The sequence below is a fragment of the Pelobates fuscus genome, chromosome 8, assembly GCF_036172605.1.
Source record: "Pelobates fuscus isolate aPelFus1 chromosome 8, aPelFus1.pri, whole genome shotgun sequence".
NCBI lineage: Eukaryota > Metazoa > Chordata > Amphibia > Anura > Pelobatidae > Pelobates > Pelobates fuscus.
In genome coordinates this window covers 91,259,599-91,331,687 of record NC_086324.1, presented here as the reverse complement: position 1 = coordinate 91,331,687, position 72,089 = coordinate 91,259,599, and the positions used below count along the sequence as shown (strand labels likewise).

General features: G+C 43.4%; 1 protein-coding gene across 5 annotated transcripts; it reads right to left on the bottom strand.

The window, feature by feature from the left end:
* Positions 1 to 37,660: 37,660 nt before the first annotated feature.
* Positions 37,661 to 68,327, bottom strand: INPP1 (inositol polyphosphate-1-phosphatase). Of its 5 annotated transcripts, none has more exons than XM_063430146.1 (7): positions 67,950 to 68,327; positions 67,449 to 67,577; positions 45,836 to 46,048; positions 42,907 to 42,967; positions 40,313 to 40,513; positions 39,120 to 39,294; positions 37,661 to 38,570 (listed from the first exon to the last, which is right to left on the bottom strand). In XM_063430146.1, the coding sequence occupies exons 3-7, from the start codon at positions 46,037 to 46,039 to the stop codon at positions 38,006 to 38,008; spliced, it is 1,206 nt and encodes a 401-aa protein (XP_063286216.1). In that variant the 5' UTR covers positions 46,040 to 46,048; positions 67,449 to 67,577; positions 67,950 to 68,327; the 3' UTR covers positions 37,661 to 38,005. The 5 variants fall into 5 exon arrangements, with proteins under 5 accessions (XP_063286216.1, XP_063286218.1, XP_063286217.1 ...); XM_063430148.1 differs by having other exon boundaries at positions 67,449 to 67,559; XM_063430147.1 differs by having other exon boundaries at positions 67,965 to 68,327.
* Positions 68,328 to 72,089: the final 3,762 nt, after the last annotated feature.

Sequence of the window (72,089 nt, the reverse complement as noted above, 5' to 3'; positions counted from 1 at the left end):
ACAAGCAAGTGAATGATAACTTGCGACAAAATCCTGACCGCATTTGGCTTCAGTAAATCTGAGAACTGCTAATGTGGTCGGAATTCTGTAGTTTTCTCTGGATTTTTTCGATTTGGACAAATTTTAATTTAGTTTTTTTGTTCCTACACCCAAGCCAGGGCAGTAGTGGTATTAATTTCTTACGAATCTCATGTTCCACTAGGATAGTGAAAAAAACATTGCCAAAAGACCTTACTAATGATAGGGGACGCAAGCTTAGCTGTAATTAGGCTAATAGCTGTCATGGTATGGCCATTATCAGCTTATTGAGTAGTTACACTCATCCTTTGATGACTGTAACTGCAGCTGAGGGACAGACTACATATTCTATAAACCTTGCTTGACTGGTGACAGGAGGTCTATGTTGCCACTTTATCCCCAATCTCTTTGCTTCGGTACACAATCACTCTGCTCTCTGTCCTTGTGCTTTCCAAAATCCTAGCTGACTGGCTTAGAATGAGCAGCTGATACTCTAAGCCAGTCAGTAGCTCCCCATTCATAAAAGACTTCTGTACCTTTTTTTACTATGCATATGCTGAGCAGAGTCATCCTATTTTTCCTACAGAGGAAGACCAGATGAAGTGGGGGAACATACGAGGAAACCATTCTAACCATGCTAGGAGTATGCCTTTAAATGGTATCTGTTTGGTATTTCACGAGCTGTATGTCACATTTGTGGTGTTAGAAAACAGGGGCCTGGCGGCACTCACCTGAATATGCATAAATAGGATGCTGCACTCCATTATCCCCTAAACAGCATCTTCAGTCCTGACAGATTTAGTTAGTTTTTTTTTAAACTATCCACTTTTGCCTGGATTAGGTGTTTAAACAAACAAAAACAAAAACTAAATCTGTCAGCACTGAAGTTGTTGTTTAGGGGATAATTGAGCGCGCTGGATTTTTTTTTTTTATTGTATAAATTGGCTCCCAGCAGCACCCTATTTATGCATATTCAGGTAAGTGCAGCCAGACCCCTGTTTTCTCATATATATATATTTGGGAGTCTAGCCAACTTCTTGGTTTTGCACCCCTCCCTGTCATATGTGCCTCATCCCAGGGCCCTATTTAGCTTTGTACTGCAGAAAACTCTGGATTGAATTTTTTCCCCCCCAAGTAAGTAGCTCATGAAGCAGACACTAGGCTGGTAGTGTAGGACCTGCCATTGACGTTGTGGCAGGTTTATGCAATGTAACTAAACCCCCATTATTTTTTGCCTGGATTAGGTGTTTTTTTAAAAAAACGTAAAAAAACGAAATCTGTCATCACTGAAGTTGCTCTTTAGGGCATAATGAAGTGCGCTAGATGTTCTTTTCTAGATATTCTTTTTTCACATTTGTGGTGTTGGCATGTTGCACTTGTTTATTTGATGTCTGAGTAATTCTCCTTCAGTTTATGCTAACTTATTTTCCTTTTTTCTCATTAAAAGTGTTTATGGTATTCTAAAATGATTTGCTGGTAATAGATAGGCATTAAAGTGAGTGGGTAGATGCAAATGTCTATAATAACATTCGCAAATGTGTATATGTGCATATTTATTTCTATGTAAATGTCAATATACAAGTTTGTTTCTCGAAATATGTAGGTTTTATTTAGAGTTATTTACTAAAGTGTAAATGTCAGGAATTTCACATTTGAAACCATAATAGGTGGCTTGAAGAAAATCCCCATGCAGTTATCATTTTGGCAATTCTGGCCAATTGTTTAGGGGCTAGAGCCGGTCCTAAGAGTCTAGTATGTTGATGAATCCTAAATTCTATTTTCAAATTCTATATATTTTCACATTCTCTTATAGGGAATATAGTGTGGCTAGGGCTGCATGGACAGAAACAAAAGTGATTTTAAAAGGATACTATAGTGAAAGGAATACAAAGCTATATTCCTGGCACTATCCAGTCAAGCCTCGGCTTGGAAGCAGACTTGGCGGAGGTACTTGGTCGGAGTAATGGAGCTCCGTTACACACATGCGCGGCAAATAGACGTCCAGCGTCAGATACATCCTTCTTGTATGATGGCCACCAGAATTGTTTCTCAAGTAACGATTCAGTTTTATGTATTGCCGGATGCCCTGCCAGTTTGGAGTCATGCACAAGGGATAGGACTCTTTTTCGATAGGCTAAGGGCACGTACGATTTTCCCCGGGGAGCAGTCAATGAAGTACGATCCTGGAATTTGGATAGTTCTTCCATCAACCCCGAAGAGATTTTAGCATGAACAGTGGCTACTATGTGACCAGCAGGGATTATGGAGGACAATATGGTTTCATATTGGCGGGAAAGGGCATCAGCTTTAGTATTTTTTGATCCAGGTCTATATGTTACAATGTAATTGAATCGAGTTAAAAATAAGGACCACCGGATTTGCCTGTCGGACATTCTTTTGGCTTCACTGAAATAAGAAAGGTTCTTATGGTCAGTAAGAATGGTAATAGGAACGGGTGACCCTTCTAGCAAGTGACGCCATTCTTTAAGAGCAGAAATAATAGCCAATAATTCCCTGTCCCCGATATCATATCTTTTTTCCGTTTCCGTTACTTCTTGAAAAAAAAAAACACAGGGATGTAGAGGTTGATCATCCGAAGGTCTTTGAGACAGTACAGCCCCTATACCTGTTTCTGATGCACCTACCTCAAGTAGAAAAGGACGGGAAGGATTGGAATGTCTTAATACTGGGGCTGAAGAAAAAGCTTCTTTTAACCTCTCAAAAACCCTCTTAGTTTCTAGACCCCACTCCATATGACTCCTTCCCTTTTTTGTCATGGCAGTAATAGGGGCAGTTATAGAGGAAAATCCCTTAATACATTTCCGGTAATAATTTGCAAACCCCAGGAAGCATTGGATGGCTTTAAGTCCAACGGGCAAGGGCCATTGCTGAATAGCTTTCAGCTGTTTTGGTTCCATTTGAAAACCAGTTCCTGATACTATGTAACCTAAGAAATGCACTTTGTCTTTGTCAAACAAGCATTTCTCCAGCTTACAGTAGAGTCAGTTTTTTAATAAATTAGAAAGAACCATCCTGACGTGTTTATGGTGTTCTTTCATGCTTAATATATCATCTAAATAGACTATAACAAACATCTGTAAATAGTCTCTTAAAACACATTAATGAAGTCTTGGAAGACTGCAGGGGCGTTACATAACACAAGTATTAAAGGCAGTCTTCCATTCAAGCCCTTTCTTAATCCTGATTAAATTGCACGCTCCCCGCAAGTCCAATTTAGAAAAGACAGTTGCTCCTTTCAACCTGTCGAAGAGTTCAGTGACTAATGGTATAGGATAAGCGTTCCGTATAGTTATTTTATTTAATCCCCTATAATCAATGCAGGGTCTTAAATCTCCCTCCTTTTTTGAAACAAAGAAAAAACCTGCACCAGCTGGAGAGGAAGATTTAGTAATAAATCCTTTTCTTAGATTTTCTGTGATGTATTCTGCTAATACCTTATTCTCAGCCATAGAAAGGGGATATACAGTGCCTCTAGGGGGCATAGTGCCGGGTAACAAGTCAATGGCGCAGTCATATGCACGGTGTGGAGGTAACTTTTCTGCCTCCCGTGGTTCAAAGACAGCTTTTAAATCTAAATACTGTTTGGGTATCTGGGTGGTCAAAGGTTCAATGGTAGGTACATTAATCAGACCTACTGGTTCGATTGGAGTAATACACTTTCTGAGACAAGAATCTCCCCATTTTAGAATTTCTTTTCTCTCCCAGTCTATTGAAGGATTATGTTTGGAGAGCCAAGGAAAGCCAAGAATAACAGGAAAGATGGGAGAGGTGATTTGTTACATGGTTATAACCTCCTTATGAAGGGAACCTACGGACAATACCAGTGGACTAGTTTCTTGAGTGATCAGAGGTACCGACAGTGGTCTACCATCTATGGCCTCAACGGCCAAGGGTGCGGATCTATTTTGGAATGGGAGAGCATGCTTTTTTTTTTTTGTAAATCTTTTTTATTGAGGTAATAACATGACATAGAGAATGCGCAATAAATAAGCAGTGGGAAACACGCAGGTTTCAGGCATTTGAAGTAATATGTCATAACACGAGATATGCAAATCTCAGCGGGATTATCAATAAGGAGATACGCAGGTGTCCTGGTAGGTAAACATAATATTCGTGCTTAATGGATAAAGTAGGCACTTAAATAGGTGTAATGAGGAGATCTCTTGGAGCACCTAGCAAAGGATACCTGTAGGGTTTCCCAAGGCGCAACAATACGTTAAGGACAAGTGTGCAGGGCCGGATTAAGAGCACACTGGGCCTGGTGCTGACAATTATGATGGGCCTAATTACGGAATTTTATCAACCAAAAACACAAAATCAGTCATACCTCCCAAGCGTCATGTATCTGATGGAGATGGTGCTGGAGGGAAACTCATAGGATGCAGCTATAAGAAAACACATACTCTATGCTAATCTCTCTCTAATTTATGCTTTCATCTTCCAAGTAAATCCATACCCCCTAACAGCAGTGTCCAGTGAAGCAGGAAGTCAATGGGCGGGGTAAAAGGGTGGGCCACTGGTGCAAATCACGTAACCAGAACTGCCAAAAGGGGAGAACATGCCCAAAAAGGGGGCATGTCTGTCCAAAGAATTTGAAGGACAGCCTGGCATGAATGCATGTCAGGCTGCCCGCCAATGATGCAGGCTGGCCAACTAAGGGCATACTATGCAGACAGCACCCTGAGCTTGGCATAAATGCATCTAATGATGCGCTCGCTCAATGCTTTCTAAGGACTGTCCCCTAGCACTCGCTGGTCCACTTGTCTCCTTACCTTCTTACTAGCAGGCAGAAGTTCCTGGTATATAGTCTGAGACAGAGAAAAGGTGTATGTAGTGAGTGTAGAATAAAGGGTACATGCCACAGTGTTAGAGAGACCAACAGCATTACCTAAACTAATTTTATTGTTAGCCAGTCCACACAGGTTTTGTTCCCATACATCCCTCTTAAGCTTCCAAACTTAAAAGGACACTATAGTCACCAGAACAACTACAGCTTTTTGTATTTGTTCTGGTAAGTAGAATCATTCCATTCGGGCCTTTTGCAATAAACACTGTCTTTCCAGAGAAAATAGCCCCACTGGCCACTCCTTAGATGGCTGCTAGAGGGGCTTCCTGTGGCAGTACTGCCTAGTGTGCAGCCCTGCCATTCAGTGTCTCCACCCTCTGCATGCAGACACTGAACTTTCCTCATAGAGATGCATAGATTCAATTTATCTTTATGAGGAGATGCTGATTGTCCAGGGCTATGTTGAGCTTGTGCTGGCTCTGCCCCTGATCTGCCTAGTTGACAGTATCAGCCAATCCTATGGGGAAGTGTTGTAATTTGCTCAGACCACCACTTCTGATGATGTCAGCAGACAGTTAGTTCAGATGCAGACCCAGCAGCATATTTTACTATACTTCCGGAGCCAAGAATGGGCCAGGGTGGTGGTTTTAACATAATAGGGTCAGTAATACATGATTGTGTTCCTGACCCTATAGTGCTCCTTTAACCCCTTAAGGACCAAACTTCTGGAATAAAAGGGAATCATGACATGTCACACATGTCATGTGTCCTTAAGGGGTTAAGCAAGAGTATGTGAAGAGTAGTTAGGGTTGCCACCTTTCTTGAAACAAAATACCAGCCTTAATCATTTGTATAATCACAAGGAGTGACATCAGAGAAAATTCTGTAAAATCACCAACAAACTACTCACAGTTTGATTCTGCTGTATAGATGGATTGCTCCCAGTGTCTCAGTCTCGCAAGTCACCCAGTGTATCACAGTGTCAGTGTCCCCATGTCACCCAGTCTCCCAGTGTCCCCATGTCTCAGTGTGTCCCCATGTCACTAGGATACTGGGGACACAGTGAGACATGGGGACACTGAGAGACGCAGGGACACTGAGAGACATGGGGACACAGAGACCCGGGGACACAGAGACATGGGGACACAGAGACATGGGGACACAGAGACATGGGGACACTGGGAGACATGGGGACACTGGGAGACATGGGGACACTGAGACATTTAGGGAAACTGGGGGTAATGGGGACACTGAGACACTAGGGACACAGACACTGGGAGACATGGGGACACTAAGACACTAGGGACACAGAGACATGGGAACACAGACACTGGGAGACTAGGGGACACTGGGAGACTAGGGGACACTGGCTGGGAGACAGACACTTGGGGATACTGGGAGACATGGGGCAGTATTGGACATAGACATGGGGACACTGGGACATATAGGGACACTGGGACACATGGGGACACTAGGCACACAGAGACATGGGGACACCGAGACACTAGCGACACTGGATGGGGGACATGGGGACACTGGGACATATAGGGACACTGGGAGACATGGGGACACTAGGCACACTGAGACACTAAGAACACAGACACTGGGAGACATGGGGAAACTGAAACATTTGGGGACACTAAGACACTAGGGACAGAGACATGGGAACACAGACACTGGGAGACTAGGGGACACTGGCTGGGAGACAGACACTTGGGGACACTGGGAGACATGAGGACAGTTGTGGACATAGACATGGGGACACTGGGACTTATAGGGACACTGGGACACATGGGGACACTAGGCACACAGAGACATGGGGACACCGAGACACTAGCGACACTGGATGGGGGACATGGGGACACTGAGAGAAATGGGGACATAGTGTCTCCCAGTGTCCCCTAGTGTCTCAGTGACCCCATGTTTTCCAGGTCTCCCAGTGTCTGTGTCCCCATGTGTCCTAGTGTCTCAGTGTGTCCTAGTGTCTGTGTCCCCTAGTGTCTCAGTGTCCCCATATGTCCCCTAGTGTCTCAGTGTCCACATGTGTCCCCTAGTGTCTCAGTGTCCCCATGTGTCCCTGCTGCCTTTCCCCCCATCCCTCACTTACCTGAGCTGTAGAGCTGCTGTCTGGACTCTGTGCTGTGTTGCTGCTCCCCCACGGATCAGTGAGTAGTAGAGAGAGGCAGGGATATGCTGTAATTTCCTATCCCTGCATCTCTCCACACACAGTGACCCCTACTGGCCGGTGCTGGTATTGCAGAGTAATCTCCATTTATTCTGAGAAAAATACCTGCATTTGCTGATATTACTGCAATACTGGCATGGCCAGGCAGCCTCAAATACTGGCTGTGCCAGTAAAATACCAGTCAGGTGGCAAACCTATGAGAAGTGTGTGTAAAAAAAAAACCCCCAAAAAAAAAAAAAAAATCCGGCCCTGCAAGTGTGGCTAGCGTTGGAAGAAGCTTTTTTCAACTAGGCATGGGACACGGGAAGGATACGTAAGTATGGGACTCTAGAGTCCTTGGCGGAGTGCCAGGGCAGAAATAAGAAAGGTAGTCTATGTGTCTTTATCGAGTCAGGCGCACCAATCTGTAACTATGGCGTCTATCAGTCATGTGGACCCGTAGATGTCGGGGTCACCATGGGTGCCTGTCACAGTCTGCTACGGGGTGCTCGGGATGACATCTATTCTCTTCAGTGTGTGGATTGGGGCCCGATCGCCCTCTCGAGACAAAGTGGTCGGAGAAGTTGCCCCTGTTAAGGCTTCGCGTTCCCAGGGGCCTTTCCCTCATGTTCAAAGACGTAAGTGGTCATGGGTTGAATCGTCGTCCCTGTCGGCATAGCCTGCGGGTCGCGGGCGTCTCAGGTGTGGGTCACTTGTGGTTGTCATGGGTAGGTTAAGTGTTTGGAGTGAGAGATTATGTTGTAACTATAGTGTGTGTGTCAGTGTTGTCAGGGGGGGAGTGTGAAGTGCTGTGGCGCCTCATCGCGGGCAGGGAACCAAAGTCGTCCATCACCACGGCATTTGTCGTGAAGATGCGAGATGGTAAATGTATTTCGCAATTGCTATGGTGCAGGCGGTCGTCTGCGCCACATAATGGCCGGGGGCAGAGGCATCAGTGGAATGGAGCCTATAATTTGGCAAGGCGGTATCTCCCCAATCCCGGTTTCCAACCCCGGGACCCCTAGGCCCAACAGTCGAGCCGCAGCAGAGTTAGAGAGAGAAGAGGAGAAATTAAAGGTGGGAGGAAGGGAGGGAAGAGGGTAAAGAAGGTTGGTCTGCGTCAAGGGGACCCACTGCCGCCGTCCCCCCACTGGGGTGGCCGCGAGTACCCCTCGCTAGTCTATAGCGGGTGATGTATGTGAACCATGGGAGCCACATCTCCAGATGTTTCGTTGTGCGGCCGGTCAGAGAGTCATGGATGTCTTCCGCTCCGTGTATGTCTTCCACCCTGTTGATCCATTCATTCTTCATCGGTGTATCGCGCGTTTTCCAATGTGCTGGTATGTTGGCTTTGGCGGCGTTCAGCAGATGGCGTAGTATGGACCTCTTGTAAGTTCGGACGGGTTGGGTCGAGATGTGCAACAAGGCGAGCTCAACACTCCACTCCGGGATGTCACCCAGGATATCGGTGATGGCATTTTTTATCATCGCCCAGTATGGGACTATGTCTCTGCACTCCCACCAAATGTGAATCAGTGTACCTCGTTCTGCCTGGCATCTCCAACACAACGGCGTGATTGATGGGAATATCCTGTGTAGCAGGGTCGGGGTCCTATACCATAATGAGAGCAATTTGTAGTTGACCTCCTGGTAGTATGAGCTCATGGAGCTTTTCTGCTGCCAGAGTAGAGCCGTATCCCACTGAGCTGGAGTCAGAGTTTTCCCGAGTTGTTTCCCACTGTCGGCGGAAGGTGGGCGTCTGGGTCCCGTCCCCGGCGATTAAGTGCTGATATAGTGCCGAGATTGTATGGTCCAGTGGACTGCCCCGGTCGCATAGGTCTTCAAACCAGGTAAGTTCCCGATGCAAGCGTTCTTTATGCGGTATTGAGTTGTAATAATGTTGTAGTTGTAGGTATCTGAGAACATCTAGGGGGGTCCTAGGGGCATTTCCCAACAGCGATGTCGAGTCGCGTAGTCTGCCCTCTGTAAGGACCCGGTAGATGGGGATGTATGCCCTGTCGCCGACGGCGGGCCATGCCCTCGATGACAGACCTCCTGCTAGGGTCGTGTTATGTGTGATAGGAATCATGGGGCTGGGAGTAGGCGATACGTGGCTTTGGTTTCTCAGTGATCTCCAGCCCATTAATGTTTGTTGTATCGATCCATTTGCAATTCCTCCACCCATCCGCCCCTTTGCGGTTCCCCATATCTCCATTTCAAGGGAGGGTCCGAGTAATCCTTTGTCAAGTGTAACCCATTGTTTTGACGTGGTATCTGTGTGCCAGTCCAGTATTCGCTGCATTATCGTGGCCTGGTGATATTTCTTAATGTCCGGGAGTGCTAGTCCTCCACGGTGCCTTGGTCGGCAAAGGATGTCGTGTCGAATTCTAGAGCGACCACCTCGCCAAACAAATTTAATTATCGCCGTCTTCAGAGAGGAGAAAAAGGCATTTGGTACGGCTAGTGGGATGGTCTGCATGAGGTATAAGATTCGTGGAAGGACATTCATTTTGATGATCGCCACTCTGCCGTGCCATGTAATGTGGGGGTACGACCACTTATCCAGGTCGGTCACAATTGCCTTCAAAAGGGGTGTGAAGTTGAATCGGTAAGTGTCCTCAGGGTCTGTGGCCACCCAGATCCCGAGGTATTTCATCTTACCGTGACACCACCGGAAGGGGAATTGCGAGTCAAGGGAGATGTAGTCATCCGTGGGGGTTGTGATATTTAGGACTTCGCATTTTGAAAGGTTGAGCTTAAAACCCGAAATGCGTCCAAATTTGTCGAATTCTGAGAGGAGGCACGGTAGCGTCGTTCTTGGGTTCTGCACAAAAAACAGAAGATCGTCGGCGTACGCTGCTACTTTATGATGTGTGTCTCGCCAGTTATACCCCTGAATATCAGGGTTTGAGCGAATTGCCTGAAGTAATGGTTCGAGGGACATCGCGAACAGGATCGGCGAAAGAGGGCAGCCCTGACGGGTGCCATTGCTAATCGGGAAATCAGCCGTCGTTGACCCGTTGACTCTTACTGTCGCGCGCGGTTTACTATATAAAGCTGATATCCAGGTGAGGAACCTCTGCCCGCATCCCATCTTCTGTAGAGTTGCTTGCATGTAAGTCCAATCAACTCTATCAAACGCCTTTTCGGCATCGGTTGATAAGTGTAGTAGGCGGGTCTTCGTTATTCTGGCGTGTTGTTGGATGGAGAACACCCGCAGTGTACTATCCCTGGCCTCGCGTCCCGGGATGAAGCCCGTTTGGTCCGCGTGGATCAGGTCCGGCAAAAGGCGGTTGAGTCTGCTCGCCATAACCTTGGTAAACATCTTAGCGTCAACGTTCAACAAGGATATGGGGCGGTAACTTCCACAAAGCAGCGGGTCTTTACCCGGCTTAGGCAGGACCGTGATGGTCGCTGCCAGGGATTCCGCGCCCAGGCGACCACCCTCGCCCACCGCGTTAAGCGCTTTAGTTAGCCATGGTAGTAAAAGAGTGGAGAAGCTCTTATAGTAACCAGATGAGAAGCCATCGGGGCCGGGGGCCTTGCCCGATTTTGTAACTTTGAGGGCCGCTGCCAGCTCCTCCAGACTGATCGGGGCGTCGAGTGCGAGCGCTGAGTCCTGATCGATCGCGTTGGAGACCGTGTTGGTCAAGTAGGCCATTATGCGGGAGTTGTGACTGTCGGTTCCAGTCCCCTGAGGGGGTGGTGGCAAATTGTAGAGGTTCTTGTAAAAAGTCCGGAATTCGTTAGCTATCTTCTGTGGAAAGGAGGTTATCTCATTCGGAGCTAGTTGTAGTTTTCTTATCTGCCTGCGGGGTGCCGGGCCCTTCAATAGCCTGGCTAAATATTTTCCCCCTTTGTTGGCATGGGCGTAGTAAAATCCTTTCGTACGCTGCAGTGTGTGGAAGTGTTTACGGGTGACGAGGTCCCTAAGTTTTCTCCGGTGTTCCATGAGCTCCCCGTAGACCTCGTTCAGCTGTGACCTCTTATGCTGACATTCCAGGGCTGTTATCTTCTGGTGCAGGTCGAGCATCTCAGACATATTTGCCTTACGTTTTTGTGAGGCAATGCGGATGAGCACTCCTCGAATGGTACTCTTGTGGGCCTCCCATACGGATATTGGGGAGATGTCAGGTGTGTCATTTTCCCTGAAGTATTGTTCTAGTTCCTGATTTATTTGGTCTTTTGTGGTGGGATCCAGTAACAGTGCCTCATTGAGCCGCCAGGACCAGGATGAAGGGCGGAATAGAGGGGATTCCAACTCTATCCAGACCGATCCGTGGTCCGACCAAGTGGCAGGGTCTATGTTAGCTCTAAGTAAGCGGGTGAGTCCCTCTTGTACGATGAATATATAATCAATGCGGGAGTATCGGTTGTGGAGGACGGAGTAGTAGGTGTAATCCCTCGCCGTTGGGTTGAGTGCTCGCCAGCAGTCGACCAGTCTCAGGTCTTCCAAGGATCTGCGGATGGAACGTATACTAGTCTGTGGGATGCAGCTGTGTCCCGAGGAGGAGTCCAGGGGGGAGGGAGGGGGGGGAGGGGGGGGGGAAGTCAGTTGTGCTTTCAATGTGTCACCTCGTCGGGAGGGGTCTGGCATCCCTCCCAGGGTTACTGTTTGGTGCGACTGACTCTAAGTTGGGGTTTTACGTAGGTCCTCGTGTGAGTGAGTGCCATCACAAAGCAAATAAAGAAATTACATAACAGCATCAAGTAGAACACAGTCAAACAGTTTAACAGAGGCAACCTACTGTTGCCGAAACCCAGCTCCCATACCATAATGTCTGCCTATGGGGGGGGGGGGAGGGGGGGAAGAGGGGGGGGGAGGGAGAAAAAGGGGGGGGGAGTGGAGAGGTGGAGGGGAGTCACAATTCCAGGCACCGGCTCTAACCCAGGGCCTCTCGCTGGTGAGGGTGTGTTGTTCAGCCCGGGGGGGAGGTTGTCGGTTGGTGGGACTGAGTCAGGGCTGGAGCCTTGTATAGGCGGATGGGGGTGGGAATGTTAGTACCATGTAGACACATAAAACATACAATAACAGGGTATAAAACGGGATTGAGCAGAGTGTCTAGAGCAACCTTAGGCATTGGAGGACCGTCCTCCATGTAGTAACGTCGGTGCACCTGTCCATCAGGTCCTTGCGGGCACCCGAGTCTCGTGTGGGGGGGGGGTGAGGGGAGAAGGGGGGGGCAGGGAGGAAGGGAAGAGGGGGGGGGGGGGGTCTGAAGTTTGCTATTTGGCTGGACCGGCTCAGGGTTGGAGCTTTGTGGGAGCACCAGGGGGAGGAGGTACTAGAATAATGCAGGGAAACAAAACATATAACAACATCGTGCGAGACAGTATCGAGCTAAACATTACCAGTAACCGCACCCCATCTCCCATCTCATAATGCCTGTCCGTGCAGCAGGCCCTCTCAGTCACCTGGGTCTCGGGTGTCGGGGTGTGTAGAGGAGGCTTCTTACAGTTTAATTTACTAGGCTATACAAGATCATACTTGAGCTGCATCACATAACTCACCCCCGACTCTCCTAGCCATGCTGGGGGCAGGGACATAATCAAGGCAGTTCCCCCCGACCTCTTGTGAGCCCCCCTCCATCCCCCGCGCACTTGCATATACGTAGTTAAAGCTCTCCTGGACATAACAGGGAATGGGAGACACAACCACCGGGGATTACCGAGGGTGAGAGGCTCTGCATTATTACGTGGAGTTCCCACCCCCACTCCCCCAGTATATACCCGTATGGTTCAAAAACACAGCCAGTGTTACACATTACTGCCTCCCCCAGGTGTGCACCCCACCCCCGCCCCCCGCACATCGGCACATGCATGAACAACCAAAATAAAATAACAGCAGAGATATAGTTACTGTGCCCCGAGGGAGCCAAGGGGTGCATTGTAGTGTTGCAGCGGCAAGTGATGCGACCGAAGCCCATGTTCTCACCCTGTGGTCCCCACCTCCCCAAACAAAGGTACCCCATCCCCTGCATCAATGCCGTTTAACCTGGGAGTCCGGTGGCTGGAACTTGCAGGGAAAAAGATAAAAAGGGGAAAGTTCAGAGAACCCCGGAATCAGTCCCCTGAGTCCCCCCACGAGCCCCCCCAAAAGGAATCCCATCAAACCTGTGGGTAGCCATTACCCCAGCCGGGGCCTAGCACATGACAGGTCCGGGATCAGCAAACCAGCAAAGGGTCGTCAGCCAGGATAGGAGGCCGTGATGGAACGTCCATATTAGCGGGGGTGTACTCACTCCTCCGGGGATGTCGGGTTTCTATGCCGTCTGACAGGTTGAGCCGATGGAGAGCGGGCGTCTCTCCGTCTCGGTGCCCGTTGCGATCTCGTGGCAGGGGCTGTCTGGCCTAAGATCCAATTGGGAACAGGTGGCGGTGGAAGGCCTAGTTCCTCCATGAACCGCGGGACGTCCTCAGGCCAGCGGATGGAGATCCAACCATTGCCGTTTCTGGCCATCAGGGCGAATGGGAACCCCCATTTGTAGGGGATAGCTCGTTCCCGCAGAGCTGCTGTCACAGGGCGTAGAGCTCTCCGTGCCTCCAATGTGATAGGGGACAGATCATTGTACAGGGCAATTTGCGTGCCTCGGAAGGGCCACGTCGGTCGTTCTCTGGCCTTCCTCATGATGGCGTCTTCTTACCGGGGAAGGAGTGGAGGCAACAGATGATGTCTCTAGGGCCCTCTTCCAGTGATCTGGGCCGTGCAGCTCTATGCGCTCTCTCGAACTCTATGTGTTCCGGGGAAGTCGGTTGCAGTATTGCTTGGAAGAGTTCGGTGAGTATGCTAACTACGTTTTCGGCCGGACCCTCGGCTTCAGGGATTCCCCGGACACGAATATTGCACCTCCGACCTCTGTTGTCTAGGTCTTCGAGGTGTCTCCTCATGGATAATAGCATCGATCCCTGGCGGGCAATTGCAGTGTCCGCAGATGTCTGGCGTGCCGAGAGGGTTTCAGCCGCTTCCTCAACACGTGCGATGCGGCCCGCGTGGGTAGTGACTTCAGACTGGATCCCCACTATTTCTGCCCTGAGGGTGTCCTGTATGACAGTGGTAAGGGACAGCAGGTCGTCTTTTGTGGCCATGGAGGCCGTGAGGCTCATCAGCTTCTCCTCAATCCTCTCTAGGGCCGTGCCTTCCATCGCTGGAGGGGTAGCCGGCGCCATCTTGGGGCTTCCCACGTCCCCGCTAGCGCCCGGTTGTGGGTGTAGGAATCCGTCCAGGGGACCCTGCTGGAGGTTCCTGGGGGTCTGGGGTTGCTCCGGTCTCTTGTTGCGACCCATTTAGCAGGTGAAAATGCTATGTTATACAGCTATATCGGGTCCGGTGGAGCGGAGCTCTTCCTTTATGCGGCCATCTTGGTCGGCACCGTAACCACGCCCCGGAGAGCATGCTTTTGACCGAATTTGTGATTCACAAAATTCTCGGCTGCCCCAGAGTCTATTGAGGCAATGGTTGATACCTTTTTTCTTTCCCATTCTATAACCACTGGTAGAAGAAGCCTATGATCTTTCTTATCATTGAAGGAGGACATACACATAACACCCAAGGCCTGTCCTCCTTGAGGGCTTAAGTGCTGGAGTTTTCCGGCCGACTAGGATAGGTTAAGCGAGAATGTCCTTTTTGCCACATTACAGGCATAACCACTCCCTTCTACGGTATTGCTTTTCTGTCTCAGACAATCACGTAACTCCCAATTGCATTGGCTCTGGAGGAGTAACCGCTATTGTCTCAGATGAGGAATATGTCAATGCTAGACGTTCAGGCACCCTTCTTGGTCTATCCCTAGTATTTTGCCGATGCCGGAGTCGCTCGTCAATATGGGCAAGATAAGTGATTAATTCTTCCAGCGTATTGGGTAAGTCTCTGGTAGCTACTTCATCTAAGAGTTTGTCAGACAATCCATTCATAAATACATCTACAAATGCTTGCTCGTTCCATCTAACCTCAGCAGCAAGTGTACAAAATTCCAGAGCATAGTCAACTAGGGAACGTGAACCTTGTCTCAAACGTAACAGAGTTTTGGCAGTGTTAGTCCTTCTCCCTGAGGGGTCAAAGGTTCTCCTAAAAGCTGCAACAAACTCTTGCATAGTTGAAAACTATCAGGTTATCGTTCTCCCACAAGGGATTAGCCCAGACTAATGCTCGATCTATTAATAGTGTGATTATATAGCCAATTTTAGCCCTGTCAGTAGGATATACTCTCGGATGGAGTTCAAAATAAATGCTGACTTGGTTTAACCCCTTAAGGACACATGACATGTGTGACATGTCATGATTCCCTTTTATTCCAGAAGTTTGGTCCTTAAGGGGTTAAAAAACCTCAACATCCCTTAGGATCACCCCCATATCGAAGAGGGGACGTAGCATGATTGGAAGTGCCTGCAGCAACCATTTCCATAGGGTGTTCCTAAAGTCTCTGGGCAGGAATTTGCTCCTCTGGTTGGAGATGAGCAGTGCGGGTTAGCAAGGTTTGTACGGCAAGAGCAATCTGGTCCATACGATGATCTAGTTCCTCAAACCGATTGTCAGGTACCGGCCCAAGAGGGTTAACACCTGCAGGGTCCATGGCCCTAGTGTAATGTCACGATAGTGACCCCTTCACACGGAGTATAACCCAGAGGAAGACGTATACTGGACCTTAGAGTGGCCGGACTAACGTTTTAGAGTAGTCAAAGGGATAGCCAGAGGTCAAGGGAGTACAGAAGATGGACAAACAATATAACCAAGCCAAAATACGGATAACCAGAGAGCAGAATAGTCAAAAACCGAAAGTCAATAGTCAAATACCAGGAATAACACTCAAGAATATAATAAGCACTAGAGGAACCAACAAGAACCACACGAGGGCGCCTGACAACTGACAGGGACGCCCTTATATAGTGTGGGGTTTATAGCTTTAAAACCACGCCCCCAAAAGGTCCGAGAGCGTGGTCGCGTTTGGGCTACGTCGGCATTTTCTTGCCGTTTCATAAATGTGGGCGTGTTGTGAGCGGCTGGCGTCAGAAGAGCTGTGCCGCTCACCGGAAGTGAGTGAAGTGAACGCCGTGCTGCGCGGGTCCGAAGAGGAAAGGTAAGATATCGTTACAGGTGTGTTTTGGTGGTATGTGAATTATGGACCTGAGAGGGGACTGAATTGCCTCTCAGGCACAGAAGGGTCATGGGAGGGATTACCCTGGGGTGTAGGGTTGGAAACCTCTTGCATGGGGCTTTTGCATTAGTGGATTTCTATGTACATGAGAGGGAACTGAATTCTCTCTTAGGCACAGAGGATCATGAGAGGGATGACCCTGTAATGTTGTGTTGGAGACCCCTTGCATGGGCTTTTACATAAAAGGCTGTGTATGGCCCTGAATAAATAGAATCTACTCTCAGTATTAAGTCTTGGCTAACGTGGGTCGGGGGAGGGGACAGCTATACTGCTCTATTTATTTGCTATACTCTCTAGACGAGAGCTCTAATCACTGGGAGCTAGTTCCAGGGTGTGGGTCCAGGGTGGGAAGATGCAGCGAGACCACAGCCAAGCTGCGGCGGCTGAGGGGCTACAGTGCTTATGGTGTCAGGTGCAGTGCTTATGGTACTCTGTAATTACTATGAAGCGTGATTGGCGGAGGTACCCAGTCAGGGTACCAGGCGCTCCGCCACAATAATATTCAATGATATAATTTTTCAATGTAGGGTAAAAGCTTCTTGATCCAAGGATAAATCTGATTGCCATTCTGGGGTTAAGAAGGATTTTCTTCCTAGTTTATTGCAAAATTGTAAGTGCTTCAAACTGGGTTTTTTTTGGCCTTCTGTTTGATCAACAGCAAAAAACAGATGTGAGGAACGCTGAACTTGATGGACAAATGTCTCTTTTCAGCCTATGCAACTCTAAGCCAATTAGCATCGCCCCTGCCTAATGCCGCCTAAAGCCTTCCGTTATCTACGGTTTTACTTTTTTACGGAAGGACAGGGAGCCCGAACTGACGCTGAATCACAGACTTTGTTCCTTTAAGGCCAGAGTGTTTCTTTAACAGCACACACAAGTCATCATAATGAAACTGGGAAGAAATCATTAATTATATTCAATTCGGGAGAGGCTTATGCTGTGTCATTGTAAAACAAGAAAAAGAGCTGACCCATATTACTTTCACCAGCATATATTATTATTACCAAGCCAACAATTCAACATGATGGCTGCTTAATAGTCAGATGGATAAGTGTAATGTGTATTATAAAGTAAAAGATCACAGCTGTGCTGTTCCAGCTCCACTAATCCTTGGCAGTAAGAATAATATAATCATATTAGGGGTTTCTGTAATAGGCCAGGATGTTTACATATAATTTAGCTCCTGTGTTTATTTGGCACTTACATACATGGTTTGAATTTTACCTTCAATCTCATGAATGTCCCTTGATGGAAATACTTTCCCATGCATGGCTTTTATACATATATACGAGTTACAGGCATATAACTTGCTTCCATGAACATTTATTGAATGTTTAGAAGTGGTCATGGTTGTAGGAGTCTGTATACAAACCTCCTAACATTTCAAATGACAAATAGGGGCACTTTGTCTTTAGGGATGGGGCCATGTGTGAGAGACGTTGACGCCTGGTGCTGAGGAGTTGAAAAGGAGCAGAGTGAGAAAGATTGCAGCACCTGGGAGGGACAGGTTCATGCAAGTAATATCACGTTTACCTGCCCATCCCCCCCCTCAGCCACCAGACCCCCAGACGATGACAGTGCCACTTTTATCCAAACTGAATTGGTGGAATCATGTTGTCCAGCCATGCTTGAAGTTGATTTATTTATGCTATTGGCAAAAACCAATAGGAGTATGGAAAATAAGACGTGACATTTGCCAATGACAGGTGTGTTATATTTTCCTTTTGTCTATGAGCTGTTTACGGAGAATTCCAAATAGGAAGGAAAATTCCATTATCGACAAACTGCTTATACAGGTGAAATGAATTATGTAAATAAAAAATTAATACTCTACTTGCTAAAATGACGTGTTGATGTCTGTTCATCTTTATCATGTAAATCCAGAGAACACGACGGACTACATTGAAGTGTCAAGTGAGTCAACATGCATTGAACTACAACAATAAACTACGATTTACAAGTTTCATCATAAGTAGCTCACTCTATTTTCATTTTGTATGGTAGCATTATGTTCCCTAAGCCAACTCTCAGCTCTAAAAGGGAGCTAGAACTGTAGTATTGTGCAAAAATCCCTGCATCTCTAAGCTAGCCCTCAAAAATCTCAATTCCGGATTGTCTGTGTCAGAAATTTTCAATGTTTGCAAGTAAGAGTCTAAAATCACACCATTATTGTTGTTTTGTTGTTGTTTTTTCTTTCAAATAGTTTTTATGACACACCATTGACAATTGACAATTTAGTATTAAAAAGTATATAAGAGCAATTAGTTACAAAGGGCTGGATTATTGATAAAAAATAATTTAGCTTTGATATCTACATAAAAACGAAGGAGCACCGAAATGCTAGGTTCCCAGAGTGGGGAACTAGAGTATGTCTGCAGAACTCAATAGGGGGTAACCCTTGTATATATACACAAAATAAAGAAGATTAGGCGTATTCCCTAGCTTAACAAGCCTTTGGGAGCGCCAGGAGGTGGAGTACTGCAGCTTATGTGCTGCTTTAAATAATAGTCTAAAATATTTTAATCAAGGGTATCATTGAAAATATGATCCCTAATGGAAAAAATAATAAATGAACAAATAAAACTTAATGTACCACCACCATTATAAACACACTGGGGTGGGTCTGTACACTGGATCAGTAATGCACACTGAACCTGGTGCTGTCTCAGGGATAATCCAGTTGCCAGCGTTGAATTATGCACTAGAAACTGGTATCCCTCAGCATCAGTCTGTAGAGAGACCTATACATGCAGAGTAAATAAGTGGCTCAATTTCGAACTGCCACTGCTGGGGGGTACAGTATCCCTGTGTATCTGGAGGGACACAGAGTTGCAGCCTGTCCTGCTACGGATACAATGTAAAAACCCAGCAATGTGGCTAACTGCGTGATAGCAGTGGATAACACCACTTGCATAGCGGGCTCTGTGAGCCTGCTGTAGGGAGGAAATATGATTCCTCCAATACCGGTCCAAATTAAACCAAAGGCTGACAGCACTCACTCGTTGCAATGCTTGCCCTTACTGTATGAGGAGCAATGGTCAGGCCGCTGTGGAATGAAAAAGATTTCTACTCTGTTCAGAAACCAAATTAAACCAAAGGCTGACAGCACTCACTCGTTGCAATGCTTGCCCTTACTGTATGAGGAGCAATGGTCAGGCCGCTGTGGAGTGAAAAAGATTTCTACTCTGTTCAGAAACCAAAAATACCGGCCCAATTTAAACCAAAGGCTGACAGCCCTCACACGTTGTAATGCTTGCCCTCACTATATGAGGAGCAGTGGTTAGGACGCTGTGGAAGGAAAAAAGATTTCTACTCTGCACAGAAACCAGTAAACTGATATGAGTATACTCTAACGTCGGTTAGTAAAAATAAAGACCCACTATCCACACCCAATGATCACATCAAAACGTGCTGGTGAGTTTTAAAAGAAAAGGTAACGACCTAACGTCCGTTTCGGCGCTGCTAAAGCGCCTTTGTCAAAGGTGAACCGGCTCCTGTGCCTTACTGGGTTTAAATACCCATATCGGCAATGTGAGTGACCAATCACGGCGCTGGGCGTGTCATGCCCGTTCGCGCACAAATTCCGTGTGGTCCGTCATTGGTCCGTGTTTCCGCTCACGTAATGTCAGTGAGGCGGGTCTACGGTCTCAGGGAGAGTGTCAGTCATCGACTGACTGAAGGGAAACTCCTCCCCCATGCGTGAACGGTTTAACCATTTAGAGTACCTCCATAGTCTGGTTTAACCCCCTCAATACACGGTATCATGGGTTACATACCCATAGTCGGTGGAGGCAAAGAGCCCATCACCATTACGTGTAACGAAGGGTCCTAAATAGGTTTTACGGGATGTAGGACTACAAACATCCTTTCTGGTTTGTAACAGGGAATATACTATAATAATGAGAAAGAATATAACTCTCTCATTCCGCCGTGGATTCGTGCCGTGGTGGGCACTGCGAATTATAGTAGACCTGTACATTGAACCCTGTGAATAACATAGGCAAACTTTTAACCCATACTGGATGGGAAGCAATCGAATGTTGCCATGTAGCATATAGGGTGGTTACAAGCAGATGATCACTTCTATTCCTACGACACCCTACCGCGGTAGGGGGGGGGGGGGGAAAGGGGGGGGGGAGGAGGGGGGGGGGTTAATCAGAACTGGAGGTGTGGTGGAAAAGGTGATATACGGTCACTCAGGATGCCAACACATAGGTGTCCGGCGACTCACTCTTCATTCGTACAGCAAGAAAAATTTGTTAACAAACAGACCTAAATTAAAGGCTGTACAACACAAATCTATATACAAATATATACAGTGGGGTAGTCATCAATCGATAAATGGAGTGAAGGTAAAGCCTTCATTGAGGCCTTTGGGGGCTAATGTATCAAATTTGTAGATCCAGTAACATTCCCTCCTTTTCAGGGTCTGGTCTAGATCTCCCCCCCTTCTGCCAAGTTGTATTTTTTCTATTCCCGCAAACTTAATACACTTGGGGGTGTCCATGTGGTTGGTTCTGATATGTCTAGCGACTGGCGTGTCTCTATTGGATGTTACAGAGTGGACATGTTCCATAATACGCCGCTTGAATGGGCGTATAGTTTTTCCCACGTATTGCATGCCACACCTACACGTGAGTAAGTAGACCATTCCCTGGGTATTACAGTTAAAAAACTGTTTTATGGGAATCTCAACCGAGTTATTATAGTTGGTAAGGGTTTTCGACCCTTTAGCTATATATGTACAGGCAACACATTTCCCACATTGGTACGTGCCGTGTACGGTCAACCATGTAGGGTTTGTTTTTTTAGGGGTGGAGAGGTAACTGGGTACAAGCATCTCTTTTAAATTCTTGCCTCTTTTCGCTGTAATAGACACCTTGGTGGAAACGGTGTCCTTCAAATGCGGGTCTTGTGTCAAGAGGGGCCAAAAACGACCCATTACTTTCTTTACCTCATTCCATCCCGCATCGTATTTAGCTACACATCTGATAAGTTTCTTTGAGTCCTGCTTGGGCTCATCCTTGAGTAGATCGTCGCGAGTACTGTTGAGTGCCCGTTGGTAGGCATGCTTTAGGCAACGATTAGGGTATCCTCTTTGTTTGAACCTAAGTCTCAATTCAGCTGCCTTCAGTTTGAAATCCTCGGTATCAGAGCAATTTCTCCTCAATCGGAGATACTGGCCTACTGGAATCCCTCTTTTGAGTGGAGTGGGGTGGTGGCTCTCCCATCTTAACATACTATTGGTAGAGGTGGGTTTGCGGTATAGGGTGGTTTCGATTGCCCGGTCCGTGGTTATTCTGAATGAGCAGTCCAAAAAGTTGAGTGCCTGGTTACCAAACTCCAACGTGAGTCGGAGATTCAGGTTGTTCCTGTTGAGACTCTCAACAAAGGTCTCAAAATGTGATTGGGTACCTGTCCAGACAATGAGGATGTCGTCAATATACCTTTTCCACAAATAGATGTGGTCAGTGAAGACGGTGTTTTGTTCCGTGAATACCTTCTCACTCTCCCACCACCCCAGGTGCAGGTTAGCATATGATGGGGCACAAGATGTCCCCATCGCGGTCCCCTGCACCTGATGGTAATATTTGCTTTGGAAGATGAAAAAGTTGTGGGTGAGAATGAATCTCAATAGGTTGAGTACAAAGGTAGTGTGCGTAGCGAGCTCGACACCCCTCTTCTTCAGGAAAAAACCAATGTGCTCCAAACCACTCTCATGTGGAATAGAGGAGTATAAGGTCTCCACGTCAAGACTACATAGGGTTGCACCTCTGGGTACTATGACCGATGTAAGGCATTTAAGTGTATCCTTTGTGTCTTTGAGATATGAAGGTAAGTTTTCTACAAACGGACGTAAGATCCTATCCACATAAACGCTGCCTTTGCTAGTAAAGCTGTTGGTCCCTGAGACAATAGGTCTTGCCGTTAGGGTTTGTTGTTGCTTGTGAATTTTTGGCAGGCAGTAAAACGTGGGGATTGTCGGATTTTTAATGTAGATACCCCCATATTCGTCCTTTGACAGTACGCCGTTATCAAAGGCTTGATCCAGCAGGGCTTTGTAATCCCTCTGGTATCTCGCCGATGGGTCTATGGTTAGCAACCTATAGGTCTTGTCATCATCTAGAATAGTTTCAACCATTTCTATATAGTGTTGTCTATTGAGAAGGACAATGTTCCCGCCTTTATCGGCAGGTTTGATTATGATTCTGTCATTGTCCTTTAATTCACACAGGGCCTTCCATTCTCTGCCAGAGAGGTTACCTCTTGGTTGTGCTCCCAGCATGTCTGTATTGATTGTTTTAATCATACTTGTGGTGGAATCAATGAATGTGTCTATATTCTTAAATTCCCTGAGATTGGGCGTAAACTTGCTTCTCTGGCGTAAGTCAGTGTATGGTACTGTGGAGGTGGTGTCATTATCTTCCAGCAGGGACACCAACTCCTGTAGACACTGATACTCTCTACCATTGAACCCAAGTTCTTTCGCTCTTTTATCGTCTTTTAGTTTAAAAAATTTATGGAGGGCTAGTTTCCTCCCGAACAAGTTAATGTCTTTGATCCATTCGAAATTATTGAAAGGAGGGATCGGGACAAAGGAGAGCCCCCTCATCAACACTTTCGTCTGTATGGGAGATAGGGTGAAATCTGACAGGTTGACTATTCTCATACTGTCTACTGGTACCGTTTGCGTGCCCTTCCTCTGTAGCGAGTCTGCCTTTGGGTTTGAACTTCCCCCTCTCGGGGGGGCTGTCCTAAAAAAGCCACCCCTTTCTTTAGGATGCCTTTCTTGGACTGCGGATTCACATTCCCTGGGTTAGTCAACTGTTCGCTATCAGTGTCAGATGTCTCGTAGTCTGATGTCATATACTGATCAGAGTCAGCTCTTGTTGTTTTTTTAAAACGTCTGTACACCCGTCCCTTTTTATAGTCATCATTGTCCCTGATAAACTTGCCGTGTTTACGGCTTTTAACATTATTTTGGTATTTATTTAGATTTTGTTGTAATCGTTGTTCTTGGACAGTAAATGAGGGATCGTCTTTAAAGCCCTGTGTCCCCTCAACTGCTAGGTTTACTTTTTCATTCACAGTTTTTAACCTATCTGATTCAAATCGGAGCAATATATCCATGAATTTATTAGAGCAGGTATTTGCCGCTTCTTCCCATTCCTTCAAGAGGGCTGGGTCGTCTATTTCTAAGTTGGGGGTGGTCTGAATCCTCAGTCCTCTTGGGATCATAGATTTACTTAGGTATTTTTGTAGTGAGGTTACTTCCCAACCTAGCCTAATCTGCTGTTTGCAGAGGTTTGATAGTGTTCTAAATTTGGCGTTAATATTATCCTGCTCCGGTAGGTAAGTCACATCTTTATCAGAGAACACCGAATCTATGTCCGTACACCACTGATTGGACTCCTTAAGTTGGGAAAGAAAATTAGTCATGATGACTCTTCACTGTTATAGGTGCATAAGATCGCACACTCTAAGGGTATTGAAACCTCTAATATTAGAAAGAAAATAAAAACGAAGGAGCACCGAAATGCTAGGTTCCCAGAGTGGGGAACTAGAGTATGTCTGCAGAACTCAATAGGGGGTAACCCTTGTATATATACACAAAATAAAGAAGATTAGGCGTATTCCCTAGCTTAACAAGCCTTTGGGAGCGCCAGGAGGGGGAGTACTGCAGCTTATGTGCTGCTTTAAATAATGGTCTAAAATATTTTAATCAAGGGTATCATTGAAAATATGATCCCTAATGGAAAAAATAATAAATGAACAAATAAAACTTAATGTACCACCACCATTATAATACCTAAGTAAATCTATGATCCCAAGAGGACTGAGGATTCAGACCACCCCCAACTTAGAAATAGACGACCCAGCCCTCTTGAAGGAATGGGAAGAAGCGGCAAATACCTGCTCTAATAAATTCATGGATATATTGCTCCGATTTGAATCAGATAGGTTAAAAACTGTGAATGAAAAAGTAAACCTAGCAGTTGAGGGGACACAGGGCTTTAAAGACGATCCCTCATTTACTGTCCAAGAACAACGATTACAACAAAATCTAAATAAATACCAAAATAATGTTAAAAGCCGTAAACACGGCAAGTTTATCAGGGACAATGATGACTATAAAAAGGGACGGGTGTACAGACGTTTTAAAAAAACAACAAGAGCTGACTCTGATCAGTATATGACATCAGACTACGAGACATCTGACACTGATAGCGAACAGTTGACTAACCCAGGGAATGTGAATCCGCAGTCCAAGAAAGGCATCCTAAAGAAAGGGGTGGCTTTTTTAGGACAGCCCCCCCGAGAGGGGGAAGTTCAAACCCAAAGGCAGACTCGCTACAGAGGAAGGGCACGCAAACGGTACCAGTAGACAGTATGAGAATAGTCAACCTGTCAGATTTCACCCTATCTCCCATACAGACGAAAGTGTTGATGAGGGGGCTCTCCTTTGTCCCGATCCCTCCTTTCAATAATTTCGAATGGATCAAAGACATTAACTTGTTCGGGAGGAAACTAGCCCTCCATAAATTTTTTAAACTAAAAGACGATAAAAGAGCGAAAGAACTTGGGTTCAATGGTAGAGAGTATCAGTGTCTACAGGAGTTGGTGTCCCTGCTGGAAGATAATGACACCACCTCCACAGTACCATACACTGACTTACGCCAGAGAAGCAAGTTTACGCCCAATCTCAGGGAATTTAAGAATATAGACACATTCATTGATTCCACCACAAGTATGATTAAAACAATCAATACAGACATGCTGGGAGCACAACCAAGAGGTAACCTCTCTGGCAGAGAATGGAAGGCCCTGTGTGAATTAAAGGACAATGACAGAATCATAATCAAACCTGCCGATAAAGGCGGGAACATTGTCCTTCTCAATAGACAACACTATATAGAAATGGTTGAAACTATTCTAGATGATGACAAGACCTATAGGTTGCTAACCATAGACCCATCGGCGAGATACCAGAGGGCTTGTTAAGCTAGGGAATACGCCTAATCTTCTTTATTTTGATATCTACATAGCAGTTCTCCCATTCAACTCTATGGAAACAATGCTATTCAATTCATTTGGTGTTAAAGGGACACTATAATCACCACAACAACTACAGCTTATTGTATTTGTCCTGGTAAGTAGAATCCTTCCCTTTATGTTTTTTTGCAGCAAAACACTGTCTTTTCAAATGACTACTAGAGGAGCTTCCTCAGGCAGTGCTGCACAGTGTGCCTCTGCATGGAGACACTGAATTTTACCCATAGAAATGCATTGATTCAATGCATCTCTATGAGTAGCTGCTGATTGGCCAGGGCTATGTTTGACTTGTGCTGGCTCTACCCCTGATCTGTCTCCTTGAAAGTCTCAGGCAATTAAATGCTTTCCCATGTAAAAACATGGCCTAAAGAATCACTTCTGATGACGTCAGCCAAGCAGGCAGGTCAGGGGCAGAGTCAGCAGCAGCAGCAGACTGCAATCTAAGTAAGATTTTGCTATATTTAGGTGGGGCGGGGGCACACCTAGAGCATTTGGCACCCGGGGTGGATCCTGATTTTGGCACCCTCCTTCCCCCCCCTGCCAACCCCTGTCCAAAATGTAAAAAATACCTGCAAAATTTTAAAAATGTTTCCTTTATTTTTCTTAGTGTATTGCACAGATTTTCAACACACAGTCTCACATGCAGCCAGTCGCGCACACATTCTCTCTCTCTCTCTTTTACTTACTATAGTCCCTACCTGGAGTCTAAGTTGGGAAGCAGATACTCCTTACTTCCCCTAGATGAGCAGCACTAACGGCAGCGGGTGGGGGCCGTGTTACGCCCTGGCCCCAATGTGGTTCCACCCCACATTTGATTAGCTCCTCCCCCACATTCCTACCGTGCGGCCGGTGTGGCTTTGAAGTAATTCACCTGCCTGCCCATGCGTGCGTTAACAGTTTTGGCTGCCATGGCTCACACATCCTAAAGCCGGCCCTGGTCATCATGGCACCCCCCTTGTGAGTGGCACCCAGGGCGGAATCCCTTCCCTCCCCCTTAGTACATCACTGGTAAGGGGGCTAGATAGTGTTTTTAACACTAGAGGGTCAAGAATACATGTTTGGGTACCTGACCCTACAGTGTTCCTTTAAACTTTCATTGAGTTCAGCATCCGAATAGCAAATAAAAGGGGAAAAAATATTACTGATTTTAGAATATTTGTAGGACAAGATAATCCTGTCTCAGTTGAACTTGCCATTATGAGTAGCAGACTTTGCATACAAGCAGACAATCATAAAATCACTATGTTTGAGCAGAACACTGTCTATCCCATCACTTTTAAATGCCATTGTGTTTTAAATCGAACTGTGGCAAGTAAAGTGACATCATATGTTCCTTATATAATACTGTACTGGCTGCCTGGAGATATTAATGTAAGATGGAGGTGTCATTTGGTCTGCCATTTAGTTTGCAACCTGCACAGAATGCACTTGAGATACATTGAGAGCATTATACAGGAATTGTTGAAAATATGCAATGAAACGGTCACTGAATTACCAAGAAAATATGAAAAAATTAAACCGGGATGGATACATTTAACCTTTAATTTCTAAGTATATATTGGGGCTTTTGATTAGTATACAACTGAGTGGTAGTCATTTAGCCAATCTCAGGATGATGAAAGGTTGAGTGTAATCCATCTGGAATAGTTACTTCCATGACATACTATAATCAATGGAACACTTACCAATGACTGAACTTCCGTTGATTGAAGGAAGGAGATGATGGAAACTTCAGAGGAAGCGCCACAGTTTTAACCTTTTCTTCATTATAGCCCCCTACTACTATCTCTGCGTCTACCTGTTGTTATGTGTTTGCGTTTAATCTAACAATGTAAAATACACACAGGTGACAGATGTTCTTCATGTCATGGGATTTGCAATTAGGACTATAATGGTTTGTTAACAATTTATGTGAGGAGTTTATGAATTTCTCCTTTAAGCACGGTTTCAATGAACAAAATGCGCCATCTACTGGCAGAAAATCATAAAATGATCAGAATGATCAGCAATAATATATATTTTTTAAATTTATGTCTACAATAAAAAAATAAAATGAAATGCAGGTATAAAAACTAAGGGTACACTGCAAGCACTGCAAGCCCCCCTCCTCATTGTAAGTAGCCAAAGCATTGTTAGAAAGGTTTGATTTCTTAGCTGGGTTAAACTGAGTGCCACTCCTTGCCTCCACTATGGACGATGAAGAGCTGGGAGTTTTTTGTCTGACCCAAGCCGTGGGGTCCTCTACCAAAAGGAGTGCTTTATGTGGCCCTGGTTTCTTGGCCATCTGTGTAGAGGCAGCAGGTCTACCAATCGAAGACTAGCCCGGGCAGCAGGAGGGGGAGATGGCTGCTCTCTCTCAATGAATTACACCAGTCTGCTGAAGTATTATCCTACTATCCTTCCCAACTCCAGCGGGAGTTATCCAAGTCCCTGGAGCGCTCTTAGAACTGCCTTCTGAGAAGTTTGTATTTGCGGACCTCACCTGCACATTGGCAGACAATCAAGATGGCTGATGGCTCCTTTCCAAAGCAACCAGACAAGGACATAGTGCACCCACAAATGGCTGCCTTAAACCACACCTTTGCTGGCATATACTCCAGGTGTTGGGCTAAATTGGATCAGCAGGCTATGAGTAAGCCATGTCTTCGGACTACTGCTGCGCATAATGGACAGAATATGACTCCGCCATCTATAATCACCACCAGTATACTTTACTCACCTAGGCCGCATGAGCCTTCCAAATTTTTATGCTGTCCCGTGCCTGAACGCTCAAATGTTTTATTCTAGACACAACTCTCCTCCATAACATCGCACTAGACTAAAGCAGTTTTGTGGATTTTGAGCATGGGCTCTCTGGATTAGACAGAAACTATATGGTGACTCTCCCCACTCACATTGATCTATGTAGGCACTATGTTTGACTGAAAGCATTTTTCAGATAATTTTCTTGTTGTATAAGGCCAGTGAAGGGATTTTTTTCAGCTGAAGTTCATACATGTTGGTTTATCTATTTTACTTTCAGCTCTGGTTTAATATTATTTTGTTTAATTCATGGCTATTCTACAGTGCTCCAGAGGCTGTCTACTAGTCTCTTTAAACTAGTCTTTATATTCCTACTTTACTATTATTATAAAAGCCCTCAATCCCACGATTTTTCATTTATGAAGCCTATTAAAAAAAACATAAAACGAGGGGGCAGGGCCTGACAGCTAAGATGGTCAGCCACACGGACAAAGGTGTGAAGCTACCGACCGACACAATCGCATTAGCAGCAATCGGTGACCGGGATCAGACACAGAACAGCATTGTGAACGTAATGATACATATCCGGCACCGAAGCACCGCAGAAAAACCTCAAACGACCATGTGGCCTAAACTGGAGCAAAGCCTGAAGCCCAAAAAGACGGCGAATCTCCCGGCACGGGATGCACTCCTAAGCGGAAGCCCATCACAGCCCTGAATACCCCAACAGTCACACCTGCACAAGCGACACAGTCATCAACCAGACGATGCCTACAAGGCCCAACCAAGATGGCGTTGCGGCTGCGGCCCAAGACCAAGCGCCCACACATCGCACCACCCAAGCACACAAGGGACTTTATAAGCTTGCTATGCACCTATCTCTGGGCAAAGCTCAAAGCCCGAAGGCAACCCTACCGGATGGCAATGAGAGAGGCGGTGGCCTGGATCCGCCTGTCCACACGGCATCCCCCTCGCAAATCCAGAGCGACCTCCAAAATGAATCAGAGCCGAAGCTCAAACAGGCGGGAAACGAAGCCAGGTCCCCTGATTTCTTCAACCTACGATCCCGTGCCACAGGAGAAGCCCAGACCTACCCCTCACTCAGCAGGCCCAGAAACCGTGGACCAGCAAAGTACAAACCTGCACACGACCACCCACAAAGCCCACGCTGACCGAGATGCAGCGAGGCAGAACCCCGGGGGACGAAAACGGCGGAGAGCTCATCCACGACCCACTGGGGAGAGAACCTGGAAGAGAGTAGGGTGGGAAGAGGAGCTCGGTACCAAGCTGCCTTACCGATCCTAGACTATGTGTGGCATCGGCTGACAGAAACGGGCAGAGCCCTTGACAGTTGCGACTGTTTATAAGATCCTAAATGCCATCCTTTCCAGGTGGTCAGTTAAATTCTATCACTGTTGATTTTGCATACTGACTTTACACGTTTATAGTACTTAATTCATGGGACATTGGGGCAGGAGACACATGCTCCTACTGAAACCACGTAAACCAAACCAACCCCACTTGCACCATGGCTGCAGTAATTACCATATGTTCTACTTAGGCTTATTTAGGTTTGTTAAATCTCTACATTGTCATAGACATATCCATGCCAGCTAGTGATGCTAGCCATAACACTAAACGCATGCCTCGCTAACTAAATCTAGCCTACCTGCTATATGCTGTCAATCTCAACTATAACTCCTTTATCGTGTCTTAAAGTATCTAACATAATGCTATATATATATCACTATGTTCTTCTTTACTAAGCATCCATGAGAGAAAAATCCATGACATACAAGCAAAGTTCTCATATGTATATGTACCTATAGAAAATGTGCAGCATACCCTGCTAACCTAATAACATACATGATTAAGCCTGTTAGCTAATTGATTTGTTGTTTTCTATAATCATACTGCATCTAAGTTTAAATGTGTACCAATCTTGATTCCTAACAAAAATGTGCACCAGTATTGCCTATTTGCCATCACTGTTCAGCTTCATGTTAAAACGTGTCTTGCTTTTGCTGTTGTGGCGAAGTGATAATGCATGTAACCCTCAAGCACGTCAAAAATAAAGAATTAAAAACAACAAAAAACATAAAACATTGTTAACCTTGACTGTTCATCTTCGGACATGAAAAAAGGGCTCAAAAAAATAAAACACATAGCTAATCTTTAGTTAGCTACATGGTTGTACAAAATTCTTACAGGTGGGGTATAACCTGACCTAGGCAGCAGATGACTACATAGCCTTCCAGCTTGGAATGACAATTGTTGTACAACTGGAAAAGATACTTGAGTGTACCTAGAGCTTCCTTTGGTCTGAAATCATCGTCACTGACTAAATATTGTAAAGACAAATCTGACCTGGCCATAGATAACATCAAATCAAATAAAGGGCTAGCTTCCTGCCTACTCCGAAGTGGAAATCATAAAAGCATGTTGGCTAAATTAGACTTGGCTAAATTGGAATTCAAAGAGGACAAGGATCAGAACTAAATAACAGTTGCAGCAAAGGTGAGCTCTACTAGTGCGTAATAACCTAAGAATCAGGGGATACCCTGAATCAGAGGGGGAAGGCATCACCTGCTGCAACTCCTTCTAGTGTCATCCCTAAAGCTCCTTCACTCTCTATTGAATTTCACAGAATTTTTTACTCTATCCCTAACAAACCCTTATCACAAGTATTCTTGCAGTTTATATTGCTTCATTATTCTTTCACATGCTAGACAAATTACTTGGCCGGTCCATGCCCTTGTTGGACTCTGCATGCAAATACCATACCTTTGCACCCGAAATCTAGTGATGGAAACACTAACGTACCTTGATGCACTAATTTAAGTTAAAGGAAAAGTCTGTGGTTATGGTGCCAAGTAGTCACACTGTTTTAGTATGGGTCCATCGGCACCACTCCCCACCTCCACTAGGAACATCAAAGAGCTGGAACTCCTAAGCTGGATGAAATGCAGGGCAGGGATAGCTCATTGGCTGACAGTGGCCAGTGGACACTCTGAGACAATGAGCTACCCTGCATAACTTCTAGCTTGGAGGCTTCCAGCTCTCTGATGTTAGTAGTGGAGGTGGGGAGTGGTGCACAGAGGACCCATTCTAAAAATGGTTGTCTACTTTACATTTCCACAAAACAGGTTAGTGTTTAAACTAAATGAAATTGGTATAGATGAAAATTATTCTTGGGTTGAAATTTGGCTTAAGAATAGAGTACAGAGAGTACAATAAAGTAATTAATGGTAAATTTCAAGCTGGGCAAAAGTGGTAGGTGGTGTCCCTTAGGGTTCTGTTTTGGGACAGCTTCTATTTAACATTTATAAATGATCTTGAAATACGCATTAAAATTCATGTTTCAGTGTTTGCAGATAACACAAACCTTTGTGAATACAATGTGAGCAAGATATTACTTTGCTGCAGAGATATCTGAATAGATTGGGCACTCACATGGCAATTGCCATTTCATGTACTTAAGTGAATGTTATGCATTTTGGGGAAAATAATGCACAAGCAATTTACGCCCTAAATGGTAGTGAATTAGAAATAACTCACAAGAAGGATTTGAGAATTGTTATAAACAATAAAATAGGCAACAATGTGCAATGTCAATCATCAGTGACCAAGGTCAGTGAGGTATTGTTATGTATAAAAAGGGCCACAGGGGGACATGGCTTGCCTGTGAATAGAGTAAGACGCAGATCGAGATGGCTCCGCTCTCAGCCAAAAAGCCCCTAAATAATCCCACCGCAGGAACATGGGAAAAACTAAGCGCCCCATGGCCCTTGGGCCATCCGTAGCCGCCTTACCTAAAAGGCCCGCCGGTGCGATGGATGAATACTTGGAAACACCCGATGGCCTCCGATCCACAAGTTCATCAGACAAGATGGCGCCACCTTCCCCAAGTGACAGCCTAGCATACTCGCTAGCGGGAAAGCGCTTTCCCAGATATCGGCAGAACTTACATCCATATCTGCCAACATGCTCACCAGGAGCAACAAAAAGACCCTGGTCATGGAACTCCGCACGGTAATCCGGGGAGAGATACTTAAAGTGCGCAAGGATTTAATCATGCTTGAACAATGGGTCGCTGACGCAAGCTGATGACAACACTTCCAGACCTCTGATGTAGCCACTATGTAACAGGGTTCAGTCCTGCTAGAACTATGGCGGCAGGTCGAGGACCTTGATAACCGGGGCCGACGAAACATCCGCGTCAAGAGGCCTCCCTGAAACAGAAGATGCCTGAAATACTTACACACCTGTTCACACAAATCCTGGGAGAGGAGGCCCCAGTTCAATATTGAAAGGTCACATAGAGCCCTCCAACCTCACAGACAAGGTGGCCTTCTTAGAGATGTCATCTGTTGCCTCCTATCATTCTAGGTGAAAGAAGCCAATATGCGACCAGCTAGGCCCCAAGCATCAGTCCCCTTGCAAGTGTCCCTCTTCCAAGACCTCTCCGTGCCAACGTTGGATGCCCGCTGTGCACGGAGGCTCTCCTGACTGCTGCATGAGCGGAGAATCACATTTAAATGGGGATTCCCTTTCAGCATACAGGTGAGAAGAGATAACCGGTGGCACTCCCTGCGTTGGCCAAATGATGTCCCTGGCTTAATCAGGGCCATGAACTTACCCACTGTGGCGATCCATAAACTGGATCCATGATGGACCCCCCACAAGCCCTGACAACCCCAGGAACGCACCGGGGAGTAGATCCGCACCAGGTCCGTCGCGGAGGGGCAGACCCAACGCTCCCGAGGAGTAGAAAACTGCAGGTACCCTCTGCCTTCCAGCCCCAAGTTACTGCATTCTCACACTGGGCCTGTTGACCTCCTGGGTGTCTCCCTCCACCACGGATGCCCGTCTGGGGGTCCGTGACTGTTAACCTCAGATATCATTGAGCGAGACTCTGAATGATCCATGCTGCCCCTGGCTGCTGGACGGTTGACCCCCCTTCGTCGTGCCATGCCAATTCTAGAAGGGTGGTCACACAAAGCCCTGTTGGGTGAGGACATAGGTCAGCAGGCAAATTACCAGTGCTTTGGGTGGTGGGACCCGGGTTGGGACTTTAATACACGGGGGAACCCATGGCCACTTGGGGGGAAGTCGCTCCACTGTCCCAACTGGATGAGCCGAGAGCCAGAACCACCCATGCATTCAACAAGGAACACATTAACGGACCAGGGAAGACAAGTCGCAATGGACTGGCACCCGGAGAAAATTGATCATGAGGGGTGGGCATCGACCAATCTGCACTATACGTTACATGTCACGAATTTGTGCAAAATGACGTTTTTCTTATTGCTGGGCTAACCCAGCTGGGAGTTGTTACCCTGTTAAACGAGTTAGGTGGTAGTGGAGCCTGGTCCTGCTTGTTTGTGTACAATCTATTCTGAGACTTTATAGTTCCCCCAGCAACGGACCCATTGTAAAATTGGGATCTTGATCGGAGGTGGTGTTGGTTTCCTAAAGGCCCACACACCCCCGTCCATCACAGAGATCCAGGGTCAGAGTTGCCCATTTTCGAGTGGTGCACGCAACACCGTCCCTGCCCTTAACACACTCATTTACTTCACCCCATGCCCCTCTCCCATCCCCCTTCCTTTCTTTTCTTTCTTTCTTTCTTCTCTTCTTCCGATCTCAACTCCTGCCAACACCCCCTGATCCCTCCCAGCACTCCAACCGCCATGGCTGCGCCCTTCACCCTTGCCCCCCTGAAGTTCTGGTCCAACAATGTTAGATGCCTTAATATCCCACAGAAACGCATACAAACACTCCGAAGAAACGCATTACTGGGAGACTGGGGCCCCAACACTAGGAGACAAAAAATACCCTCTGGGATACTTTGCCAACCACTCCACGGCAAAATGTGTAGGAGTAGCCATCCTATTTGCACACACGATTCTATTTTAGTGCAAAATGGTAGAGAAGGACCCCATGGGTAAGTACCTATTTGTTAAAGGAACTATAGCAAACCACACCTACACCATTACATCCATATACTACCCTAATCAGATCTTAACATGCCCCTAGACCCCAGACTGGACACTTCTAAAGGCCATTGCACCATTCCCACACACTATGTCTGGCAAGCTAGGGTAGCTTCAAGCAACGCGGGGCTGGTTGACTGCTGGAGGATTAAACTCCCGATGACCGAGACTACACCTGCTACTCCACCCCCCACAAACAATTCAGCCAGATCGACTACCTCTTCACAGCGCAATAATATCTTGCGCTACTGATCTCCTCAGAGATAGAGTCTAATGGCGAATCAGACCACGCCCCGGTCACGACACAGGTTAAATCCCCTCCGTTTACACCTTGCAAACTCAAACGGAAACTGAACGAAAATATGCTGAGCAATCCAGAAGACATCGAACAAACGACACAAATGCTCACACAAGAATTCAACATGAATGAAACACCGGAGAGGACTCCATTAACAATATGGGAAGCACACAAATGTGTGGTCCGAGGCGATTAAATAGCAGTTGGTACCTGACGCAAAAAGGAAATTATCAAGTGTACAGGAACGCCGATACGAGAAATCAAAGTCCACCCACAAACATACTCTGACGGACGACACCTACTTACGACTGACCAAAGCACGTTGAGGGCTCAGTGACCTACTCTTCCAAAATCTCTGGCACACACTCCGCAAATCAAAGAGATTTTTCTTCGAAATACTCGAACAAATGCGGGAGACTCTAAGCACAACCCCTACAGAGACGAAATCTACACCACATACACAAGATAAAATGCAGGGACCGGCGGGAGTCTCAGTTCCTAGCCTACATCCTACAGGGTCTTCCACGCATCTATACAACATCACCAATGCAGGACAGGGCTTTAGCCCGCAGCGACACCGGCGCGGAGTTGAAGAGTTCCTCTCCCAGAATGTGGCGCGACAACGGACACCCGAAATGACCGAGGAGCTGGAACAGCCGCTCACAATAAAGGAATTAACACCAGCTCTGAAACGCTCTAAAGCCAACAAGGCGCCAGGCTTGGACTTACGGCCAACTACTATCGCAAATTCAAACACAATCTTGTACTTAAATCACTAACGGGCCTGAACACCATCTTCCACGGAGGTGAATTCCCCAATGACTCCCTGTCAGCGATTGTAACAGTAATACCAAAGGAGGGCAAAGAACCCACCTGCTGCGCGAGCTACCGCCTGATCTCTCTTTTAAATGCCAACCTCAAATTGTTCTCCAAAGCAATGGCCCTGAGACTATAGAGTTCTCCCCACGCTGGTGCAGGTGGGCTGCAACCCTGAGCGAGAGGCACAAGATAACACCAACAGAGCCCTCAACATCATCCACTCAGCCATATCAAAAAAACGGATGGCTCATGCTTCTCTCTACGAACACTGAAAAATCGTTTGACCGGGTGGTCTGGACCTACTTGTTTGCAACTCTGCAGCACATGGGATTTGTCCCACACATGCGAGCATGGATGTCATCACTCTACACAACCACATCGGCACGCATTCGGATCAACGAGGTCCTGTCCCCCCATTCACTTTTAAAAATGGCACCCGTCAAGGATGCCCTCTGTCCCCTCTCCTGTTTGCCTTCTCTCTGAAACCACCTCTGGAGGCGGTCAGAAGGGACGGAGGTCTCAGTAGGTTGCACCTGGGCGACTGCATTAAATAATCACACTACCATGAGACCTGGGAGCACACCTACGAGCAAAGTTTCATTTTGCATGGCGAGACACAGAACTCAAGTACCTTGGCTTCTGCTTCCCTACAGACTTCACACAGTTCTACCAATGAAACTTCCTACCGATCCTCAACTCACTACAAACGGATATAAAACAGTGCACCATCCTATAAAATCACTTTGTTCGCCTCATCAATGCAATAAAAATGAACATCCTCCCACATCTCCTATATCTGTTCCAGACTGTCCCCACAAATATCCCAAGAGCATTCTTCCAATCTATCGCTTCGGCCATACAGTTCACATGGAACAAGAATACGGTCCGCATATGGAGGACGCTACTTGAACGCCCCAAGACACAAGGAGGCACTGGCCTCCCTTCTGTAATTAATTACCATAGAGCTACAAATCTACAATGACTAATGTGGCTAAGGTGCACGCGCAGCAAAACATTGTGCTGGCCAATCAGCATCTACTTGTATCAATGCATCTATATGGTTGTCAAAAGGCAGTGTTTGCATTAAAAAGCCTGCAGGGATAAGCAGTACACACCAGAACAACGAAATTAAGCTGTAGTTGTTCTGGTGACTATAGTGTCCTGTAAAAAAAAAAAAAAAAAAGTGGTCTACAACTAAAGTTTATGATGGGAAATTACAGCAGTGGTCCCATATCTCTGCGTCAGCCTGCATCATTTCCAACACACAAACACCAATAAAGCATTCCTGCGACATCACCCGCGCACTGTATGGCATCGCAGGGATGATGGAGGACAATCAGTGCGGACCTACACATATATAAACTCCCTCCTTTGTCTTGACCTTGCTATCCTAGATACTTCAGAGGTTCGGATTCCGATTTTGACCTGATCTTGCTATTTCAGTATTTTCCATTATTTATTGTGTTATGCCTGGCCATTTAAGGTCTGGTTATACTATTTTCTTTACTTTGCCTACCTTGGCTTGACTCAAGCGGTGTGTGTAGTGCCAAGTACTGTCGTGAGAGATCAATTAAAAAAAAGGAAGAAGACCAATTAAAAAGAGAAGAACTGAGTAGAAGTAAAAAAAGCATTGAGAGACACCAGTATGAAAGAGAGGAGGGGAAGTAATGGGAGTGAGAAAGAGTTTAGCTAAAAGCAGTAAAAGAAAGGAGAGACCACAGTGGATACGAACACAATGAGAAAAAAAAAAAGAAAAAAAAAAAAAGGACAGCAAGAGTTTCTAATTGTAATTGACCAATGGACTGTGGGCAAGAGGCTAATGCGCGATGTATTCGAGAGATAGCTGTGGTCTGAGGGTAAGAGGCCGTGAAACTAAATTCAACAGATTAAGGGACCATTATTAAGAGACTTTGAGATTGGAATAACATATTAATATGTGAAAGATCACTGATCTGAGTATTGTTGTGACACTGCATATTGTGTACATGATCTACAAATATATATTATATATATTATATATCATAAAACCATTGGCCATACCGGCTAGATTAAATGGCCATTTATTGCAACAATAGATATGAATAACCTATGGTGTAAATAGCTTGGATATAGGATCAAAAAAGAAGTTCAAAATGCAATATATTATATAATGTGCAGCAAGTAGAAATTCGCCCCTGGTAAGTGTGCCATGGACCATCCAAGCTTGTAGTGGTAAACTACTTTTAGTAGCGTCAAGTAGTGTAGGACTAGAAATATTGCCATTATATATACACATCCACAATAAATAGATAAAAAATACTGCTTAGAGGATATGTTAACCATTTTAAAACACAAGAAGACCTGGTATACAGAGAAAATCAGGAATTAACTATAAGTAAGTTTGAAATATCAATTTGAACCTAACTGGCACATTTATGCACCTATCTTTACTATATTGATCAGTACAATATCTCCCTTCATGATTGTTAACAGTGTGTAACTACGGTTTGTGAGTGTGTTTTAACAGTAGCGCAGGAGTTCTGCCAGTAGAGATGCATGGGATTAATTAAGCAAGAACAAGAATTGTTATATGACAAGACCAAATCCAGAACAATGAAACAGAATGAAATCGATCTGCAAAGAGTTTTAATAAATGTTAACACCATTGGATTTTCCTTTCTGTCAGATCCACTTTATTTGTTATAGTAAACTATATAACTGATAACTGGTTGAAATAAATATAACTTTAAAGACATTTTTTGTTGCTTAAACAGTTTATAAAATAGTAAAGATTTAATATCTGGTCACTGAGAATATTATGAGTTTAACTCACTGCTTCAATTTTTAAGAAGCTATATCCAGCACCCCATTATTCTAAGAATATATTAATATAGTCATTTTGTTTATATGTAATACAAGGAGTATACAACTTTATGAAATTGTAACTATGAATATTATAAATTGGCTTGTAGGTCTTTAGTGTTTCTCATTTTGAAGAGCTAGATTTTTTATAAAAAGGTCCATAAAAGATTCTAGATGTTTTTCTGACCTATAAGCTATAAGTCCACCTTTATTAGACCACCTATCTGCTCCAGTTGCTCCTTCCACTTCCCTATTGTATAACAGATGGGGCCTCTCGGAAAATTCACTTTTATGCTTTGCATTTTTCAGGCACTTGGAAAGGTCCAGTATGCCTCCTCCAAGAGATCTCAGGATAGCATGAGGAGCACAACAGTCCCACTTGAAGGTGGTGTCTTCAGAAAACACATAGAAATCCACAAGGCCCTGGACCACACAAAGACACTTATAACCGGCTCCTGCTGCAAAGTATAGGTTTTCTTCACATAATGAAGAGAGGGTGCCAAGTATATTCTTTGCTTCAGCTGAACTTGTGACAGCTGAGTAAAGGTTGTTTCTCTTTTCAATACAAGGTGGAGGTCCACTGCTTGGGTTGTCAAGATGATTTACTTTAGAAGAAATCTGTAGTGAACAGATATTTGTATCCATGTAGGACAATCCCCAATAATGTTCACCTTTCCATCTGAGAATATGAATACATTGTACAGTTATTCAGGAGTCACTATGTAAGAATTTCACAAACACATCATTAAAATAGACAATATGAATAAATATCTGATTTGTGATGGAGGCCGTCCAGAACTGGGGTAATCAGGCTCTCAAGAACACTCACAAATTCTCCAAATCTACAGGCAATCTGTGTCAAGCTAGAAGCAGGTTGAGGAAGTATGGGAGCTATAGTATAAGAAAACGTGTATATTGTACGGTCGTTCCCCCAAATGTAAAGCAACAATTGCAATGTTGGCACTTTATAAATGCCAATAATTTTAATAATAATAATCTCGCCTCCTGAAGGAATCACTTTCAATCCTCCTGTTGGACTGTTTGATGATTAGAATGAAAAGCCAAACAATCCATAAAATGGAAGACATTTCAGACCCTTTGATTTTATTTAAGATTGAACATTTATAATTAATTTGCACTACAAAGCATTTGCTGCTGATACAACAGATAGGAACATTTTATATTCTATATAGGACACATTGTTGTCTTTAAGTTTTGAATTCCTTACCGGAGTGTTTTAGGATCTCTTGTAGCAAAAGGTTGATTAATTACACCCATTATTGGAAGCCCAGTATCGATTAGGTAGGCTCCAATTAATACTGTCACACATTGAAGTCCTTTAATGAAAATCCCATTATTTGGGGTAATATCGCATGACCCTTTAATGTACTGATATGTTGAGTCTGGAGAGAAAAAGATCAATCATGTCAAATTATCTAACTATGTTTGCAATGGACTGTAAAGAAAAAAAATTGAATTATTTCACAGAATGCTATGGAGACACAAAATAATAGTTTGATAACTATGGCTAGCAGAAAATCTGAATAAATGCCATTACAGTGCAACAACAACTGTGGTGTTCCAGTTCAAGCCTGTCCTCGGACAATGCCAGAGGTAAGAGGTATTTTGTACTTGAATAAATATGTAGGGTGATATCGTTACCCAAGACCCATAAATGATGAACAGAGTACCCACAATAAACAAAGTAAATGTTTATTTTTGCTTGATTTGGTTGGTTGGCAGAAGAGAATGCTTGATATATTTAAGGCAAAACATTTTTGGAAGCGCCTACTCACTATTGTATACTTTATAAAAGGGGGAATTTGATTTGCTATTACTAGATTGGTAAAGAGACTACTTTGGTGCCTATACAGTCATGAAAAATATTCCTATGCTCACCCTTTTTGAATCAAATCAAAATAAATAGGTCTATATACTAGAGCGAGAATTGCAAATTTAAGGCTAAATCAGCCTTTCAGAACCTCTTAACATTGGCTACTTCAGTCTTAAATTTGAAATTCACTTAGAATTTCACCACAATGCTTTGTTTAGTAAGTAGTCTTGAGAGAGGAACATCGTTTGGAGATTTAACTTGATGGCCTTGTGTTTTTATTTTTTTTGTTTTATAATTTTACTTTGTTAAAACCTAATCCATTTAGATAATCACCATCTAGATTGTAAATTCCAATGGGAAGAGGATTCCAAACAAACACTTTCTGTATTTGTCAAATTTGTGTTGTCGCATATGTATTGTACCTTTGTCTTTTTACTAGTACTAAGTATACCCATGTACTGTACTGCTGTATTACAATAATAATAATAATAATAATAATAATAATAATAGCCCTCAACTCCGAGCATCTTCCAAAAAAATTCAATAAATAAAAACTTTCATTGCCAAACAACCCCCTTTTATCTCACCTATGGGATCCACCCACATGGCTATGTTGTCGTGTGGAATGTTAATATGTACAGCATCAAGTGCCGGGTCCGACAGTTGCACCTCCTCATGGACAGCCTGTGCCAATGCTTTAGACGCAGCTTCATTGTTATCAAGCACTCTCTGTAAAAGTTTAGCAGTTTCTTTCTCGGTTGCACACACTCGGACGATAATCTTTTCCCCTATAGATAAGGAAAAAATAAAAAGCCACGCTGGCATCTTGAAGCATTTACAATGATTATGAATATATGCAGGAGTTAAACATTTGTGAAGCCATCATATAACCAACGCATAATTAATAATTAAGCTGGTGTAAAATGACCTGGAAATACATGCAATTAATAGAATTCCCAAACTAGGAAATTTGATAAGATGGCTGCATTGCTCAGAGAAAGCTTTATCTGCACATTCAGTTCAATAAATGTAAAGCAGGGATTACACATACTATCACATGTTCTCATATTACTCAGTCTAGCAAACATTTCACATTATAGCAGAAACATTTCCACAATACAGACCACATAATTTCCAACAGTCCTGGATTCAAAAGGACAGTCCTGAATTATTGCCCTGCTTATGTTTGCCTTTCAGACACCAAATAAATGTTCCTTAGTATAATATTTATGTTCATAAGTATAGCACAAGCATGGTGGGCTCGTTCTGCTGGAATTGAGTCAGGGCATTCTGCCCATATGAGAGTACTCCAACAGTGCTCTGTGCATGGGCAGCCCCTATTTCTTCTCATTTTAAGAGGGCCTGACCCCTCATCACCAACAAAGTCCCCTGCATCTCAATCACCCATCCTGTATTCATAGCTACCACTGCTGGGATATACATGTAACAAAGCAACATTGAAGTGGTCATGGTGCAGTATATATCTGTTCCCTTAAACCTGCAATGTGAAAAATCGCAGTTTTATCACAAATCGTACCAGACGGGGCTGCTTACTTCCACCACTTTGTTTGTACTGTCCCTTCAACTATTAGCACAAAAAATTTGCAACAGCCCAAACATCACGAGAATCACAGACCATAATAAGGAACATAAAATATTATTTGCTAATGATATCATCCTTTCACTGGATCGATCCATTAGTATCGTTGCCAAATTTGATCTCTGTTTTAAACAGAGATACTCTAAAATGAATTGCCCAGTGCTATAATCACAAAGAAAACGTATCTGCTGGTGGCACCTAACTCCGGAACAAGTTCATAAATTATACTTCCCCACATGTTGGTTGTCACGGCAAGGGTGCATAATTCATTGTTGCACTATAGAATATTGCCATATAATGTAATTTGTGTAGTGCATATATGAATTGGCCACTTGGTAGAGATGGTATTGTCAATTTCAAAAGGATTTAATTTGATTGTATGGGAGGTCAGAAGGTTTGTAACCCAAATTCCTCTTTGAAGCGGAGGACCCCAACAGAGCTACTCTGTAAGGTGTGCGAAGTCGCACATAAGTGGCCTAGAAGTCTGGTTACAATATAAACTAACTCTCTAATTTGCAATATGTCTAGATTCCCACTTAGATAGGAAGTTCTTTGATATGAATGGTAATTAGCTTTCAAGAAAAAAAAACTGTGTTCCAGTATCATATCCAAAAGAAACATTAATACTTACCCACAGATTAATAATTAAAGGGACACTATAGTCACCAGAACAACTACAGCTTAATGTAGTTGTTCTGGTGAGTATAATCATTGCCTTCAGGCATTTTAATGCAAACGCTGCCTTTTCAGAGAAAAGGCAGTGTTTACATTGCCTCTAGGGACACCTTCAATTGGCACTCGAGGTGCTTCCTGGCTTAGTGCTGCACTGCCGTTTAGCGTGTCCACGCACTGCATGGGGATGCTGAATTTTCATCATAGAGATGGGGGGGGACAGTGCCGGCGGACCCGCACGGCGCTGGAAATAAGGTGAGTTTTCACCAGTTCTTGACATTGGTGTTGTCTCATAGAGGTTGGATCAATGTCTCATGTCTAGTGGGATTGAACTGGTATTGCTCCACTATGGGATTAAACCTTTAAATTGCTACATAGACTATGGGAGGGAGAGAGAGAGAATGTATGCAAATAAATAGAATAATATGGTAAATTATAATAATAAGCCACTTTACGAGCAGATTTTTTAAAGGCTTGTATAGTATATTAATACAATGAAACAAGTCCTGTGCTCAAACTCCCATTACTCCTGGGCGGTAGCAACGACCGTAGTACACATCAGCCCAAATACATATAGTAAAAACCAAAGAAAAAAAGTTAAATGCGCTCTTTCCACATCCCTATGTATTTTTAAACAAATGGAGGTTTTTAGTTACCTCCAATGGCCATGAAAGGGTAAGCCCACCTGCCACGTCAAGGCAGACCTCTTAGGTGGGTCCTAACTAACCATTCACCTTGCTTCCTTGAGCTTCTGGCAAAGAGATCTCTAATGAGACAGAAAGGGGTAGCAGGTGGGCATACCCTCTCATGGCCATTGGAGGTAACTAAAAATCTCCATTTGTTTAAAAATACATAGGGATGTGGAAAGAACGCAGGTAACTTTTTTTCTTTGTATAGAATGTTACTTACCTAATTCATTTGTAAATTCATTTGATTCTTCTCCTGCAATGTTTTTTTCTAACCCTGGAAACTAAAGAAAATAAAACCATGAATCATTAGTTCAAATATGTTGCATTGTGAGGCGTAATGAAAGAAAATTAATATTAATATAACATAACAAAAAAATAAAAAAAATTAAAGAAAACCCAAAGAACTGGTTGGTGAGCTAGGCCCTCTTTGCAAAATGTGCTTTTTTTTTAAGGCAACAAGAGACAATGGTTAAAGGTCAATCCATAAGTGTCTAATCAAAGACAAAAGTGTCAAATAAACAGCCAAATTATTGAACATTTTAACCCCTTAAGGACACATGACGTGTGTGACGCGTCATGATTCCCTTTTATTCCAGAAGTTTGGTCCTTCAGGGGTTAAAGGGACACTATAGTCACCAGTGCAACTACATGTATTCCTGACCCTATAGTGTTAACACGACCATCTAGCCCCCCTGGGCCCCTCATGCCTCCATAAATATAGTAAAAATCTTACTGTATTCAAGCCAGAAGCTGTAAATCTGCATGCTGTTAGACTCAGGAAAAACAAGCAGTCTGCTGACATGTGATAGCCTGATCCAATCACAGTGCTTCCCCATAGGATTGGCTGAGACTGACAAGGAGGCAGATCAAGGGCAGAGCCAGCATGATTCAAACACAGCCCTGGCCAATCAGCATCTCCTCATAGAGATGAATTGAATCAATGAATCTCTATGAGGAAAGTTCAGTGTCTGCATGCAGTGGGAGGAGATACTGAATCACAGGATGCTCGTGCACAGCAGATCTGAGTGGATAGAGGCATATTATTCCTCCATCAACTCAGAAGTCCCTCTGGTTCACTCTGAGTGACTGAAACTGGAGGTGTTCCTAGCTTTCAATGTAAGCACTGTATTTTCTCAGAAAATACAGTGTTTACATGAGAAAGGCTGCAGGGAGCTAGAGTTCTCACCTGAACAACCTCATTAAGCTGAAGTTGTTCAGGTGACTAATGTCCCTTTAAGGAATCCATGTTTCAGGGACATTCATTTTTCAGACACCCCTTTAGACCGATCACCGGCATGTAGGCTCATTCTACCCGCATTCCAGGGGCATTCCTCACTGGACCTGAAAGCAGACTATGAAAAAGTACACACTTTACTTACATTGGCTCTTAGGTCCAGGACACTCCCACACAAAACAAGGTAATCCCTCCCCTGTGCCTGAGAGATAATTGAGTCAGGAACTGTACTAAACTCAATTATCTCCAGGCACAGAAAACATACATTTTAACAACCTCCTGAAAGTACCCCCAAAACACATGGAAACCCCACAAAGGACCACAGCCCTGAGGTAATAGCTGGCCAGCAGGCCCCTCCAAAAGCCAGTGGCAAGGTTTCTTTCGCCACAGTCCTCTATTACTCATTGGGATGCTTTCCCTTGTTTTGTTTTTGTCTTGCAAATATCTGTTGAATTCTTGCATGGGCCCATATTATCCAATTCTGAAATTCTGACACATTAGATCTTAGTTTCGGAGAGCCATGCACACATTCAAATATATGTATGCTTCCCGAGTTTACACCATTTAATTAGGATATTGTGTTTTTTGTTGTTGAAAATAAACTAAACTAATAAACGTTTAATTAGGGTGAAAACTGTTCCAGAGAGGACATTCAAAAATTATGGCAACAAATGCCACACATATATATTGTACTGATGAGCAAGAACATGTGTTCTAGGTGAGTCTCATGAACCACGAAAACCAGCGGCTAATTGCGTAAAAATGGAATACACTGTTGAATAAGCAAATTACACACATCTGCATTATCACCACTGTGACCTGGTCTCGACAAGAATGGTTCTTCACAATTTGGAACTTATAGTAGAATTGCCAGTGAGAAATTACTAGATTGTGAGGATCAATACGTGGTCAGAAGTGATGGTTAAGATGGCCATTGGATGTTATTAAAACACTGTTTTTGGATAGATTCCACACCAAGGCCATGTTTTCCTGCAGCCTTATGCTCCTATGATGATATCATTCCCTCTCACTGGAGGAGGTATGTTCCAGAGGACAAGATGTGGGGAGGCCTTGGGCAGCATGGATTGGGGGGGGGGGGGGGGGAGTAAGTTCCCCGATTGGTCATTACTTGCCAGCATGCTAACGTGCTGATGACAGACACCCAACATGCACAGAATTAACACCTTTAGCCAGCCCAGATCACAAATGATGCTGCCGGAGATGGAGTTACACTTCTGCAATGTGCCGTTTCTCTGTATGTATAGTGTTTCAAATTGAAACACTGCACATACAGACTGCATGCACCATGGCCATTTGAAAACATTGAAGTGGTCATGGTGCTTGGAGTAACCCTTTAACTTAAAAAAAAATAAATCATGGATTAGATGCATAAGCTTCTCTGAATAGGTAAGTTTTCAGGGAAGATTAAAGCTGTGGATGATGAGCAAGTGTCTAACAGGGCGTTGTAAAGAATTACAGGAGAGGTGTAGCACTGGAGCAATCTTAGAAATGGAAATCTTAGAAATGGGCAGAATAAGAGGACATGCGGTCGAGTATTTGGAGATAAAAGCAGTCATAGTCTACTTAGAGCTCAGATTAGTGCTCGGAATTTTATTCTGACACAAAAAAAAAAAGCCAACTAGAGAGACAGACTCGGGGAGAAGCAGAAGATGAACTATGAGTGAGATAAGAGTATCTATGATGGATTGAAGAGATAAGGGAAAGATCTGATGGAACAAAGCTGTTTATATAGCTTTATATCAGATTTGTTCCAGCAGTAAACTATGTGCAATGAACCATATTCAGATAATAATTAGCAAAGAAGAACTTCTTAAAGCTTTGTAGCTAGACAAATGCAGGCCATCCAAAAAAGCATAAAATATTTACTAAAACAAGGATTGGTGGCCCAATTTACCTTTCTTCCTATGTCATGTTTTATAACTTCCTGGACCAAGACATCCGCAAGCGTTTTGAAATCTGTGAGAAACTTTTTATTCTTTTCCCCTTCTTTTTTTTCTTCAATCAAAAGCTGAAACAGTGTTTCCTCCTGTCGACATGCGCGGGCAATGCACGCAGCTTTCTCTGACGCTCTCAGCAGTTCTTGAAGGATGTTAGACATTTCTGTACCCTAAAAAAAAAAATAAGAACAAAATAACTATTCTATTTCACCAGGTACATTATGTTACTATGGCTCAGGTCAACCGAGGAGACAGACTCATTATGTTCATTACACCTCATCTATCGCTCTCCAGAACTTTTATAAATCATGGCAATAGCAGCTAAATATGAATGAATCATGCAAACACATTTAGATACTATGCAAGGCTTTACTCATAAACAGGCTCTCCTCCGCAACACAGCTTCACTCCTAAACAGACCCTCCTTCACAACTCAGCATCACTCCTAAACAGACCCTCCTTCACAACTCAGCATCACTCCTAAACAGGCCCTCCTTCACAACTCAGCATCACTCCTAAACAGGCCCTCCTTCACAACACAGTGTCTCTCCTAAACAGACCCTCCTTCACAACATAGTGTCTCTCCTAAACAGGCTCTCCTCCACAACACAGCGTCACTCCTAAACAGACCCTCCTTCACAACACAGCATCACTCCTAAACAGACCCTCCTTCACAACACAGTGTCTCTCCTAAACAGACCCTCCTTCACAACACAGTGTCTCTCCTAAACAGGCTCTCCTCCACAACACAGCTTCACTCCTAAACAGACCCTCCTTCACAACTCAGCATCACTCCTAAACAGACCCTCCTTCACAACACAGTGTCTCTCCTAAACAGACCCTCCTTCACAACATAGTGTCACTCCTAAACAGGCTCTCCTCCACAACACAGCTTCACTCCTAAACAGACCCTCCTTCACAACACAGTGTCTCTTCTAAACAGGCCCTTCTTCACAACACAGCGTCAGTCCAAAACAGGCCCTCCTTCACAACTCAGCATCACTCCTAAACAGGCCCTCCTTCACAACACAGTGTCTCTCCTAAACAGGCCCTCCTTCACAACACAGTGTCACTCCTAAACAGACCCTTCTTCACAACATAGTGTCACTCCTAAACAGGCTCTCCTCCACAACACAGCTTCACTCCTAAACAGACCCTCCTTCACAACACAGCATCACTCCTAAACAGGCCCTCTTTCACAACACAGTGTCTCTTCTAAACAGGCCCTTCTTCACAACACAGCGTCAGTCCAAAACAGGCCCTCCTTCTCAACACAGCATCACTCCTAAACAGGCCCTCCTTTACAACAGAGCGTCTCTCCTCAACAGGATCTCATTCACAACACAGCAGCACTCCAAAACAGGCTCTCCTTCACAACACAGCGTCACTCCAAAACAGGCCCTCCTTCACAACACAGCGTCACTCCAAAACAGGCCCTCCTTCACAACACAGCGTCACTCCAAAACAGGCCCTCCTTCACAACACAGCGTCACTCCAAAACAGCCCCCTCCTTCACAACACAGCATCACTCCTAAACAGGCCCTCCTTTACAACAGAGCGTCTCTTCTTAACAGGCCCTCCTTCACAACACAGAGTCACTCCTAAACAGGCCCTCCTTCACAACAGAGCGTCTCTCCTCAACAGGATCTCCTTCACAACACAGCGTCACTCCAAAACAGGCCCTCCTTCACAACACAGCGTCACTCCTAAACAGGCCCTCCTTCACAATACAGCGTCTCTCCTCAACAGGATCTCATTCACAAACACAGCTTCTCTCCTAAATAGACCTTGCAGTAAGGTGTGGTGTGTATATAGATTTCAACAGCAATAAAACAGAGGTATATTCTGTGCGCCCCACAATATTGTGTATAAAAGGTATATAAGTGTATCACAGTAAAGTCGCAAGAAGGATTGAACTATATTAGGATCGACCGATGTTGATTTTTTTTATAGCCGATACCGATAATCTGTGAACTTTCAGGCCGATAGCCGATACCTTACCGATATTCTGTACATTTACTATTTTGAAAAAAAATACATTTTTCCTAAAGGTAAATGCACAAAATATACATGCCACATGTAGTGGATGCATTGTGTTTAGACAGGGGAGCAGTGCTTGTTTGTGTAGTGTGTATGTAGTGGATGCAGTGTGTATTTGTGTAGTGCTTCTTACTTGGCCAGGGAGGGGGGCTATGGCATTCCATGGTGGTCCGGTGGCAGTGGGGCCACAGCAAGCTCTTACTTACCTTCCCAGCAGCTCCCCAGTGTAAATCTTGAGGCCAGCGTGCCGTGCAGAGCGTTGCCATGGTAACCAGTGGCAACGCTCTGACGGCCGCGGGATTTACACCGAGGAGCTGAAGGGAAGGTAAGCAAGTGCTTGCTGGGCCCCCCATGACAAGCCCGGTGGTCCTGGTATGTATTATTGGCAATATCGGTATCTTTATTGGCAGATATTGATATTGCCTTAAATACCGAATATCGTCCGATAATATCGGCTAGACTTATAATCGGTTGATCTCTGAACTATATAAATTTTCCTGAACATGTTTTAAGTCATTCTGTTTTCAAACTACAAAAAAATATGGTTTAATTCAGAAGTTGATAAAATAAGGGTCTACAACCACACACTTCAATGCAAAAACAAAGCACATACGTTTAAAAAAATTTTGGGGGGAAAAATAAAAAGGTTTACTGTGGAATCATTTTTTTGTAAAATCCTCCTGGTCATTATGGCTTCAGAATCTGCTCCTGGAAAAGTTGCTATAACGAAGGTTATTCATCCTGTGTCATGTAGGGTGGGGTTGAAGGAACACCAACAGACCACAGAATCAATGTTTCTTCTGCTGCCTCTTTTATGGCTGCCGGCACAATAATTAGTGTTGTAAGAATATGAAATGGTTAATTCTTTTTGCTTTATATGCTTTAAAATAATGTTTGAAATCATTATGCTGACCACGGCAGATGTATTTTATAACATGTTTTGAGAGGCCCGTCTTTATTCAAATGCTTATCTTTTTAATGTCAGACAAGTATGTACTATTAACTATAAGGAAACGATAAATCTCGCTGCTTGCGTGACAAACTGTGTATAAATGCTAGCCCTGAAGATATACTCATTGAGAACTTGTTAAGCACTCTTTCGTGTCTGTGTCTTAATTTGCTAAACAAGAACTCCCGTCAATTGATGTGGTGACCGGAGAATCGAGAGGAGTTGAGTCCAGAACAGCATTAACCCTTTCAAGTGTGACAGGGCCTCACAGAGCACCATCGTCAACGGTCAGCGACTGAATCTTTCAGAGATAGTTTAGAGACATTTCTGGGCTTTTGACTGAATAATGTCTGTTACAGATCTCTGCACCAACCTTCAAAGTTGCAGATAGAAAAGAGATGTTGAGCTTGTATCCTGCATTAAAGAGCTAGTCCAGGCTGGAATTACCACCCTTATTCACTAAGGTATACTACAGAGCCAGTTGTGGGCAGGATTTTATGTGAGTTTTTAACAGTTAAAGCAACTTCATTGGAATAAGGGAGGTTCCCTGAGATGTCGGCTTACTTCAAGGGTTGAAAATGTAAACACCTGTTAGCTCTTCCCATGAACATTAGCTGCATTTTAGGACTAGAAACAGCGGGGCTTGTATAAAGGTGCTACTAATCGGCTGAGAGGGTTGGCTGATGCTCTGAGCCTATCAGTAGATCCGCATTCACAAAATGGAGTGTGAAACATACATATTTTTCTCACACCATTTTGTGTATGGGGAGCTGCAGAGAGGCTTTCCTGTTCCAAGCCTCAGATTGCAGCGGATTTCCGTGGGAAGAGATGACGGGTACGATATTCAAGACTTTGGGATGAAGTTGTTATGGTTCCCAGGGTGTTATTTTAAGCAATTTAGCCTCCTTTGGTTATAACAGTCATATGAATAGAATACAATTTTTTTTTACTTCCAAGACAGCTATCCTAGTTCCACTATTTTGGCCTATATTTTGCAATTCGAAAAATCCCTGCTTAGTTAAAAAAACATGCTACTATTAGAAGGCACTGTCTTTGGATGCTGGGTTTAAACAAAAGTCAGTTTTTTGCTTTGGTAGCCTAATAACTAGCTTAATATTGTTTTATTCTTTTATAAATAAAAATATTTGCTTTTGTGTATGTACACGCCTTTAAAACAAAAGACGTTATGCGAGGCGTGCCCAACAGATAGAATGCAGAATTACAACATTCATGATGAAATTCTGCATTCTATCTTGAAAATACCTGGAACCTTACACCTTTTGGACAACTCTGTTTTAGCACCTGTATGAAGACTAGGGCACATCTCTTGCACATTTTCGTGATCGTTTTTTGCCATAGACACATCCTTGCCCCTTCACAAATATAATTTGTCTCCAATCTGGTCAAAGTATAGTGATGTCTCCAAGATTACATGTTCATTTTATTATACATTATACTCTGTGTTGATAGGCAGAAAATGTTGAGGACTGACCCTGTATGTCTTAATGAATAAACAAATAAATACAATCCTAAAGCCTCTAAACTTTTTTTGTCTGGCCCATTTTGTGACTGCTATACAACCACCACATGTTAAAAAAAATCCCAAGGGGAAAGAAAACCTGGAAAGATATTTTTACTTTCTTTGAGCATCTCACTAGTACTAAAAGCTTGATTCTTTTTTTATTAGCCATCCAAAAGCTCCCTTACAATCATCATCACCAAGGCTGTCGGCAGGTACTTGAAAAATAACAACCGTATCGCAGGTCAGTCTAACATTCTCTTGAGAACATGTACAGACCATTCCAATTCAGTAACACATTAACTTGTTATGCCTACAGATCAATTTTATTGTTGGCTGCAGAGTTTGAGTTCACAGTGTTACCGAAAATATAAGCTACCTGTTCAGCACTAAAGCATGCCTCCTAACTGTCCTGACTTTGTTGAGACAGTAGCGATTTTGGGGTGGTGTCCCGCATCTGGAGAATTTAGGAAACTGTCCCTGGTAAGAACAGTGTGTGTGCATCATTATTCCTATTCACGCTGTGCAGCAGGCACTAGAACAATGAAGGGAGCGCTTCCTGTATGGTCCGGATAGCTGCGGGCCATCTAGGATGCTTGTCAGGTGGAGGGCGGACCCCTTTTAGGGTTGGCACACCCCCTTTTAAGACAAGACCCTCCACTCCCGAACGCCCTCATCCATTATGGGCATTGGTAGTGACATGGTGACGCTTCCCACCAAACTCCGCTTACCTGACCAGATTTACATATAGGAGAAGTAGCCAAAACAGCAGCATTAATTGGAGATGTTTTCCTGTTTGCCTATTTTGTCCTTGAATTTTAAATTCATTTTTAATTACTGACAATTTTCACTTTAGTGAATAAAAAAAAAAAGTGTTTGGGTGGCTAATTGGAAAGTTGGTGTTTTAGTTGTCAGATAATCTTGTTTACCCTTATTACCGTAATATTCATGCTTGATATACCTTGGATACTACCGGTACACACATTAGTTTGGTTTTATACACGTTAACAACAGGCTTTAATCTCACAGTAATGTTCCTGGTTGATGGGGTGTGGTTTGACATGTTTTGTTCTCTATTTTATTTGACGCACTACAGTTTTTCAACGAGCTGGGATTTGTAGGACCTAGTCTAATCCTCTCTGTCATCAAATAAAATATTTGTTGCATTATTTATTTTTGCCTGCCGCAAACCACCTACAAAATCTGATAATGTCACTTTAGAATTCAGTGAGTGGGTCAAAGTCTCATACTTTGTTAAAACATCCAATATAGCGCTGTAGATGAACGTCAATGTTTCCCCAGTAATTCACTCTCAAAGTAGATACAGAACACAGTGACAGATGTATACATAAACCACTAAGTTGTACACACCCTTCCATCTATATTTCAAAGGGCAGCTGATGGATTCAAATCCTGTCTGCAGATAGTAATCCACGCGTTATTTCCCGTAATACACAGCTTGACAGCCAGCATGTAGCACGGGATCTCTAATCTTTGGCAGTGACAAGACACACAGGTCCTGGGTTGACCAAGATTAGTGGGAGTTACACTTATCAGCATGAGTATTTCAATACAATGGTCTCTGAAATTAAATTAATGGTTACAGCTGTAAGTAGCAGTTGCCACCCAGGAATACAACTCCCATTAATCTCAGGTAGCTGTGCACTGTATGTCCAAATGCTACCCTCTGATTAAAGGAACCCTAACACTTTTATTAAAACACTCAGACCAACACAAAAAATATGCAATATAAAAGATATATAATTTAAGTATTATGGGGAAAATGCTATTTTGTGGTTCTGATAGATAGATAGATAGTGTAGATTGGATTAGCCGTATTAGTCCAGTAGACAAGATTGCACAGTATTGCAGTATGCAATGATACCTTTTTTATCGGACTAACATAATATTTAAAAGACAAGCTTTAGAGAGTTTTCCTCTCTTCCTCAGGTCTGAAGCAATACTGATCAATCTGAAAGAGTTCAACACTTAAAACAACGGATGTTAGAGAACAGACTTGTTCTGTTGATCCTGAGGAAAGTCCCTTATGTGGACTGAAAAGTTGATCTGTTTTTAAACATTTGGAAATAAAGTATTTGGGGATTTTATGAGTGCAGCCTTATCTTGGAAATTATATGTTAAAACAAAGATCTGCACACCAGTCAAGCCATAAGGCTTGCTTTTCCCACAGAAATCCCAAATTTGCAGTGATGTTACTACCGTAAAGGATTCTGGGTGGGCATATGCAGATTAGCTCAACAAGGAATCACATGTTTGCCTCATTCCATTTTAAACATGGATTCCTTAGAGTCTGTGTTTGCTGTATACAACCGCTATAAAACAACTTAGGAAAAGACAATTACCGTATATACTCGAGTATAAGCCGACTTTTTCAGCACATATTTTACGCTGAAAAAGCCGCCCTCGGCTTATACTCGAGTGAGGGTCCCACTTACCTGTTCTAAGATGGCCGCGCCGGCTCTGCAATCTCCATAGAAACCTATTGCCCATTCTTTTTTCCCCCAGGCAGCTCGATAACGTAGCACACACCAAGCATGGTATGTAAAGTGTAGGGAAGAGGGGCGCGCTGGGAAGCTGAGCTGAGGAGGTGGGTTCGGGGGTCCTGAGAACTGGCAAGCGGGCAGTGGTGGCCGGAGGAGACCGAGACAGGTTGCCAGGTGAGGCCGGTGTGTGTATCCGGGGCCCGGGGGGCAGGGGCTGAGCTGTGCTCTGGGCTCAGTCTGTAACGTGTGTGAATTGACTTCCTTGCTGAACCTCTGCAGTAATTAGAGAGCATCGGACGTGGCGCAAATTTTGTGAAAGTGTGATAAGGTGCCAAATGGTGGAGAAATGTACAATCCAATTGCTTGTCATTGACTGATGACATAGGACCCGGTGGGGATGTCTGTTCTGCAGTGCAGGTCATGCTTGATAAACATGCCAGATGCAGAAACCCTTGTTTTAGCTGAATCACATATTACTTGACAGACACTGCATGATCTCTGTGCAAAGTATTGTCTGCTCCAATAGAAACAATCTCGCTCTCACCTTAGAGATCTGCAATTAGAACCCGACAATATTCATGGGAATTGGCTTAAAGGCAAAAATTTCATCTGTCATTCACCTTACAACCATAAACAGGTTAAACTATATTCATCCTCTAATAATACATGTAACAGCATGAAAGCTTTCCAAACAGCATGAAAGCTTTTTCCAAATGAGTACATTTGCAATTTGATTTAAATAGGAACTTGCCTATTCTCAAACCAGAATCTGTTGTCAATCAACTTAGCATTTTTATTTAGAAATTTACCAGTAGCTGCTGTATTTCCCACCCTAGGCGTATACTCAAGTCAATACGTTTTCCCAGTTTTTTGTGGTAAAATTAGGTGCATCGGCTTATATTCGGGTCTCCTTATACTTGAGTATATACGGTATCAATATCTTATCTTGGATTTATTAACTATATTTGTATTTTGTCTGCAAGACTTACTTAACCATAGAAGCCCTTTTCTGTCCGTTTTGTGCTTTTTAGGCTTATCAACTAAACTATAAATATCACTGAATTTTCTCAAACTAATATTTTAATGGGCATTTCAGGAAAATGTAGTGTCTCCATGCAGAGGGTGGAGACACTTAGTATCAGCGATGCCCCAGGAAGCACCTCTAGTAGCCACCTGAGAAGTGGCCAGTGGAGTTATCACTAGGCTGTAACGTAAACACTGCCTTTTCTCTGAAAATACAATGTTTACTGCAAAAAGCCTGAAGGTTATTATACTCACCAGAACATATAAAATAAGTTGTTCTGGTGACTATGGTGTCCATTTAAGCATAATACTCACTCTGTTAGGAACCACTCTTCTTCAATCTGGAGCATATAAGAAATAATGTCTTACAACACAGGTGTCACTCCTTCTGTACCATATTTATTCAGTATTTTAGAAAACAATTGTCAATTTTTGGGACGACAATCTACAACATTTTGATGATACTATTTTGGGGGGAGTTCTAGAGCAGCTTTGAAGTGTTTTATCTATCTTAAAAGGAATATACATGCAGAAAGTAATTGACATTTATTCAAAACTAATCCTACTGATTAATGAAATCTAGGAGCCAAACATATGTTGCATAAATTTCTGAAAAGGACACAATGTCAAATTTAAAGGAACACTATCGTCACCTAAATTACTTTAGCTAAATAAAGCAGTTTTAGTGTATAGATCATTCCCCTGCAATTTCACTGCTCAATTCACTGTCATTTAGGAGTTAAATCACTTTGTTTCTGTTTATGCAGCCTTAGCCACACCTCCCCTGGCTATGATTGACAGAGCCTGCATGAGAAAAAAAAAAAAAACTGGTTTCACTTTCAAACAGATGTAATTTACCTTAAATAATTGTATCTCAATCTCTAAATTGAACTTTAATCACATACAGGAGGCTCTTGCAGCGTCTAGCAAGCTATTAACATAGCAGGGGATAAGAAAATCTTAATTAAACAGAACTTGCAATAAAGAAAGCCTAAATAGGGCTCTCTTTACAGGAAGTGTTTATGGAAGGCTGTGCAAGTCACATGCAGGGAGGTGTGACTAGGGTTCATAAACAAAGGGATTTAACTCCTAAATGGCAGAGGATTGAGCAGTGAGGCTGCAGGGGCATGTTCTATACACCAAAACTGCTTCATTAAGCTAAAGTTGTTCAGGTGACTATAGTCTCCCTTTAATTCTCATGTGAAAACACAAATTTATGTTGACAGCTAATATTTTTCATATTTGAAAGGCTCTGAATGTATACAAATAGCAATGCTATTACAGTTATGTAGGCTGAAAAGAGAGTGTCCATCAAGGTCACCATTCTAACATCTGCTTTTACTGTTGACCCAAAAGAAGGCAAAAATCCCTAAACAACCCCCTCAGACTGATCTCCTGGAGGAAGCGGTAAGAGGACTGCCCAGGAGAAGGGACCAGACTGGAAATCCTAGACAGGTACACACATGCTACTACGCAGGACACACACACACTCACTGCTACCCACACTGGCACTACTAAACATGCCACTAGCAATGCTTTTACAAAACACACACTCTACACAAACATACACTGACACACTAAAATGCACTGTGATATAAGCAAACAACGCTACACATGTGCACACATTTGTACACAGACACTCTACATATGCGTTGTATACAACAAAATTAATTATATTTAAACAATACAGGTTTTTTGTTTAAAAGGGCGAGGGGATTGTGGTGCTTGACAATTCTGTGCCTACAGGTGCTCATGATGTAAATCTGGCCATGAGAAGCACTGTATTCAGTGTTTTTCTGTGTGGCAATTGCTGCACATGTGCCCTGTGTCCCCAGTGCTTCTCTAGCTGGCATGGTTCCTGGGTGTGGAAGGAACCATGCCAGCAAGGGTTACTGTTGGAGTAACCCAAAGTATACATAGAAGTAAACTTGATTTATAAAATTAATCAAGTTTTAATCAAAGTGGACAGTTCTAATTTACAATCTTATTGAGGTGAACTTACAGGTCTCAATCCAACAGGTTTCCCTACTATAAAACATTTAATCCATTAAAAAACAAACAATAATTATCTTGATAAATTAGTTTTAAAAAAGTAACCAAAAGGAGGAAATTGTTATAAAAATGACACGTTTTGACAGGGATTGGATACAAAAACTATGTGTGGTAGTAATGCTCTAAATATGAAAGCTATAGCTTTGATCTGACAGACTATTAGAGCTTTACAGCTTTAAAAGGTCAATGGTGTGCTAGCAGTATACAGTGAATTTCAATCCAGACAGTTTAAACATTTCAAACAACACCCAGCATGATCTAAAAGCAGTATGAACTTATAAGGTTCGCCTTGTGCATAAACAGGATAGTTATCATCAGAGTCGTCTACAAACTAGCTCCATCACTCAGTCAAAATGCTTACAATGTTTAAAACACTTATTTTGAAAAATGTGTTATGTTTGAGAAAGAATAATAATTTGAAATAGAAAATGTAGGCACACTTAGTCAAATGCCATAAGAATATATAGGCAAACAAAAATAAAATACGAGCAAAAAAGAATATATGAGCAAATGCCATAAGAATATATGAGTAAAGGGATGCTCCCTTGAGAAAGGCAATTCTGACGAAACGTTGGGGGCATTTTTTTTATTTTCTCCCTCTTCTCACTATATCGGGTTCTTTTTCATGGTATGCATTATTTGTTTCATGTATCTATAGGATTCTGTATCTGCAATAGTACTATTGTTTTTTCTAGCCATGTACCATGCATATTTGTGATTGTGGTACATTGTGTATATTTTTTTGTATGAGGATTGTGACATGAATGCTAAGGTTTTTTGTAATGCATCTTGGGATACCTGCTATTTTGGACCCAATTAATAAAGTGCTTTTTATTTATATGGTTGTGCTCCCCATTTATTATCTGAGAAAGAAAATTAGTAAGCTTTCTGATCATGTTCAAGGGAATAAAATAGTTTGGGACCGGGGAAAACCCCCAAAACATTTCCTTCTGATTTTTCGAGACCTTAGATCTACTCTAACTATTGTGGCCAACATGTCTCATATACCATGTGAGCTTTTTATTTTATTTTTCCCCATTGTAATTTTTTTTATTAATGCCAAAAAAAAATAAAAAATTAAAACATGCAGTACATCACGTTTTACACATTATCCATCAAAAGAAATAATTCCTTTCCTTCAACCCACTTGCAGTAACAGCTTTTTTATTATTCATTATCCTTATAAGCATTCGTACTAAAACATTCCCATGTTGCCTTAATAATACATTAGTTTAGTAAATACATACCATTCAACTCCTAGTTGTGCTGATCATATTGTTAGCTTATAATGAACTAACTTACAGTTGTGACATACTACTTTTAATCCGTTGCGTTATTAGTTTATAGTTTCCTTAACTAAATATAGGGATAATAATACACAAAAAAAAGAAGAGAGAAAAAAAAAAAGGGGGGGGGGGAAGGAGAAGAAAAAGAAAAACCCTGGTTCTCCACGTTACCTATTTACATACCAGTCTACTCTTTACTGGCCCTAACCACCTTATATAAAGCATACTCCAGTCAGAAATCTTACTTTACCTGGGTCTATTTAACTATATTTCCAGGGGACTCTTCCCCTTTTAAGTCATCCCAAGCTTCTAGATCACCCTTATAGGTCATATTTTTAGCCCCAGCTACAGCCTCTGCCAGACCTCATTTTTTTTTCTTCTCCTCATCACATCCTTGTTTTAACCCCTTAAGGACACATGACATGTGTGACATGTCTTAATTCCCTTTTATTCCAGAAGTTTGGTCCTTAAGGGGTTAAAGCTAAAGCACTTGATTACATCCAGCTGTGCCATTCTTTTTTATATTTGTCAAGGTATCCATTAACTTCACTGGCCATCTTTTCACATGCGCTAATCTTGTTCAGCTTAGTGTGTATTACTTCATCTGAAGGAATGACTTTCTTCTTCCAATTACTTGCTAAAGGTATTTTTGCTACCGTAAGAATATTTAAAATAACTTTTCTATGGGGATGAATATTAATTCCTGGAATAATGTGAAGTACAAATTTCTCCGCATGCAAAGGGATAGCAAGCTTTGTCTTTTCGTAAATCAAATTCTGAATTTGTTTCCAAAACTCTCTTAAATAGGGACAGTCCCAAAAAATATGCAACATAGATCCTGCTTCTTTTTCGCACCTCCAGCATAACCCTAATGAATCAGCATACATACGTGCTAATCTTTGCAGTTCCAAATACCGCCTCATTGTCATTACATTTCTTATATAGCTTCCTTATGGATCTGCAAGCCTGGGCAGTCTGTGTATTGGCATAATGCTTTTGTAACTAAAGCCAACCGCCCAAATCTGAGTTTACAGATTTATGTAGTTAACACTATTAATGGTTTTTGGAAAGGGATCAAAATAATGTACCGTATGTACTCTAGTATAAGCCGACCCGAATATAAGCCGAGGCCCCTAATTTTACCCCAAAAAACTGGGAAAACTTATTGACTCGAGTATAAGACTAGGGTGGGAAATGCAGCAGCTGCTGGTAAATTTCTAAATAAAATTAGATCCTTAAAAAATTATATTAATTGAATATTTATTTACAGTGTGTGTGTATGAGAATGCAGTGTGTGTGTATGAGAATGCAGTGTGTGTGTATGAGAATGCAGTGTGTGTGTATGAGAATGCAGTGTGTGTGTATGAGAATGCAGTGTGTATGAGTGCAGTGTGTATGAGTGCAGTGTGTGTGTATGAGAATGCTGTGTATGAGTGCAGAGTGTGTATGAGTGCTGTGTGTATGAGAATGCTGTGTGTATGAGTGCAGTGTGTGTGTATGAATGCAGTGTGTGTGTGTATGAATGCAGTGTGTGTGTGTATGAATGCAGTGTGTGTGTGTATGAATGCAGTGTGTGTGTGTATGAATGCAGTGTGTGTGTATGAATGCAGTGTGTGTGTATGAATGCAGTGTGTGTGTATGAATGCAGTGTGTGTGTATGAATGCAGTGTGTGTGTATGAATGCAGTGTGTGTGTATGAATGCAGTGTGTGTGTGTGTATGAGTGCAGTGTGTGTGTGTGAGTGCAGTGTGTGTATGTGAGTGCAGTGTGTGTATGTGTGTGTGTAATGCAGAGTGTGATGCAGAGCCTTGGTGGGGGGTGGGCATTTTTATTTTTTATTATTTTAATATTTTTTTTGTTTCATTAAATTTTTTAATTATTATTATTTTTTTATTTTATTATTATTTTTTATTTAATTATTATTTTTATTTTATTATTTTAATTTTTTTAATTATTATTAATATATATAAATGTTTTCGTCCCCCCTCCCTGCTTGCTAGCTGGCCAGGGAGGGGGGCTCTCCTTCCCTGGTGGTCCAGTGGATGGGCACTGTGTAGGAGGGGGCTGTGGGGGCTGCAGAGAGATGTTACTTACCTTTCCTGCAGCTCCTGTCAGCTCTCTCCTCCTCCGCCGGTCCGTTCAGCTCTTCTGTCAGCTCACAGTGTAAATCTCGCGAGAGCCGCGGCTCTCGCGAGATTTACACTGGGAGCTGACCGAGGTGCTGAACGGACCGGCGGAGGAGAAGAGAGCTGACAGGAGCTGCAGGAAAGGTAAGTAACATCTCTCTGCAGCCCCCACAGCCCCTGTCTGTATTATGGCAATGCAAATTGCCATAATACAGACTATTGACTCGAGTATAAGCCGAGTTGGGGTTTTTCAGCACAAAAAATGTGCTGAAAAACTCGGCTTATACTCGAGTATATACGGTATATAGCATTAGCTTAGCAACACAAAAAAAACAAAAACAATACTAGGTCTTCAACTGAAATATAAATTAATTTTGGCAGACACCTTTATTAGACTCTAATAAGGAAAGAAGGACGAGGAAAGATTTAGCTAGTTCTGACCTTGTACAACCCACTAGATATGCCCGTTTGAGTGAAGATTTTACATCACCGATTCGCCGTTGGTGAGGTCTGGCAAAGCAAGAGATCTGCCTGGGCCTACGACAAATCCAAGGAAAGAAATGCAGAGCCAGTCAGGAGAGGCTTTTGATCTAGTTTGCATAAAACCATGTGGGTACACCTATCACTTATGAGCCAACAGAGAGACATCTGCGTCGCTGTTTTAGGCCTATTCAATGCTTCCCCATAGGGAAACACTGGGGAACTAGTGCGCATGAGTAGCAATGGCTAAGCTGTTCTATTCGGCATTTCTGATCTTGACCAATGCATCTCTTTGGTTAGTGTTTAGCGTTTTCATGCAGAGTCTAAAGATGTCAAATATCGGTCCTGCAAAGATCGCAGGACTGAAACAGGAAGCATCTCTAGTGACTGTCAGAGTTACAGCCACGAGAGATGTCTGTAGGGACAAAAGTAAACACAGCCTTTTCTATGAAATTGTAACGTTTGCACTTGTCTGACTGTATGGACAGACTCTTTGCACCAGAATCACTAAATTAAGTTGTAGTGGTTCTTGAGATGATGTCCCTTTAAAATACCAACAATGATTAAGTGGAAAGTATGCACTTCTTATATTTATTGATGATTATAGCTGAAAGTTGCAATACTTACGATATTGCATTTTCTGTATATTGGATTCCACAAAAAATATTGTACAACTGTAGACCAATATGTAACAATCTGGCAACGTCAACCTATAAGCAGTATTAAAATGCTGATAGAGGCATTATCTACTGCATGTCCATCACAATTTATAGGATCTGCTTATTGATAGATGCAAAGACATTTTAAAATGTGTAGTACACTATTTGCTTTTCATAGATACAGGAAGCAAATCTTAATCATGCTTGAGTGGATATGATGCATTATGAGAATTAAAATTACAAGTAATGTTTTTTCACTCAAAGTAAAGAACATGTAGCAATTCATACCAGATGGAGAATATGTCCCAAAAATAACCAGCAAATCCTTTTCATTTAAAGTAAAGCATTGGCTTAGTCAGGACAGTTATCCACATCTAAATACAGCATTTCATGCTGAACTCCCAAGACACACGCTCTGTTGTGGAATCAACATAATTACATAGAAAGGCGTCCAAAAGCACATCTCTGTAGTTCCAAAACTGCTATTACAATACTAAAAATAAGTCCCAAGTAAATAAAAAAAGAAACAAGCAACAATAAAAGCCATATTTAGCAATACATAGCTCGAACAATTCTGCTGCGATATACTACATGAGAAGCAATGGAAAAAAACATTCTATTGGTTTCTCTAGTATGATTGAATTTCTCCACAGATTGGAGATGCCATGACTTTGGGGTTAAAATGTTGCCAAACGGTTCAACCTCTGAACGTTAGAAATCTCCATGGACATTCTTATCCCCTTAAAAGAACACTAAACACCAGAAGAACTACAGCTTAATGTACTTTACTGAGAAAAGGCATTGTTAACATTGCTGCCCAACGCCACCTCTAGTGGTTGTCACTCAGATAGCCACTAGTGTGGTTTCCTTGTCCGTTCTGCAACCTTTGAGGATTTACGTTTGGTATCTCCACTGAACGCTCCCTATTAAGTCAATGCATCTAAGATGTGACAGAATGCGCACTAGCCTAATGCTTCCCTCTGGGAATGGAATGGCTGAGATCATCAGTATTGATGATCTCAGCCAGTGGAGGAGTCGCCACTTGGCGAGATTAGTGAGCCAGCATATATGTAAGGTAAGTACTAAAGCTTTATTTGAACATTCCGGCAGGAGCCATTATTCTAAATTACCAGTAGATCCCTCCGATGTTAGAAACACATGCCACAGTGTTCCTTGAAGTTGTTATGGGAGTACCCCTTTAAAGAGTTTTCGTCATGCAAAAATGTAATGTATCACTGCATGTAGAGACTAAAACTGACTCTGTAACTTTTGATAGTCAAAGTGCTAGTAAGTCAAGGGAACACTACAGGGTCAGGAACACAAACATGTATTCCTGACCCTATAGTGATAAAACTACCATCTAACCCACCCCAGCCTCCCTAAATATAGTAAAATCTTACTTGAATTCAAGTCTGCAGCTGCTCACTCTGCCTCTGACATTATCAGAAGTGGTGGTCCGAGCCAATCACAATGCTTCCCCATAGGATTGTCTGAGACCGGCAAGGAGGCAGCACAAGTCAAAAACAGCCCTGGCCAATCAACATCAATGCATATGTATGAGAAAAGTATAGCTCCTGCATGCAGAGGGTGGAGACACTGAATGGCAGGGCTGCTCACTGTGCAGCACTGCCCGAGGAAGCACCTCTAACAGTCATCTGAGGAGTGGCCAGTGGAGTTATCACTAGACTGTAATGTAAACACTGCATTTTTCTCTGAAAAGACAGTGTTCACAGCAAAAAGCCTAAAGGTAATGATTCTACTCACCAGAACAAATACAATAAGCTATATTAATCTTTAACTCTATGGCAAAAGCATAGAGATTAAAAAATAAAATAAAAATAAAAAAAGAAGTATGAGTGAATGCATGGAAGCACTTGAAAATGGCCAAATGCATCTGTTTGCTTACACTGCAGAGGCCTTCTGGATAAAGTGGAAAGTACCATATACTATTTGCAGTTTAGCCAGAACAAATATTTAGATTTCGTTTGTATACCTATCCGAAGGTTTTCATGTCATCTATAGGATCATAATATGTATATAAGAAGATAGATCAGAAGTGAGAGTGGATATGGAACCTTTCTGTACACATTTAATATCAGTTATGTGACTGATGCTCCTTAATCGCTTCAAAAAGGACAACAACTCACAGGGGAATTCAGAGGTATAAATACACAATTTTATGCTTGCAGCAGAGAGAAGGCCCCAAGTGTCTTAAAGGACCACTCTAGGCACCCAGACGACTTCAGCTTAATGAAGTGGTCTGGGTGCCAGGTCCCTCTAGGATTAACCCTTTTTTTTATAAACATAGCAGTTTCAGAGAAACTGCTATGTTTATAATGAGGGTTAATCCAGCCTCCAAATCCTCTAGTGGCTGTCTCACTGACAGCCGCTAGAGGCGTTTGCGTGATTCTCACTGTGAAAATCACAGTGAGAGCACGCAAGCGTCCATAGGAAAGCATTGTAAATGCTTTCCTATGCGACCGGCTGAATGCGAGCGCGGCTCCTGCCGCGCATGCGCATTCAGCCGATGACGTCGCGATCAAGATGGAGAGGAGGAGGAAAGCTCCCCGCCCGGCGCTGGAAAAAGAGGTAAGTTTAACCCCTTCCTCTCTCCAGAGCCCGGCGGGAGGGGGTCCCTGAGGGTGGGGGCACCCTCAGGGTACTCTAGTGCCAGGAAAACGAGTATGTTTTCCTGGCACTAGAGTGGTCCTTTAACAATTCCCATAAAGAATTGGCTCAGAATGCACAGTCAGTGTATCCTGACAGGGTTACTAACTAAAGTGAAAATTGTCAGGAATTCAAAGTGAATTTCAAATTTAAGAGGTTACTTCAAGCACCATGACCACTTGAGTGACTTTAAGTGATCATGGTCCCTGGAGTAAATATATGAGGCGTTTCGCTATGAAACACTGCACACATAGATTTTGCTTCTATCTCTAGCAGTGTCTTCGGGATGTCATTAGCTAGCCCGGAACAATAGTCAATTCTGTGACAACATCAGCACGCAGAACATCAAATGGTGACATGGAGGTAGGTTTTAGCTTTGTTCATTTATTTACTTTCGGCGGGGAGGAGGGGGGACCATGATAGGAAGAGTTACTCTAACCAAAATAGTATTTTTTTTTAACACTCTGTTTTTTGTTATTGTTGGTTGAAGTAACCCTTTTTGGGCAAAATACTTGCAAAAACTGGAAAAGGTCAGCTACTGCAAACTTCAGTTGATATTCAGTTTGAATTCCTAATAATTCCTGATACTGTTTTAAAGGGCACCAAAACAATTTTAGCTTTATTAAGCAGTTTTGGTGTACAGATCATGCCCCTGCAAGGTCACTGCTCAATTCTCTCCAACTTAGGAGATCAAAGATCTCCCTCCCCGTGCATTGGAAGGTTTGCGCAGCAAGTGGGTGGCAGTAAGCCTTCAGACTTCCCCTTCAGAGGCAGGTCCTCTAATTCTTGCGAGCCCCAGCTGTTGCAGCAGGTTAATAAGGCAATGCTCTGACACCACACAGTGCTGGGGTTCGCATGAAGAGCCTTCACTCGGCAGAGGTGCAGGCCGAGTACCTCTACAGGACCACCAGGGAATGCTCCATGCCTCATCCATGGCCAAAAAAAAAAAAAAATTAATAAAAAATAAAACCTGCTCCCTTCTCTTATTCTATAGCCAACTAAAACACACACACACACACACACACACAGTAACCTTGCAACAAACAACTAGTCCTATTATTCCCTGGTTTCTTATTAGCTCAGTGGAGCTAAACTCAAGAAGCAGGCAATTGCTCAGAGAACCTGCCTTGCAAAGACTCATTGAGCTGCTGAAGTCCCACAAAGTGGGATGGAGAAGAAGGGGAGGGCTTACAAAGGCAACAGACAAGAGAACTGTAGCTTTTGCAAGCTGTTTTTAGATATAACACCAATGACAAAATGCATAAGTAATTGATTTTTTTGTTTGGGTCAGTGGCAAGTCCCTTTAAACTATTTTATAGCGAGTCGGATGTGTGTTTTAAAAGTGATTCCAAAGTTCATATTTACTACATAGTGATCACAACTGAAAGCTACATAATATAATATAGGTTCACTTCATTTATTTGAGTATTTTCCACTCAATTATAAAATTGTTGGAATATTAAAGTTAATTCCAAGATGTATGCATCAAAAATATCGGACTTGGAGAATTTTCCATTTTGGCTTATTTTAGCCAATCTGAAGTTCACGTTGGTGACTTACCCTGACACTATCCTGACATTATCTATGGGAACTTTTTGTGCAGCCTTATTCCAGGGGACTGACAACAGTTCTATTAACAAGGCTGCCAAAAAACCTCTACATACTGATGGGCAGCAAGTGAAAGCGCCCAAGGAGTAAAAAAAAATATACAAAGCATTAACTGGTTCAGAATACAACAAACACTCGTAAAGAAGTCTGCCTATATTATTTATAATTCTTCATTTACTTCAGATGATTTCATAAAAACTGTTATTGAAAATTTCCACTGATTCAACTAAACCAGGGGTGTCCAAACTTTTTTCAAAGAGGGCCAGATCTGATGAAGTAAACATGCGTGAGGGCCAACCATTTTGCCTGACACTCTTTGAACCATTAAAATTTAATGCAAATTAACTATTTTATGCAAAGTTTATTGCAAACGGCATACTTTTCATTTCATCTCTTTATTGCGTCTCTTCTCTCTTTATCCTGTTCCTATTCTGCGCCTCTTTATCCTGTTCCTATTCTGCGCATCTTTATCCTGTTTCTATTCTGCGCCTCTTTATCCTGTTCCTATTCTGCGCCTCTTTATCCTGTTCCTATTCTGCGCCTCTTTATCCTGTTCCTATTCTGTCCCTCTTTATCCTGTTCCTATTCTGTCCCTCTTTATCCTGTTCCTATTCTGCGCCTCTTTATCCTGTTCCTATTCTGCGCCTCTTTATCCTGTTCCTATTCTGCGCCTCTTTATCCTGTTCCTATTCTGTCCCTCTTTATCCTGTTCCTATTCTGTCCCTCTTTATCCTGTTCCTATTCTGTCCCTCTTTATCCTGTTCCTATTCTGTCCCTCTTTATCCTGTTCCTATTCTGTCCCTCTTTATCCTGTTCCTATTCTGCGCCTCTTTATCCTGTTCCTATTCTGCGCCTCTTTATCCTGTTCCTATTCTGCGCCTCTTTATCCTGTTCCTATTCTGCGCCTCTTTATCCTGTTCCTATTCTGCGCCTCTTTATCCTGTTCCTATTCTGCGCCTCTTTATCCTGTTCCTATTCTGCGCCTCTTTATCCTGTACCTTCCCTTGTTTTTCTGTCCCAGCAGGGAGAAGGAATCAAATCGCACGAATGCCATGACGTCCACGAGATCCCGCGACGTCCAAGAGATCGCGAGAACGCAGACTGAGGTCACTGCACGTCCGTCTGCGTTTTCGCGATCTCTTGACCCCCAGTGAATCCCTGAGCACCGTTTAGGACCGCAGCGTTCAAAGATCCAGAGATTCCAGGGGTCCTGAGCGACGCTCGGGCCACAACAAGTAGATTAGCCAAACTATCAGTGGGGCCGTATTAAATCGGAACGTGGGCCAGACTTTGGACATGACTGAACTAAACTATTTCCATTAATAGAACAAAAATTTAACTAAAGTTAGCTAGCTGGACTATGTACATGGCATTGGCAGCACACAGCATTGGTTAGAGCATTTAAATGGCAAACGGCAATTAATAATTAAGACTATTGCGGCTATCTTTAGCCTAGAGTAAACCTAATACTGAAGATTCTGAGTAAATATAAAACACAGCTATAAATACAAGGGTAGATAGAAATTGATAGGCCTTCTTTTATAAGTTTTTAATGACCACTTTATAGCACCTTATCTCATATAAAGAGAGAATGCTATACTTTGTACACATAAGACAATTAAGATAACCAATTGTTTGGAAAGTGTTAAGACCGTTTTTTGGGCAACATTTTAAACTGCCTGCATAGAGGCATTCGAATAGTGCCCTAGTTTGGGACTGGGTTTTATATAGGACATGGGATGTGTTAAAGACAACACTAAAACCCTCAGGGTGTGCACTGACTGAGCCGCACCTCAAAACTGAAGTGTTAACACCTATGACCACAAAATATCGCATTGTTGTCATCACCGATTACCCCTTTTCTCACCAATTTAAACTAATCTGTAAACACACAAACAAACACCAGCACCACACACATCTTTCCAAAACAGAGATTTACAAAATACCCCTACTTTTTTTTTTTTTTTTTTTAAACTATTGTATATAGCAAGAAGCGGGGGCCGCTATCGGTTGGAAAATCAGGGGTTAAATAATGGAATAGGTTTAAAAAAAAAAATGAATAAAACAAAAGGCACAAAGTGCCAGGAACCGGATGCGGTGTTTAACGGGGAGACAAAACATAATTTAAAAATAGATCTATTGTGTATATTTTAAGGAAACAAAATCTTGCAAGTCTTCATGTGTAAAGTGAAGGCAAAACATATCCCTTGAGTATCATCAGGGTAGGATTGAAATTACATTTATTTTCTGCTTTTTTTTACATCATCATCTACTGTTCATTGCAAACCACAACAACACAGATTCTCATTCTCTAAGAGTTCAAGCCCTCTCCCGGCAGGAAATCAGATCACGTTAGCAAATAATGTAATTTTATTACCGCAAATCACAAAACCATGAGCAGTATTAACTACTTAACTGCCAATGAGCTGCTTTGCAACCAGTTAACTCCATAAGTCCATACGTGTTGTCAGACTTGTTTTTAAACCCCAAAAATATTTGTAACGACTACAAACTGATAAACAAGTTCACATGTACAAAAAAAAAATACATGCTATAAAATGACCTTACAAAGTCACACTGCTCGTTCTAATCTCTAAACTATATCATCATTGATGTTAAACAAGCATGATAAAGCAGTGGGTTTAAGATGTCAGTACCTTGTAGTGATATAGAAGAGTATGCTCTGTCTTGTAATTCTTCCAATGGCTTCCTGTGTGGGTGACAAATTTCCTCTAAACACCAGTCAGTAAAGGAGACCCTCCCCCTGCCTGCGAGCAGAAAACGATCTGTTAGGGCAGAAGAGAGAACACAGGGGTTATATTAGACTCACTAAGCAGGTGACAGCAGTAGAGAGATACGTTGAACAGTCAAACAGCAAGGTTATATCAGAGATCACTAAGATTATGTAGTAGTCATACAGCTTGATTCTATGAGAGATCACAGTGATACAGCATATAGTAATGAGAACACAGGAGAGGGTTGTGATCAGTTGACATGGATTTAGAGTAAAAGCAAGACACAGGAGGTGATTCCTGGAATGTTATTAGAGAACACGGAGGTATTGATTCCTTTAGAATGCAGCGATCAGATCATTGAACAGGAAGATCTTAGCCCAAGTAAAGAGATAGATAGATAGATGACCCGATAAGCATGCATACCCGCCTAGTCCTTACTGAGTGAATACTGACGGTCAATGAGAGATGATCAGCCCGGGCAGAGGATCTGCTGTGACAGGACAGAAATCACGCCTCCCCGCAGCTCTCTAGCTGATGACAGGGCTGTTGATGCGGAGATGTGGTGGGCGAGGCCTGTCTGCGCCTGAAAAGCTGTTTTGGTTTCCAGCTGCAGCTATATTTGCATTCCACAACAGGCACTGTGTCCAGTGGTCTGCAGTCTGCCTGATAATAAAACAGTACTGTAAATAGATGTTCTAAAGTTTCCACCTTTAGAAGCATTCCCTCTGACCAAGGTACATAGTGGGTTCCACACCCTGTACAGATATGCAAGGGTAAGCATTCATTACATTCAGTGCACAAAAAGATCTGCTCACTTCAGTTAACCCTTATCTTCCCAGCAGACATGCAAAAAAAAACCCAAAAACCTCTTGCAAATCACTCACCGCCAATACACAGTGCACGCCTTGAGAACTGTATTTAAATAATGCAAAGTAACCATTTGAAAACCAAATGTACGGGTTTTGTTTAGCCCCGTCGTCTTTACAAGGCTGTTTAAAAGTATATGCATGACGTCTGTTTAGTTGATGTGTAGCAACCTGTTTTTTATTCAGTCTTGGAATGAGGAAGTGATAGCTAATCATACCAAAGTTTTACCCTTACACTTTGTGTGTAAGGCAATCTGTAATTCAGATGGGTTTGAATTGCTGCAATACTCTGGGTTTCACTTGGATTTCTAAAGGGTTTAGTAAACCTACAGGGTTATTTACTAAAGTGAGAATTCAAACAGGGTTTAAAGGGAAACTCCAGTGCCTGGAAAACAATCCGTTTTCCTGGCACTGCAGGTTTCCTCTCCCTCCCACCCCCCAATCCCCGGTTGCTGAAGGGGTGAAAATCCCTTCAGTAACTTACCTGAGGCAGCGACAATGTCCCACGTCACTGCTTCTCCCTCTGCGCCACCCCTCCTTCTGACTGCGTCGGCCGGCGGGCGAGACTGATCCCGCACACCGGCCAGGGAGACCTAATGCGCATGCGCGGCACTGCCGGGCAATACGCATTAGCGCTCCCCATAGGAAAGCATTGAAAATGCATTTCAATGCTTTCCTATGCGGAAATGAGCGACACTGGAGGTCCTTACACAGCGTGAGGACGTCCAGCGACGCTATAGCACAGGTTTCCTGTGCTAGGAACCCGGAAGTGCCCTCTAGTGGCTGTCTAGTAGACAGCCACTAGAGGTGGAGTTAACCCTGCAAGGTAATTATTGCAGTTTATAAAAAAACTGCAATAATTACACTTGCAGGGTTAAGAGTAGTGGGAGTTGGCACCCAGACCACTACAATGGGCAGAAGTGGTCTGGGTGCCTGGACTGTGTCCCTTTAACCCCTTAAAGAGCAAACTTCTGGAATAAAAGGAAATCATGACATGTCACACGTCATGTGTCCTTAAGGGGTTAAGAGAGAATTCAAGGGGAATTTCACATTTAAAGGGATACTACAGACATCAAAACAACTTTAGCTTAATGAAGCAGTTTTAGTGTGTAGATCAAGAATGCCCAAAAATAGAAAATGAATTCATACTTACCGATGTTTTCTTTTCCCAAAGGCAGAACTAGAAGCTCTGGCAACATCCAACCGGTAGTGATGAATAAATGTATTAAAGGACCTCCAGGTTGCTGCGGAACAAATTCGGTCAGGGGAAACGTTAGCTACAGCTGCCCAAGAGGAGGCTAGAGCTCTAGTGGAGTGAGCACGAAGACCCAATGGGACGCCTGGGAGATGGCTGATACAATCCAACGCCCAATTGAAGAGGTGGAAGCCGCTTGTCCCAGCTTGTGACCTGATGGAATAACAAAAAGTCTAGAGGACTGTTTGCAGAAGTACATTGTACGTAAGAAGATAAACCATGCACTAAATCCAGGCAATGCCATTTTTCTTCTATTTCTGTTGAAGGATTGGAAAAAAAGGCAGGAAGAACAATATCCTGATTGGTTCTAGTTGAATCCTCTTTAATAGAGGAAAAATCTGAGGGGTTGGGGGAAACACATATCCTTGTACGATCCCCAGGGCATCCCTGTCTTCCGCCAAAGGGTTGAAGAACCGCGAATAGAAGCTTGTAACTTTGTTGTTCAGGCGAGTCGCCATGAGGTCTACTTGAGGGAGTCCCCAAAGTCGAACAATGCTCTGGAAAACCTCTGAAGAGAGGGACCATTCTGTCGGATCCAGGGATACTCTGCTCAGGATGTCTGCAATTTGATTCATCTTCCTTGGTAGATAAATTGCCTTCAAGCCTTCCAGGTTATTTTCCACCCAGGCCATAAGAGGAGAAAGAATCCTTATCAACTGTTTGCTTCTTATTCCCCCCTGATGATTGAGATAAGCCACCACCGAAGTATTGTCCACCCTGATCTTGACCCATTGTCGATTCAGAGAGGGAAATCGGAGAAGGGCTTGGAATACTGCTTTCATTTCCAGGCCATTTGAGGGGAGATGAAACTGACTGTGGCTCCAAAGCCATTGGATGTGACGAGAATCCAGGTGGGCACCCCAACCGGTCTGAGAAGCATCTTTTTTAATTGTTATCAGAGAAACTGCTATGTTTACACTGAGGGTAATCCAGCCTCTAGAGCCTCTAGTGGCTGTCTCATTGACAGCCGCTAGAGGCGCTTGTGTGCTTCTCACTGTGAAAATCACAGTGAGAAGACGCCAGCGTCCATAGGAAAGCATTGTAAATGCTTTCCTATGAACTGGCTAAATGCGCGCGCGGCTCCTGCCGCGCATGCGCATTCAGGCAATGACGTCGCTTCGGAAGGAGGAGAGGAGCCCGGCGCTGGAGAAAGGTAAGATTTTAACCCCTTCCTCTCTTCAGAGCCCGGTGGGAGGGGGACCCTGAGGGTGGGGGCACCCTCAGGGCACTATAGTGCTAGGAAAATGAGTATGTTTTCCTGGCACTATAGTGGTCCTTTAAAGAAAAGGGATTTCCTGAAATTAGAGTTGAGTGAACAGCTTTTTACATATGAAATTTGTGAGTTGAATTACAAATCATTTAAACATTTGCTCTTCCTGATGACAACTAGCATGCTGTATTAGACCATCAATAGCCAACAAGAGGTACAAATCTATCGATGATACCATCAGGCTGCCCTCTACTTTTGCCCCCACCCTCAGGGCCCCACTCCCGCCGAGCTCTAGGGGGTGGAAGGGGTTAAACTTACCTCTTTCTACAGCGCCCCCCCCTATAAAGGGATAGTATAGTGCTGGGAAAGCTGTATTCCTGGAATTATCGCTCCACCTGCCTCCTGCTCACATAGACAGGAACAGACAGGTAGACACACAAAGATAATCATACATATACACCATATAAAGGATACCCGTATGGCTCTGTACCTTGGAGGTTGGGTGTCTAATCGCAGGGTGTCGGCAGAAGGCAGGCAGTGAGCCACTGTGTCAGGACTGGTGGTGACAAGTCTCCTGTAGGAAGAGCAGGCAGTGTGCTTCAAGCCCTTTGCTTTGTTGGGCAGTTCCCAGGTCTTTGCTGCCACTTTCTCTTTAGAGAGAAGGTCCTCTATAATGTAACACTTTGAAAAAACCTCTTGTATAGTTGAAACGTGTTAGTATGTTACTTTTTTTCTTTTTTTTATCTTGTTTATTAAAGGACCACTATAGTGCCAGGAAAACATACTCGTTTTTCTGGCACTATAGGGTCTCTAGGTCCCCCCAACCCTCTGGGCTCCCCTCCCGCTGGGCTCTAGGGAGTGGAAGGGGTTAAATCTTACCTGTTTTCCCCCGCCGGGCTCCCTCGGGGCGGGGAACTCTACTCCTCCTTTTCGCCATCATTGGCTGAATGCGCATGAGCGTCAAGAGCCGCACGCGCATTCAGCCAGTCCACAGGAAAGCATTCTTAATTTCATTGAGTCAATTCATCTCTATGAGGAGATGCTGATTGGCCAGGGCTGTGTTTGAATTGTGCTGGCTCTGCCTATGATCTGCCTCCTTGTCAGTCTCAGCCAATCCTATGGGGAAGCATTGTGATTGGATCAGGCTACCACTTCTAATGATGTCAGCACACTGCTTGTTTTTCTGAGTCTAACAGCATGCAGAGTTACAGCTTCAAGCTTGAATACAGTAA

What these genes read in the sequence shown, in the direction of transcription:
- INPP1 (XM_063430146.1), bottom strand. Translation starts at nt 46,039, where the DNA reads ATGTCTAACATCCTTCAAGAACTGCTGAGAGCGTCAGAGAAAGCTGCG. An exon ending in AACATGACATAGGAAGAAAG is followed by an intron (nt 42,968 to 45,835) that starts GTAAATTGGGCC and finishes TATTTTCTTTAG; the next exon opens with TTTCCAGGGTTAGAAAAAAA. An exon ending in AGAGATCCTAAAACACTCCG is followed by an intron (nt 38,571 to 39,119) that starts GTAAGGAATTCA and finishes TCATATTCTCAG; the next exon opens with ATGGAAAGGTGAACATTATT.